Genomic DNA, 53,567 nt, shown 5'->3' on the forward strand with positions numbered 1-53,567 from the left:
ACTGCCTAGCCACAAAGGAGCATTCGCCTAAAGACTCAGTACCACCCAGGACTGGAGCAACTGAGTCAGATTCTCTGCCATGGTTGTGACTACTACTCGTCCCACAGCGGTATTCCAGTGCCACCGAACCTAAGCAATATCCTCGTCCACACCTACTCTACCCTTGCTACCAACCCCCTGCCTTGTAGATTGTAACACTGTAATAAACCTAGATGAAAGACCTGTATCATGCATCTTCTTGCCGCCGTCACCACCACCACCACCTTCCCGTAACCTCCCTAGCCTCAACCTTCATTGGTCCCTGTTGTTTATTCACCCATCCCTTCCCTACCCACTCTAGCACAACACAGCCTGCTGCTCTACCAAGTACCCACAGTCTTGTTCCCCCTCTTCTACTTATCTCCTTGTCTCCCCCCCCCCCACCCCCCCCCCCCCACCAGGATCTAACATCCCAACTGCAGCCATATGCCCTAACAAGTCCCCATCACAACTCTGTATACTTCAACAAGCAGCATATTACTGTTCCCCACCCCAGCTTCATCCTCATCTCACTACCCAGGCGGATATTCCTGTAATACGCAGTTGCTTGCAGTATGGTCTCTTGTGGCCAGAGACAGTGGTCTGGTGTGTGTGTGTGTGTGTTTGTGTGTGTGTGTGTGTGTGTGTGTGTGTGTGTGTGTGTGTTTACCTTAGAAGAAAGCCTTTTGGCTGAAAGCTCACATGTTTACCAGTCTCTCTGTTGTGCCTCCATCATCCCTATAAGGTGGGCAGCAGTTTATCCTTTTCCTAATATTATCACATAATATGATTTAGTGTCATGCCAACATTTTATTAATAAGTATATAATCAATAGAGCTTAAAGTTAAAGACAGAGGGATTACTGAAAAAAGTAAACATATCACACACATTTATTTCAAGATACAATTCAGACAATAACTGACACACAACTTAATGGTTTTTGCTTTCCTTTGCACTCTGTAGTGCCTGAGTGATATACAATTTTGCAAGAGCCTGTGAGCAAAACTGAGATATGTGTTGACTATAAGTATTTATTTGGCCAGATACTATCATAGGATTGAGACGCTGCGGCACAGGAATTGGCCTGAACAGTTTATTGATGTCTTCTTCAGGAAGAGGTGGCTCATTTTTACCTTGTCTGTTGGCATTTTCTTGTGCCTAAAGAGAAATGAAAGTGGAAAACATTACTTCATAGTCAGACCAGTAGCCTGTAGTTAAACTTATGAATAAAAATATTCTATAAAACAGATGTAATAATAATAATAATAATAATAATAATAATAATAATAATAATACATCCAGTGGAGAATGATATTTTATGATATATAACAAACAAACAAAAATAGGAAACACTTTTCAGTTCCTTCTAATGATAAATCTCAACATATTCAAAAAACTTATACACAGGCCAACATAACAAAAGGGCATGCATATGTTCCTTTAGTGTCCTTAACACAGTTTGTAAGCAAGTCCATGAATTATTAACAGCAGCTGCATGGGGCCACAACAAACAGTAACTGACCAACTGTACCCCCCTGTAATTTACAATATGTCACACAAGCAAACAAAAGTGCACATTATAGAAGACTTGGTACTCCATTCTTTGGAGATGGCTTGAATATTTTTGCTAAATTATGCGGAGTTGTCTGGAGTTGTTTTTTCTTGCCTCCTCCAATGTTGTGTCACACGGAGCCAGGTCAGATTAGTAAGGTGTATGGGGCAGAAGAATCATGCCACTTTTAGACAAAATTGTGTAACAGTGATGGCTGTGTGTGGGCAGGTGTGGTGTCGTGGTGAAAGAACCAGTCTCCTGCCTGCCAGAAATCAAGCTCCAAGATAACCCACTAATAACTGCGTGTCAACAGTCTGTGAGCACAAGCTCTAGATTTTTTTCAATATTTTCATTGATTTGGGCAGTTGATGAATGTCCAGAACAAGGTTCGTCACCAATCGAAATGTCGCTGTCTTTAAATCGAGCAAATTACTCATACACTTGAGTTTTTGCCATAGTGTCATCTTGCTGAGCTGTTTTCAACAATAAAACAGTTTCAGCAGCATTTTTACTGAGTAGAAAACACAATTTTGAGGCTATACATTGTTCACTTAAGCTTGCCATCATAAAATCTGAAACAAGAACGACACAACACTAGCAAAAACAATCACTGCAGATGAACAGAACACGCCATGTTGACAACGCCATGTTGACAACACTGGTGAACTGGCTATGAGCTGCACTACACATGCCTAGCAGCAGAAATGCCTACTACGTAAGCTCCACCCACGGTAATGTTATTCCAGTTTTTTTGTTACTCCCTTGTAAAATAACTGCCTCCACTCATCCTCAAATCAGGTGCGTCCCTCTCATCCTGGGGTCATCCTCTTTAATGTTCCACAATCTATACTTACCTCCTCCCCATGGAGAACTATTAATACTGAAGGCTAGGATAATGTCATGTATCAGCAATACTAACATTGTGTTTCCTGAATCAAGCACAGATGTCTTTTAGGTCAGCATACTTCATACGAATAATGTGTAAACTTTACTTACCCTCTTTTGTAGATATCTGTTTTTATCCTGGATCTGCCGATTAACCTGTTGTTGGTAGCGATTGAACTTAATGGCCTCTTGATTCAATTCATCAACTCTGTCCATGAGGCAACGCAACTGGTTTTCCAGAACAGACCTAAATGAACACAAAAGCCACACTTTCAGCAAACACTTACTATGTAATTTATATGATATAATATCAAATGACACAGTATTGTTCTGGTGCATTAGAGTTTTATTGAGCTTAACATATCTTACGTTGGTCTTTAGTTTTGCACTGAACCTAAAGGAAAAACATGTGTCACTGAAATGATGCAGTTTAAGCTCTGCACAACAAATTGGTTAGTGCATGTGGAGCAATGACACAAATGAACACGAGTTTTTGAGTGGTATCGCATCTAAATCTAAAATTATTTGAATTAATTTTAGATTGAGATGCAACATCACTCAGGAATTCTTGTTTGGTTGCTTGAATCCTTCCCATAAAAAAATCATGCAGCATGGTAGTTTTAAGCTGTCAGTGTTACTTCCTGATTGACCTGATGAAATAATTTTTACTTAATCCACACTTGGTCTTCAGACTTGGTCATGAAAAGCTGTTACTAGCAGCTATGACTGAATGATTTGCAATTTGTGTATGCTGAGACAACGCTCCTGATTACCCAAGAGAGCGCCATCATCATCTAACCATACGGTAAAGCTGCATGCCCTCAGGAAAAATTAGGGGTGTAGTTTCGCCTTGCTTTCAGCCGTTCGCAGTACCAGCACAGCAAGGTCATTTTGGTTAGTGTTACAAGGCCAGATCAGTGAATCATCCAGACTGTTGCCCCTGCAACTACTGAAAAGGCTGCTGCCCCTCTTTAGGAACCACAGGTTTGTCTGGCCTCTCAACAGATACCCCTCCATTGCGGTTGCACCTACGGTACAGCCATCTGTATCGCTGAGGCACGCAAACCTCCCCACCAACGGCAAGGTCCAAGGTTCATGGGGGTGGGGGATGCTGAGACAAAGGTAATTAAAATTACTGGTCAGCATTACAATCAGAAAAAGGTTATTATTTCATTATTCATAACATAACTATTGAAAACTATGGGCATTAGTGGACAAAATCCATACGTATAACTATTAATTATATGATTCGGAAGTAATCATGTTGGGGTCCCCTAATAATAAATTTCAAGATTCTTGGATTGCCTTGTGGGGATCAATGATTTAGTAATTATCACCACTGTCAGGTCACAGCTGATTTCCTGAGTGCTGGTAGTGAGCCGCTTCCAACATTTCTGTCCGTACACCTCTCCCTTACCCATTCTGTCCCAGATGACACCACTTTCGGTGAGGTCCTTCATAAGTATGTCAGTCCATCTTCTTGTCCATCCAACATATTGGGCATCAAATGGAAACAACAACTTAGCAGAACACCCACAAGAACTCCATTAATCAATCATGCCAAGACAACCAGAGAGATCAGATCTTTTACCATTTACAGTCTTTTCAAGGAATTTCTTGGCTATTGTGATTTCTTCCATCTGTTTCAGACCTAACCCTGCAGAGATTTTCCAGTACAATTTGTTCCTATCATTCCTTATCTTATCCTTTATTGTTCATGTCTCAGCACAGATTTTGATTATTCTCTCCGTAAGAGCACAAGTCTTAAAATGGGAATAGAGTAGGCCCTGGAAATAGTCCTACCTTACGTAGTATTTGGTTATCCTAAAGGAGGCATCTTAATTGCAAAACTGGACACCTTTGTGTGTATGGCTTGTAACGTCACCATGATTTAAGTTTTTACAAACTATCACACTGTCCAGATATGGGGAATGTTGTACTTCTCCTAGCGTCTTCCATTCATCTGGAACTCGAGGCTGTACTCCTCTGCCTACCTTCGTAGCTACAGTCTTTGGTTCACTGACAGACAAAACTACTCAAAAGTGAATGTACCGTATACTCAGTTTTCTTGGACTTCATTTGTCTCTCTCCAGATAACACCAACATCAGCAAAAACCATTGCTTTCAATTCAGTTCCATACTATTTCTTTATCCATTTCATGATGTTACTCATCACAATGATGAAGAGCTGTGGAGACAAGGCAGTATCCTGTTGTACTCTACATATGGTCTCAAATCACTCCTCCACTATTTCCTACTCTAACACTGCTGATTCATCTTTTGTAGTGCATCTTCAGTTTCTTGGTCTATTTCTGTTATCTAGGAATATCCAGATCTTGGTACACCATCACAGGCTTTTCCATGTTTAGGAAAACTAGTGTGATGCTTTTATTATTTCCCAGATTTTTTAAAAGTGTTCTAGTTGCATCAATCTGGTCAACTGTATCCCCATTTTTCCTAAACCTATGTACTGTTTGTTCTTCAAGGAAACCTTCAATTACACTTGGATGTCTGCTTTCTATGATCTCCAAAATATTTAAACCATGCTATCTTTGTAATTTTGAAGCAGTTTAGTATTACCTTTCTTGAATGATTGTATAATTATACCTCTGCTTCAATAGTCAGTGATCTTGTTTTCCCTCCAGATTGCATTCAACAACATGTACAGCCAATGGGTACCATATGTTCCTGCCACCTTGATCAGGTACACACGTAATTCATCAGCTCCACTAAATTTTCAATTTGCTCATTTTTCTCAGAGCTTCCTCTAGTTCCAAACATACTTGGTGGTTTTCTCCATCCCTTCTGTTCTCTTAATACCCAACCTGAATTTCATTATCATTCAGGATGTTTTCCACACCTCCACTCGAGAGTTGGTTGAAGTAATCCCCCATTACTGCTGAATATGTCATGTTTCTGACTACACTCCCATCTTTATCTTCAATTACTTTCATGATGCCCTTGTCTCACCACCCATAATTCTTTATTACTTTGTAGAGAAATTTCTTATTACCACTGCAGTCTTCTGTGAGTTACTGGTAAATCCGTCCTATCATTTGTTTTTCTTATCAGCTAAAACTCAAACAGTTTTCATTACATGCATTCTTGGGTTACTATTTTGATAAGTTCTTGATTCTTAGAGTATCCTCTGCCCAATGGTTTCTGTAGTCTACTTCATTCTTTACCCTCTTGCTCCACCATGGGGTTTCTTGCTCTCTCACTTCTGTGTAGCCTTCCCACATATCTCTGTTGTTTCTCTAACAAAGGCATTCTAAAACTTTTTCTATTCTTCTTCACTACTTCTTGTTGCAGAAGTAGGTAATTAATCTCTTATTAGTTGTACAGTTACATTTGCAGATGATATGTTTAGTTTGCAGATAATTGAAAATGCAAATAATTGGGAAATCAAGAGAATTTTTAGAAGGGGTTGCTTGTAAATTTTCATGGACATTAATAAACAGTTTATAGCAAAGTCATGGTCATTCAATTTAAAAAGCACATTGTAAGTGTGTTAACCTGTAAGAAAATGGCTACAACTCTAGAAGAGATGACAGTGTTAAATTCCTGGGATTACAACTTTATCAGAAGTTCAGTTGTGAGGTACACACAACAAGACTGCTGAAGGATCTATACAGGTTATTTGCAATACTTAAATTATAAGATGAGGGTTATATTACAATAAAAGAGCTGCACTACTCGGAAACCTCTTCAAGAAGTACTCATGGTTACAAAAGAATGCAACACACATTATTCAAAGTGTTAATCCAATAAGAGACTCTTCTGTAGGTAATTGGTTAGTGTTGCTGTCTTCAGTGCAGAACACCCCATATTTTATTCCCAGTACCTCCTCAGATTTTTTTCTGAGGTAGGGAGGTCTGAAACGAGATCCTCTTAGGTTTTTAAGGCTAAATGAGGAGCTGCTGGAATAAAGAAGCAGCAGCAGCACCACCACCACCACCACCACCACCACCACCACCACCACCACCACCACCACCACGATTCATTTACTGACAAAGGCTGAAGTGACTGCCAACATGCTAATTAGATGTACCACAATCATAGAGTGCTCCCTTACTGCCTCAGAGACAACATTCAGCCAGTTGTAACAGGCCTAAAGCCCAAAATTTGAGTAGTGTTTGTGTTTAATTCAAGAATGTCTGCAGAAATCAGATCAAAGAGCTGAGTGTACCTTTTCTAAATGTATTTAGATCTTACAGAAATTTACACTACTGGACAGTAGGCTTTCTCACTCGCACCCACACAGAGAGACACGAGTTGTGTTTGCGTGAGTGTGCATGTGTGTATGTGGTTTTTTTGACAGGTGGTTTTTTTTGTATGTCTGCAACTCAACATCTTCACTATATGGTGAATAACAATCTAGCCTATTCATAATATTGTCATTATTCCATCCTGGACTTTCATTTCTTTCATTTTATACAAATTTACTGTATGTAATGCACCCAATCACCCTGTCAATGAAATCAGTACTAAGAACATGAATGCTATACGAGAATGTGTCTGGGTAGCTATGCCAGTAAGAGTTGTTGTTGTTGTTGTTGTTGTTGTTGTTGTTGTCGTCTTCAGTCTTTAGACTGGTTTGATGCAGCTCTCCATGCCACCCTATCCTGTGCAAGCTTCTTCATCTCCCAGTACTTAATGCAACCTACATCCTTTTGAATCTGCTTAGTGTATTCATTTCTTGGTCCCCCTCTACGATTTTTACCCTCCACGCTGCCCTCCAAATGCTAAATTTGTGATCCCTTGATGCCTCAGAACATGTCCTACTAACCGATCCCTTCTTTTTGTCAAGTTGTGCCACAAACCCCTCTTTTCCCCAATTCTATTCAATACTTCATCATTAGTTATGTGATCTACCCATCTAATCTTCAGCAATCTTCTGTAGCACCACATTTTGAAAGCTTCTATTCTCTTCTTACTCTGCCAGTAAGAGTAGCATCCTGCAAAAGGCAAGGTTCGAGGTGGAAGTCCTGGACTAATACACAGATTTAATCTACAAGGTAGTTTCAAGAATGATATACATAAATATACAAGGTAACTTCATTCCAAAAAGATGTGTTTTAAGAAAAAAAATATTTTAGTAACTTTCCAGTGACAAAATGCAAAACTGGAAAGCCATAAGGATTTATTTTTGGGTAACTGCTTCTTTTGTACATTTCACTCCAGCTCACAAAGGTGGTATCATTACCAGTTTTGATTCAAGTCAACTTATTACCAGTACTTGTTAACAATTCAAAACTGGTTATGACACCATTTGTGTTGCCCGAGACTGAAATAAGTATATTGAAAATAAAAAGTCTTTGAATTCCAGTTATGAATTTCTAGCTGGACACTTTACACAGGACAGTGGTCAGCAATATGTTAAATTGCCAAAATATGTAAAATGGTGGACCCACTGGCAGAACTGCGTCTGATACATGTCACTAAGACAGTCAAATAACATAAAATATGAACAAAAGCAGTACTGAAATTGCAGACATTTGCAACATAAAATAGCTCACAACAAAAAATAGTGTTGTAGGACATACTACAGAATGGGCATGACAGGTCAAACTACACACGTGCAGGGTGTGCAGGCCGTTGGTGGGCCAAGGCTCAGAGTGTCTCTGCTTTGCATGGTCCTTCTTGCAATTAGCAGAACAGCATAACGTTTCATTTATTACTGCCTTGTGGCCTTTTTTTGTTAGCACAACTCTCTTCAGTTCAGCAGACTTGTAATATCAGTGTTGTTTACTGTTCACTATCTGATCGTGGTATTCAGGACACTAACAGGTTCAGAGGTTGCTTGGAGAGAGGAAAAAAAACGGGGGGGGGGGGGGGGGGGGGGGCGGCATTCTAGCCATCTATCATCACAGGTCCTTAAGAATTAATGAGGATGACAGAAGAGAGGGATAATTTTAAATATATATTACATCGTAGGATAAGCAATGGGTACTGCCAATTTGCTATTACAATACAATACCATACAGAAAAAAATAGATGGCAATGAAAAAGCCAGAAGTTACAACATTCAGCAGATGGGATTCATCGTTATCTACATCAATTAGCACTCTATGCTAAATTTGCAGGTCTGGAGCACGTGAAGAAACTGGTGATACGAATAGTAAAATTTCTGATGTTGCACGCATCAGTTTTCAGTGGAAACGAATTAAGAGTGGGGATACTCCATACATTACTGAAAAATACACTGGTTAAGTCAAGAGACAGGCCTGGAATGATTTTTCAATTTCAAACTTGCTATCGTTGAATTTCTGGAGGAAAAAGGACGAATGAAAATTAGAGCATCCAGAATGGATTGCAGACCTCACATTTTATGGGGATTTGTCAGCACATTGCCCACACTACAACACTGCAAGGAGAGAAACACCTTACTTTTGAGTTTTTGGGGTGCATTTACAGAGAAAATTGCATTGAAGGGACACATCCCAACAAACACAATACAGTTTCCTAAGCCCACTGGCATTAAAGAAAACAAGAGGTCTGAAGAATTCATTGTGGTCTTTAAAGAATTACAGTGACAGTTTCCTACACGTTTTGAGGACACTGGCAGTCTTACAGCTGTTTTTGAGACCGTTTGCCATTTCAGTTAAAAGCGCCCCTGCGCATGTGCAGCTGTAATTGACTGATCTGCAAGATAATTCCTGTTTTATAGACATTAACGTTAACACTGTCCAGGACATCTATATTGCTCTCCTCATGTAGAGTTTCTACACCTCCACAATGAGGTTGCAAAAATGTTATGATATTTCTATTAACATACATGTGTGAAAGATATTTTCTCAACTATCAAACTAAGTCATGATTATGTGGCAACTAGAATGTGAAAGTTTGTGGAATGGTCTGCCTCTGACTATATGCCGACTGTACCAGACAAAAATTATACAACTTCAGTGCATCAAAAATGAATAAATAATACTGAAAAAGTTTTATTATGATCTATATTGTTGAGAAATGTGAAATATAAAACCTAGTCTTATGCAGTGCTTCTGCATTAACATTTAAATGTGGCATGTTTGCAGACACTCCCCCCTCCAATGCTCAGACAGTGTGGCAAGTGGTGGGGGAAACGTGCCAGCAATCATGCCAGGGTTCGGCCCACTGGCTTAATTCATTCTTACCCAACCCTGATATAGAACCAAAGGTACAACGCAAAGTAGTGTGCACCATACAAGAATTCTTACCACTCACAAAATATATCCAATGTTTAGTTGTCGGGCAAACTTTTCATTAGATCATATTTGTTGACTTTGCTTGTTCACATTCAAAACACTACCTTCATCTTCTAGCCTCATCAAAAACTGTAGCTACACACAAATGACTAACATCAGAACCTTCGTACCAAAGAAGTTAAACACCATCTATGATAGAGCTCCTCTCTCTCCATATTTAAACATTTGTTGGTGGCACAAATGCATATTGCAAATAAACAATGTGTGCTAGTTGTTGGAGATACTACCACTGCCTCTAGACCAGGGTTTCCCAAACTGAGTTATGCTGAACACTGCTGTTCCACGAAAGTAAATAAATACTCGGCAAAAAATTATTAATAACTTGACATTTTGACAACATTATTGATTTAACCTTTTATGATTTCTGTGTTGTTAGTTATGATTTAAAACTGAAGAAATCACTAATTAAATATTATTTGATCACTTTTTAAAGTTTTATTAACTTTCAAAATAAAAAGCTATTCCATTTAGGTACCAGAATTCTCAAAGTGCTCTGTGACAAGAATGGTTTGCGAACACTTGCTCTAGACCAATTGTTTCCAACCTTTATACAATCATGAGTAAAATCAGACAAAAACACACACACACACCTGTGGCCATATCAAGAGTAATTACTGATTAACAATTATTGAAAGCAGTTACTGGTTGAAGTGGAGATATATATATATATATATATATATATATATATATATATATATATATATATATATATAGAGAGAGAGAGAGAGAGAGAGAGAGAGAGAGAGAGAGAGAGAGAGAGAGAGAGAGAGAGAGAAGAAAAGGACACAAAGAGGGAACAGTAGGAAAGAGACAGGTCTTTCGAAATGTTGATAACACCTGCTTTCCACTGTAGACGTGGGGTCCACGGGCAACACCGATGTACGGAAGAGACTTTTTGACACGGAATGGATGACAGCTGTCAATGTGCAGGTATCATTGTTTGGTGCACTCAATATGAACAGAACTATTTCTGGAGCCATCTCAGAAGTGAAGTAAGATATCTAAGAACGTGGCTCAACGAGCTCAGAATGACCAGATGAAGTGGACTCTGGAGTAGGTGTTGGGGTTGTGGAGGAAAAAACAAAGGTTGTCCTTGTTCTGAGCCCAGATCTTGAAAATGTTGTAAATGATCTGAACCAGATATTGAGTTTTGTGTGTTGACTGGATAGGAAATATTTCTCCAGGTGGTCCATAAATAAGTTGGCATAGATGATGCCATGCAAATACCTAAGGCAGTACCATGGATTTGTTTATAAATCTGATCTCTGAAAGGGAAATAACTGTGGGTTAGGATTTGGTGGGCTAGGAGGATTAGGAAGGAGGTAGTGGGTTACCATCAGGAGCACATTTGGAAAGGTAGTGAGTGTTCTATGGGTGCAAGGTAAGGGGCATGGAGGATGATGTTGCACAATGATGCCGAATCCAGAGTGACCAACAAGGAGTCTGTGGTAATGTGACAGGAACTGTGGAGAGGCAGTGAATGACACGAGCAGTGTCAAATGTAGGATGGAAGGTCATGGACAATAGTTTGGATGTGTCACTCAACAAAGGCTGATGTTTGTTCCGTGGGAGCCTTGTGCCCAGCAAAAATGAGACAATGAGTAGGGAGTTTAGGGAGTAGCTGAAAGTTAGGTGTGTGGGGAGTTGCTGGGCTGAGTGGAGAGATCGATTCACGTGTCATTTTGGGATGGACGTAGGTCCTTGAGGAGCTGCTTGACGTCAAGTTCATAAGGTTTGCTCATGGAGGTCTCAGAAAGTTGGTGGAGACCCACAGCCACATAGTCACCATGATTCATTACCACTGCAATGGAGCATTGCCTGTGGGACGGACAGTAAGGTCTTCATTGGTTTTCAGGTAAAGGATTGATCATATCATCCTTGCCACAGACAAAGGTTTCAGCACAGTAGACAAGAATCTTAGTGGCTTTATGGCTGAGGGTCTCTGCCAACTTGCCAACACCTCTGCATACAAACCCTACAACCATGATCCCATCCCAGAAGTCCAATAGGACCTCCAGCAGCTGCTCAACACCTTAGATCCATCCCAACACCTGAATCCATGTCCCTCCTCACAACAGCAACTCTGTACACTCCTAATTTTCAGCTACTCCCCAAACTCTAGAAACTCAAAACCCCAAATCTCCCTACTGGTCATCCCTGTGTTGTTGGGTACAATGCTCTCACAGAATGATCATCTGCCTTTGTCGATCGACACCTATAAACCGTTGTCCACAATCTCCCATCCTTCATTCAAGACACTGTTCAGTTCCTACACAGCCTCTTCACAGCTCATATTCCATTACTACCAGACTCCTTGTCGATCACTGTGGATGCGGCATTATTTTAAAACTACATTCTCCATGCCCATTGCTAGGCCTATGTGAAATTAGCAAATTAACTTTCAAAATTTAGTATTTTGAAATTTGAATATAGCATTTATTTAGTATTCAAACAATGGAAAATCCAGTTTTAGAATTTATTTACAATTTATATTTTTTTGGTGGGTGTGTGAATTTAAATGACCCTAAACAATATATACATGCAAAATTCTTATCTTAAAGTTCAATTTTTTTTTCCTTTTCCCTATTCAGTTTTACACTACTGGCCATTTAAATTGCTACACCACGAAGATGATGTGCTACAGAAGCAAAATTTAACCTACAGGAAGAAAATTCTGTGATATGCAAATGATTAGCTTTTCAGAGCATTCACACAGGATTGGTGCTGGTGGCGACACTTACAACTTTCTTATACACAAACAGCAGTTGACCAGCGTTGCCTGGTGAAACATTGTTGTGATGCCTCATGTATGGAGGAGAAATGCGTACCATCATGTTTCCGACTTTGATAAAGGTCGGATTGTAGCCTATCGCGATTGCAGTTTCTCATATCGCGACATTGCTGCTCGCGTTGGTCGAGATCCAATGACTGTTAGCAGAATATGGCATTGATGGGTTCAGGATGGTAATGCGGAACGCCGTGCTGGATCCCAATGGCCTCTTATCACTACAGTCGAGATGACACACACCTTATCCGCATGGCTGTAACGGATCATGCACCCACGTCTCAATCCCTGAGTCAACAGATGGGTATGTATGCAAGACAACAACCATCTGCACAAACAGTTCGATGACATTTGGAGCAGCATGCACTATCACCTGAGACCATGGCTGCGGTTACCTTTGACGCTGCATCACAGACAGGAGCGTCTGCGATGGTGTACTCAATGACGAACCTGGGTGCACAAACAGCAAAACGTCATTTTTTTGGATGAATCCAAGTTCTGTTTACAGCATCATGATGGTCGCAACTGTGTTTGGTGACATCACGGTGAACGCAGATTGGAAGCATGTATTTGTCATCGCCATACTGGCATATCACCCGGCGTGATGATATGGGGTGCCATTGGTTACAAGCCTCGGTCACCTCTTGTTCTCATTGACAGCACTTTAAACAGTGGACTTTACATTTCAGATGTGTTACGACCCATGGCTCTACCCTTCATTCAATCCCTGCGAAACCCTACATTTCAACAGGATAATGCATGACCGCAGGTTGCAGGTTCCATACGGGCCTTTCTGGATACAGAAAATGTTCGAGTGCTGCCCTGGCCAGAACATTCTCCAGATCTCTCACCAACTGAAAAGTCTCGTCAACGGTGGGCGAGCAACTGGCTTGTGACAATACGCCAGTCACTACTCTTGATGAACTGTGGTATCGTGTTGAAGCTGCATGAGCAGCTGTACCTGTAAACACCATCCAAGATCTTTTTGACTCAATGCCCAGGTGTATCAAGGCTGTTATTACGGTCAGAGGTGGTGGTTCTACATACTGATTTCTCAGGATCTGAGCACTCAAATTGCGTGAAAATGTAATCACATGTCAGTTGTAGTATAATATATTTGTCCAATGAATACCCGTTATCATCTGCATTTCTTCTTGGTGTAGCAATTTTAATGGCCAGTAGTGTATTTTTTAAACAAAAACAGGAAATTGATTACTTCTCAGAGACCACCATTGTTTTAGTTCTCATTCAAATTTACACACATTATAGGCACATATACAAATGTTTATCTACTAAATGCAATCACTGAAGTTGTTTCAATAGTGTCTGGCTTCACTGACCTCCTCCTGCCACAACTAAATTGTACACTGAGAAGTATCTCTCCACATCCATGCTGTTCACAGGTGCTTACATTGCAGATAAAGCTGCTCTTCCAAATTCATTGTTTTTAAGGTTCCCACAGAGTAGAAGTAGCACTATATCAGGTTTCTCATCACATCTCAAACAGTTAAAAATGTGTCAATGGAATGACTAATAAGCTTAAAAAACTGTCAGATGGAATGTTTTCAAAATGTGGAACCTTTTTTGTTATATTAAAAGCAGATTCATTCAAATATAGCTTTGCACCACAAACTGCAGCACTAAGAGCTCGCGAATGTTTTTGTAAAAGTATAGTTCGATCTGAAAGCAACTTCTCATAGCAACAGATACTTTCTGTGCCTCATGGTAAAGTGTGTGAAAACAACAGTGCCTGTTGAAATTCAACCTTCACAATTTCCTTTCAATAATTTTTTTGCTCTCAAGTTCCTCGCACAACAAATATGCAGGAGGGTAAGTTGTGTCTTCCAGTGTTGACACTAATCTGGCAACACTAGCAAATTTATCACTCACAAATTTGCAGTGCAAGATAACAATCAGCTTAATTTTTCAAATGACCAAGAATGAGCTCAATGGCAGCATTTCTGTCTACTAAAGATCTGAAAAATTTGATAATTGCTGGTAAGTATGTCCAAGTACTGCACTGCACAGAGCTAAGAATTCAATCTCATGGGAAGAAGTTTTTTTAGTAAATGAAGAAATTTCTCTGTAAGGAACTGAAGGTGCGCACTTCGTTTTTGCAGGAGTGCAGAAATGGCATTTTTACCTTACTGAAAATAAAAATTAGCTCCTTTAGTTCTTTCATCAAGCTGTCACCAACAAAGTTAATTTTGTGTATCCAGCATTTGAAATTTATTACACGGTCTCTGATCAATGTTTCAAGTGCTTCAAAACAAGATCCCATGTATGCAGCAGAGTCTGATACTAAACCAACAACATTTTCCAATTTAATGCTGTAGTTTTTTAGGGCATCCACCTTGGCCTGGCCACGAGTACCTCTGTTGCAACATTTAAAAAGTTGCAGGAAGTCAGATACAGTTCCTGTTCTTTGCAGTCATTGTCCAATATAAAACTGCAGATACACACCTTCCATTTTTGTCACAAGTTTCATCAACAATAATCACATCAGGAACAGCCTTCTAAGCATCTCTGATTTCTTCTTTTATTTCATTATTGCATTGTCTGACATTCTGGACGAAGTCTATCTGAACTGGATATACAACCAACACAGAGGACATATTAATTTAAAAATGACCTAACTTCACAAATATCTAGTTTAGTAAATAGGATGTTTGCCTTTACACATATTTTAACTATATCATGGTGTATGGATTCAGTATCAGTTTTCATTTTTTTGGTATTTTCAAACATCTCGCCAAATAGCAGCCTGCCATTTAGATGAAATTCCACTGCAGCCCCTTTTGTCAGGTGACTGGAACTTTTAATGTATTTTCTAAATTGTTCTCCTCCCAGTCCAGTTTCACATTACAAAAGCAACAAACAAAATTTTTTGTTGTGAACATAAAAACCTTTTTGTTTAGGACAGGCACTGCTGTTCTGCTGCAAACTGAATTGATGCCTACCCATTCTAGCACTACAATCACTTCACAACATTCGTGATTAACAAAACACTACACCGTAAAGTTTAATTAAGATTATGCAATTTCAGTGATACCATACCTAAACTTGAGTATAAAGTCAAGATTGTAATTTCCATTGTTGTTAATGAAAAGATAGATATATAATATTTATTTAATCAATGGAAAATCCATTAAAATCTAGGAACGTCTTCATGAACAATATGGATACAGAACCTTTTGAACAGTAGCTGAAACAAGAAATAGAGCCAAGAGGTATGCAACTGGAGGGGAAACTTGGAGGAACCTCAACAGATTACAAACACATGTTGCACCAATGAAAATAAAGCTTTCAGGTGGTAGTTAAAAGACAGTGACAATGTCTGTAACTGTGTAGAGGTGCAGGATATCACATACACATTAGATTGTCCCATCAGTACTTAGAAGTACATACTCCAAGATCTGTGGCTGGGAAACAATGTAGCTATTGACGTTTCCCAATACTGGGCCTAAAACTTTAGAAGATACAAAAAGGATCAGAGACCATGGCAGAATATTTGCTCTGACATGAAAACTTTAAGTAAAGAAAGGTTCCATTAAGATATTTGTCTGTAGCTTAGAGGCTAGCCACTAATAGCTCCTTCATGTCACTCTTCAACTACACTTCATTATACAAGATTTGTAAGTAGGTCATCCACAACTGAGAGGCACGATAATTTAGAGAAGTCCACTTCAGCTGTGCTAATATTCAAACCATAACTGATTTCAAGATTTTAAAATCTAATCTTCAGGTGTATCAAATTATAGTATTTGGTAACTCCGAACATGCAGTCAGGCCAGTCAGTGCAAGAGTTACACACACACACACACACACACACACACACACACACACACACACACACACACACGGACATTACGTTTTTAGGCCAGTTTCATCTTTGGGGACCATTTATCTTTTTTTCTAGTACTATTAACATGCAATGATTAGCACTCTTGCACTGACCAGCCTGATCACATGTTAGGTATTACCAAATACTATAATTTGATACATCTGAAGACGGGATTTTAAAATCTCAAAACTGGTCGTGATTTCAATAAATATTAGTAGAACTGAAGCAGATTTCTAAATTAATTATTGTGCTTCATTAGTAGCTAAATGCTTTACACTTATGGGCAATGTATAAAAATACATATCCTTGAATAATGGTAGTTCTTACACAAGAAACGATTTTCTAAATTGGAAAGTTGTTTGAAAGAAGTGACAGATCAAAATGGCTCTTTGTAAAACATTTGTAATGGCAATGTAATGCTCTGTGGAAAGAGCGTAAGTTGTAAAACATGTACTCTATATTACGTTGTTTTGTATTTTTTCACAACCACAAGGGGCTCCTCACATTAGATCTACAAAATAAATACTGCATATAATTTGAAGTCTGAGGTGTAAGAAAAGGTAAGTAAAAGACAATACATTCAGAGATTTAGGTTTCCAGAACACTACCAACATATCTACCATTTCCTTAAAAAATGAAGTACAGTTAGTTCCTTTAATCTCCAACACATTTTTGGTTTCTATTTTCTATTTATTTCTGGTTTCTTCTCCACATATAAGAGACAATAAAAAAATTACAAAGGTTTGTAAATAGACCTTTTGTTTTCATGCTTGTGTAAATGGAACTGGAAGAAGCTCTAACAGTGGTTACAACAGAAGGTACCCTCGGCCAGGTGTTTCACAGTGGTTTGCAGAGTATAGATGTACTTAATTTTGACGATACACAAAAAGATGATGTACTATGACCAAAAACTGGTGATCTCCTAAAATGTGACCATCCCTATCAAGATCCTCATTTTATAAATGCATCACTATTTTCTTAATCACTATATCAGGAGTTACGGGGACCCACACACACAATTTTATTTATACTGTGACAAAATTTTCAAGCACACTGCTGTCTTTGTTGATTGAATGATGTAAGGATATCTATTTCTTTTAAAATCACTTATGAATTTGTATACATTATGATTTTAGCAAACACTTGCAAAGTGTGTGTGTTTTATGTTTCACGTAATGACTGAATGAGGTGGTGCGTTGATTAGCACACTGAACTTGTATTCAGGAAAACAATGGTTCAAATCTATGTCCGGCATGTTCCCTTTGACAGTGCATGACTGATTTCCTTTGCCATCCTTCTCTAACATGAGATTGTGTTGCATCCCTAATGACCTTGTTGTTGATGGGATGTTAAACACTAAGTTCCTTGTCCTCCTCAGGCTGCAAGTGGGGACTGTATTACGGCCAGTATACCTCGCTATAAGCAGACAACTGCTGTACAAGTTGGAGCAACAACGTTAGTTGATGGCCAGAGACCAGTAGACAATACTGCTGTTTTGTTTGGAGTCCTGCATCAATTATTATCTTTTTAACTGTGCAAAGAAATGAAATGAAAACCTTTTGAAATGTTCAGCTTTCATGTTGTACCTATTAGAGAAAATTCCCTGTTTGGGAAGATGATGCAACTGTGATTAAGACCAACTCTTAAATGCAATCTTTAATTATTGTGATCACTGGGAAAAGTGGAAATGGATATTTTGTTGGCACAGTGGTACAATTAAACTACACTGTCTGACCAGTTTATTTGATAAACAATTATCATATCTCAAAGAAGCTTTAAGGAATATTTAATGAAAAATATTTCATATAATTATGGAAAGTGAAACAACTATATTATCTAGATAAAACTGAGGATAAAATACCAGTACACTCACAGTTAAAAAGGAGACAGATGACATGAAATAATGGGTGATCAAGCCACTCCGTGACACATTAAAATCTCACTACCAATATTTTGGGAAGAATTCTAGATGTCACACACAATCTTAAAACATGAACCACACTTGCCTCATCATCCCGTAGGAGACCCATATCAGCTCTCCGGTGATCATATAAAACACAATTAATTAAAATGTCATCAACAGCTGTGTCCCACATCTGTACACACCAGTGGCTCCTCGCAATGTAAAAGAAAGTAATATGTCAATGGGTAATGTCCTTGTAAGGGCTACTTCTACAGCTCAACATGGTGGGAAGGAGGTAAGCCACTGTCACACTGAAGGTTTTACAGAACACTCCTCACTTTCAGCCACTGAGCTTCCCATCAATACACGGTCTTCTTGGTCACAAATGATATAAGATCCTGCAGGTGACTAACAGCGCGCAGGAGGTGGGAGGGATCAAGCTTCCTCGGCAGCCCTATCAGAGAGTTTGTTTCCCCAGAATCCCTATGTGCCCTGGAACCCAGCAAAAATTATTTCCTTGTCCTACCTATGCAAGAGAAGGGGAGTTTCCTGCACTTGTTGCACCATTCGATATGCTGGGTACATCTGACAAATAGCGAGAAGGGCACTGTGGGAATATGAGCACATTTGGAATTTTTTGTCATGACATTGTCCCATCTGTTCTAGGGCCCAAACAAGAGCAAACAATTCCCTAAGTTATAAACAGTTGGTACATTATGCTATGGCAAATTGTGAGACTTCAAATGGCGATTTAACAGGAACATCAGCACCAATTACATATGAAACAATTTTACTTCTCAATCGAAAAACAGCCAAAATTCTAACCACCCTTGTCGTGGAATAAAAGAATTGAAATTTACATACTACTGTTACAGGCAGCATTCGCAATCTACTAAACTATTGTTTAAAACCGATATAGTGTTACTTACGCTGTTCCCAAATCAAGAAATTTGGTTCCTTCTTCCTCTGGTATCATTTCTGCCAACTCTGACAACATGATATTTGTCAAGTGTGAGTTTTTAATTACAATTCGTACTTCTGTAAATAAACTTTCATAACCTATTTTCAGGTTCCGTAAAACTTCTGGGGTGAATTCATTTTCTTTATACATTTGAATAGCTTGAGGAGTTAATCTATATGCTTTCAGAGCTAAGAATCCACGTGCTGTTTTCTGAGTATCTATAGAGACAAAACAAAACAAAAAATAAAATTTGTACAAAATGAAAACATTAATATAACAGCAAAACAATCATGGAAGCAGCCACACTAGCACAACTAAATAATGCATAACACACAGAAATACTGAACAGTGTGGTTGGTTACTTTGTGTGGTTGTTTTAGGGTTTATGTTCTTCAATTAGGAAAGATGTGGTAACTTGAAAACTAGTGAAGTCTCTACACTGTTATGTATTTCTAAGCACCATGTACTATACAATAAGGGAGCCCCTTTCCTGTTTTTGTACATTGTTTCCGCCTATGAATATACATTACAGAATCACAATTTAGGTAACATTAAGTGAACATTTCTTTTACTATAATGACATCAAAATCATGGACTTTTTACTTTTTTATACCACAATATGACTGCATCTCTTGCTTATAAATTAGCATTTCACTCCTTAGTTGCATATTCACTTGTGCAGTATGGGTTGCTTACCAGATAGGACTGACAAATGACAAAGAAACCACAGAAGGCATCTTATTTTGTACTATCATAAATAGGGGAGTATGTCATCAAAATGAGCCATGTGTTAGGGTGGCAATCCTTAAAGGCATTTTTCAATGCAGAGAGACCTTTTCAGGAAATTTAAATCACAAACTTTCTCATCTGAGTGTGAAAGTATTTATTGCAGAAAACCGACATAGGGTAAAATGATCGTTGTAATAAAATAAGATAAATCAGAGCTTCTACGAAAAGATTTAAGTGTTAATATTTCCCACCCGCTATTTGCGAATGGAACAGTAGAGAAATAGCCTGAAAGTGGTTTGATGAACTCTCTGCCAAGCACTTTAGTGTGAATTGCAGAGTAGTCATGTAGCTGTAGATATTCTTAACGTTCCTCCTCTTGCTCATATGCTTGGGACATATTAGTTTCTGTAACAACGAGAATACCTCCATATAAAAGGAAATCCGGGTTTAAAACCATTAGCAGCCCAAATTAACACACTATATCTCATTTAGTAAAATGTACCCTGTCCCTCACCAAATTTCTTCACTCCTGATCCAGCAGTTTTATTACCTGTATGACCTATATAAAATTCTTTAAACTGACTAGTTATATATATATATCCCTCCCCCCTTTCCCTTCTTTGTTGCTATAACAACTTACATGTGAAAACAACACACCTCTGGATTATATAAAAGCTTACTTATTGATCATCACAGTGACAATGAGAAAAATAATAATAGTCAATTACTTGATCATATCACTCCTGATTGGTGAAAATTTACGTACTGTTAAACCTAAGCTCCAGCTGCTGCAAAGAGAGGAGAGAATAATAATAATAATAATAATAATAATAATAATAATACTGACCATAAATGACAACAACTGACTCTTCAATAGATGTCTGGTAATGGTACTGGGATTCCAGAAGGGGAAGACTTAAAAAGTTCCCCACATCAGCACTCTGGTACCAACCAACATGGAAATGATCAACATTTACTCTCCGCAGTTGTCGCATCATGGCCAGCTGGTATTCCTCTGTAAAATAAAGGGTTACAAAACTGAAATGCATTGGTCAATGCTACTTGTGCTGAGAGACAGTATTCTGGTCACTACGAAGTACTTAACATCCGATTTTAAGAAAATTATTTGGTGAAAAAAATTTGACTTTTGCACATCTTACAGTCTGATATTTTTGCTTGATAAAGGACTGAATTTCTTTTTTATTCATCTTCGTTACTGTGCTGCATCAAATTAAGTAAAACATTGCACAAAATTTTAAACACTTTGCAGAGGTAAAAGCGCACTGCATAAACTTTGTGAATGGTTGACTTTGCTCACGCACATTCGATATCAACATTTTATTCACAACTGAGAGCAGGACAACCTCTCGTTTCATTGGTTTTTATATCTGGCAGATAGTCACTTTGGCACACCCCTTTCCATCCCTAGGCATCAGGAATCATGTGGTAATAACAAACATCATTTTTCATAAATGGTTTACGATATCAAATTTCATTTTTTTCTGCAAATGGCAGTGCACAAAGAGGGAAGTATGCGACATAATAAACACATAAAACTCTTATCTTTAGAGATATGGAAGAAACTCGTCCACAGCTGTGAGAGGGTCAGCAGAACAGGATGCATAAACACATCAACAGTGCTTACGGAAAACCCTGAGCCCACATTTAAACACATCCTCAGCAACAGGGATGCAGTGGACCATGACGAATTAACTCATCCACAGCAGTCAAAGGGTTAACATTAGCACGCCATTGTGTGCGCAACTCCATTCAGTACGTCAGCAAAAATACTACTTAATTATGATCATCTCACTGACATGCAAACTCTCTTGTATGCCCATATGCTATTCATAAACTCACCAGATCTGATTATTATCCAATATGTAAATAATTCAGGAGCAAAGGACACCACTCACCAAATAGTAGAAGCACCAAGTTGTCTACTTTAGTTCTAATTATTTACATTCTACCAAGTCTTTCCTTGCCATATTATCCAGTATTGTTCAATGTTCCACATGGCTACTAACATTTCCAGTCATAATCGCCGACATGCACAAAGTTCGATAGTAAGGAAACCACCCAATTATTAACAAGCCAACAGTAGACATCTCTGTCAGTGACTGCAAGGAGGTGACAGCAGCCAAGTGCCAGTGCAGTACTACTGCACAGGCACATCCAGCACCTGGCTCTGCATGAACTCACTTTGTCACTGAACGTGTTATGGCTTTCTTGCCGCATGGCACCCTGAACATTGTACTTGCATTATTTTTTCTTGTACCTGTAATTCAAAAATATTTGTCCTAGCAGTGACTGTGCATTTTATGTTGAGAGGTGCAACATAATTAGTGATGGTCATGGGCATTATTTGGTGTTTGTTTCACAACCACTGACCTTGTTACACCGTACTACCTCACCAGGTGTGTCGATGAAAGTTGCACTCTGGCAGTTTCTCCAACATCACTTACAGGGACAGAAACATCAGAAGACCTGTTGTCTGCACTACTTTCCTACCCATCAACTACAAATCTCCAGCCATTTCCATTGTACGAGTTGACAGAGGAGTGGATGACTTACGAGAAATGCCACCAACAGATTTCCACCACTTTCCAAGTAACAGATCAAGGCATAATCAAAGCCCTTTTCTGTCATGAATCTCACCCAGTACATATCAGCTTTAGTGCAAACTGGCTCTGCTCAAAGAACTGACTCACCAGTCCTTTGATGAAGTCAGTGTTTTGCTCTGTACCTACTTTCACAGTCAGTCACTGCCATGTCACTGCGTCTCATGGAGTTTTATCAACATCAAAGACAGACAAATCCATCCTATCATAGGTGGGTAGGTGAACCACAGGGACTCAGTAGGAAATGCCATTGTTACTTCTGTACATAAGAAATCTTATGCCTAAGTGATTATTTGGGACACCATTATTTGGGGGGGGGGGGGGGGCGCACTAAAATAAGGAAGCGCAGCACGAAGCTTTACAGTCTGCTGCGCCTTTCTAAAACAGCTCAACCCTTTGAAGTCTTCCAGACTGCAGTACAGTGATTAGAGATTGGAGGTGAGGGAGCAGCTATCATTTAAGACCCAGAAAATAAATCTGGCCAAGCCGAAGTAGCAAATGTGGAATCACAGAGAGCAAACACCACCACCTGTTGATCTGGTCTTGGAAACAAGGAAAGCAATCTTGCCCGCCACCCCTCCCCCCCAACAGGCACATGTTTCCTGCCATGCCTGGAATGTTTTTGAGAACATGCAAGAGATGACTGCCCCGATACGCTGGCATGGCATAAGGAAGGACATTTAATGTCCATATGTCAAGCTCAGGATAAATGACACCGCAGCAGGACTGGCTGGACATTAATGTGATTTCTTTGAAATCCTCCAACCTGGGAGTGCCCCCTTAGAAACTGTTCAAAAGTTCAGCAACAGGTCAATACAAGCACCTCAGCATCACTGTTTAACTTCAAACATACTTCTGTTTCAAGAATTGGATGACCTCAGAAGGAAATTTTCTCTGGAGGGCTTGGCAAAACGAGGGATTTTGTGGCTCACATCATTTTAAAGTTTCAGCATGCCTACTCGTCTTCTGTGTGTGGCATGTACCCGTTGCTTTGCTGGATGCCATCAAAAACGAACTAGACAGTTTAATGACCATGAATATCATTGAGCCCATGTCTGAGTGTGTGGGTGGCACTGCTAGTTATTGTAAAAAACTGATCAGGAAAACTGCACTTGAGTAGAGATATTAAAGCTAGCATTAATTTTCTGTCAGATTGACATATATGCCATACCAAAACCTAATGTACTTTTATCGGCACTTGTTGGTAGAGAGCATTTTTCAAAAACCGATCTGGCTAAAGCTTATTTGCAACTGCCTCTGGACGAAGAATCACGAAGTACTTGCAGTCAAGACGGCGCATGGGTTCTATAGGTCCAAACTTTTAGTTTTCTAGATGACCAGTGTCCCAGCCATTTTTCAAAGATTCCATGAACAACTGCTGCAGGGTGTCCACAGATGCATTAAATTACCTCAATAACATCATGCTAAAAGGGTCCTCAAAGGTGGAACACTCAGGACGGCTGCAGCAGTTGTTAAACACCTTCCAGTCTTCAGGCTTCAAAGTTAACTCAGAGATGTCAGTTTGCTTTCAACCGTCTGAGGAATACCTATAGTATGTTATCTCCTGTGACAGTGTTCTACCCACACAGAAGCTGGTTGAAGCTGTTCTCAAGCTTCCTTGCCCTGGAAATACAAACAAGCTCCAGTCTTTCTTGGAGAACATCACTTATTATGACAAATTCGTACTTGGTTTGGTGCCAATTGGGCACCTACTAAATGATCTATGGAAAAAGGGCATCCCTTTTGTCTAGTCAGAAGTGTGTCAGCAGGCTTCCAGGGTTCTGAAGAAGCCCTACTATCCACCCTGACTTTCTACATTTAAACCAGTTAAAACAGTGTGCAGTGGAGAGAGTGCCTCTGAATGGGGCGTGGGGACTGCTGGTTCAGAGACGCAGATGGATGGCAACATCCAATCACTTTTGCATCAAAGATGCTAAATGCCACACAAAAGAGATTATCATAAACTTTCGACTGTTTGTGCTGAAGTAGTTTTTGAATTTCCTCTACAGATCATAAGCCATTACTCTCCCTCTTCAGTCCATCAGCAAAGCTCGTTGAGAGGTCTGCCTATTGCCTTCAGTGCTGGGCACTTTTTCTCAGCAGGTATTATTACGAAATTCACTTCCACAATACCACAGAACACACCAACACAGATGCTCTTTCATGTCTCACAATGGGATCTGACCAGGAGTTTGACCAAGACAAAATTTTGTGCCTCCACTAGGACAATGATGCTCAGCAGGTAGGATATGCACTTCCAATCATGGCAACCCGTGAGACAGCAGTTATGGCTAAAGACAACACTTTACAACAAGTGTGGTGGTACATCCAACAGTGCTGGTCCGTCCGTATTTTTGGTAGGGATTCCCACCTGTTGTGCCACCATTTTTACTTTTGCCACTGACCATCCTGGTGGTAAGAATTATACTCCTCACTAATGACCAGTAGTCTCTCTGGGTGATCACACCCGAACTTGTGCCTAACAATCCCACAGCTTCTACACGAGGAAGATTGGGGCGACTCATACCAAACTGCTTGCCCAGTGCCATGTTTACTGGCCAATCTCGTTCGCAGTAGTTTTCAGTGTGAGCAACAACAGGCAGCATCCGGACAGATGTTCTCTGTCTGGCTGACGCCCTCCTGCCCATGGGAGGCCTTTCTCGGATACAACCTGACAGATTGTAATTGATGTGTACTCCAACCTTCCCTACATAGTCAACTGTTGGTCCACATGCGCAGAAGCTACCGTCACTGCTCTTGACAGGATTTTTGCTGTAGAATGTCTTCCTCTCACACACCATTAGCCAGTTTTCAGCGAATTCTGCAGCCACAATGGCATTCACCACTGGCATTTATCATCTGCTGTAACCACCTTTCCATCCCAGTCCATTGGCAAGAGACAGATGTGAAAGTACATATCTGATGTGTCTCCTGATGATACATTTTTTTAGTTCATGCAGGTCAACTAGGGGAGAAGAGCCCAGCAGAACTCCATGGCCATCAGTCCCACATGCTTTGCCACTTCATGCTGCCAACACCTGGCCACATCTCCCGGTTTCAACCTGGGCACCCGAACGTGAGTGTGGGGGTTCAGACACCAGGACAGGTGGATTCCAGCAATTGTCTGCCAGCAGCGAGGCCACTGTATGTTCACTTTGGGCAAGGGGGACCACATGATGATGTGCCATCAAAATCAGCTTTACCTATGGGAGGGGACATCACCTCTCCCTCCAGCAGTTGCCTGCCATGACACTGCAAATGCCTTTATCCATCTTCCGTCACATCCTCTGCTTCCTTCCCTCCTGCTCCAGCCTTCGCCTTCTCCACCCAGTGTACCACCCGCAATCCCACTCTCATCTTCCTCTGTTTGTAGGCCTGAGATGGACTGGATGTTTGCACACAATCTGACTGCCTCTGCTGCTACTGCTCCTTCTGTGCCAAGAACTGTCATGGACACGATGTGGCCTCCACTTCTTACAGTTTGAGCACAGTGACACTGACCATGCTAGACATTTCTATCTGGCATGATTGTGAGCTGGTCAAGCTGGAGAGGCCGTCTAATGTCCTCAATGACATCACCCTGGTTCAGGATACTAGTGGGATGAGCAGCCAAGCACAAGTCACTACACTGAGATGCAAACTGTCACTCCCAGATGGTAAAAGGATGTGGTAACCACCAGATCACCTAGGCTTTGGACGCCAGCTTATTTATCCATCATCGGTCACAAATGTAGGTGACATGATGGCCGAGTGACAGCACACAGCTGCAGCACAGGTGCTTTCAGCAGCACCTGCCTGGCACACATATGTAGGTGAACATAAATCAGTGCATGCTCTAATTCAGCTCTAGCTCCATGTGCAAGTCACTTTGTCTCTGAACTGTTATGGTTTTCTTGCCACATGGCATCTTGAAGATTGTACTCTATTCTCTCTTGTACTTGTGATCCAAAAATATATTTGTCACAGCACTGATCGTGTGTTTTTATCTTGTGAGTTACAACATATAGCGAGTAGTAGCTCAGTGCTCACACAAGGTGAATATTTCAATTTCATGCACCCTTCCATAATATTTCATTTTGATACCTCACTCTTAATCATATAAATTACATTTAAGGGTGTGCATATTTTGTGCCATAAAGAATTGTTTTCCATATAGTTAGGTTATTTTTAATTCAACTGGATACTGTGTCACTGATACATGGTACAGGACACATCACACCACTGACAGAAATGATTCCAACAGAATAAAATGTGGTAAAATACTGCACCTGTTGATACCACCCATTTGCTGTGGCCATGGTATAATAATGGACACAAAACATTCACCAAAATCCAGCATGCATAAAACACATACAACCAAACAAATCAGTTTGTCTCCAGATATTGTGTACACTTGCTTCACCAACTCACAATAAAACTTACCATACTACTAAACCTAGGCACCAGGTAACACTACAACTAGGTATTTCATCACAACCAATACTTTGTACTTATATTTGTTGGCTTGACCAACCCACAACCAAACTATCACCTTTGAACATAGATATCATGCTATGCCACAGGTAAGTCAGCCAATTTTAATTTATTTAGCTATATTATAGTCTACACAGTCAAAAGCTACTGTCTTATCACAGATAAGAGAGAATATATGTTTTAAACAATCAGTTCTATGAACATGTTGTCACAATCAACAATTTTGACGAAGTCTGATCCAAGGATTCTGCTTATAAGAACTGGCATCTTAATCATTAGGCTACCTGATCATCCCACCAAGTATGGCATTTTTGCCACTTATGATTTCATGGCACTGCATGTGCATTAATTTCACCCTCATCAATCCATTCATTAACTCCCATTTCAAATAAGTTCTTTTCTTCTGCAAGTTACAAGATGCCCCCATTAAATCAGCTGACATAAAAAAGAGGATTTAAAATATTCAACCAATGTTCCATTTCTTCAGGTGTTCTTATACAGGGCATATACACGGACAAGGAAACAAATTCCCAGATTTTCTAGTTAGGAATACACGTTTTCCACATTAAGACAGCATACTTTCCCTCGGAATTGTGAAACTTGTCAATCCTTCGAATGATGAAGGTTTTATACATCAGCTTAGAACTTGCCGGTACATAAAAAAAGTGTCTTGGAACGATCTCTGATGTGTAGCAAGATGCACACTGCACATTTTCGTATTTCGAATGTATAAATTCGAATTTCACTGTTCCACCAAATACAGCTTGTTAGTATCTGAAGTATTTAAATCGAGATTTCAATGCACTTTTGAAAGCCCATCGTAGCTCATATCACTTGATCTCAACAACCGATGACAGCAGATATCCAGAGCATAGGGCACATGATGCAATCAGCCAGTAATACCATCACTGTTACATAGTGTGAACACACTAATAGGAAATGTTAATGGTTTAAATTAATATACATTGTGAAGCTACAAGAAGAGTTAAGCTTTCACATATGATATTAGTCTTTTTTTGCATGTGCTACACTTTTAAGATACATCACACAAATATACCAGTAAAATTTCAAATAATAACGCAAGTGTCTAGTTTTCTGGGCTTGAAATTCATCTAATTGGCTGGTCCTCAAAGTGATAAGTTTTAAATGAGCATCAAACACACTATGATTTAAGGAATTAATTGCACATTCTCATACATTATTTAATTCATCCTGCATAAAAGGAAATTTACTTTGTAAGTAATGCCTTTCAAACCACCATTCACAATATTTTCCCACAGCTGTTGCAAATAGGTTCACTTCAGCAGTTGCCCGAGAGCTCCAGGAAACACAATATTGTGCGTGCACAGCTACAATGACATAAGGAGCCAGTATGTTGGTATGTGTACACAGCATTAAGAGATCTTCCATTAAGTCGTAAAAGAAACAGGACATCAGAGGATACTCCAAGAGCATCAAAATTTCATAACCCATTCTAAAATGCATAATTTGGCTTAAAAGTGCATATTCATAAGTCCAGATTCACACTGAAGTAGGCCTCAATCTGATATTAAGCTTTTCACTGTGGTTTTCAGGGTGCAAATTTTCTTGGGGTACTAGGACTGTACTATTTCATGTTGGTTCTTTATTACAGCGTAATACCATACGTACCAGAAGATGAAAACATGCACTTGAAATTCAGTGAACAGCTGAAAATAGCTGATAATGTGGAATGAAACACTTCATTTCAAATAAATTGACTGCCTCTGCACAAAAGATTAATAAAAGCCAAATTTATTTAGCAAACCAATAAGAATAACGTCATTGTTCTGGAAGGCAATCAATGCTCGACTGCCAAAATCATAGGAATAAAATATATTTAAAAAACCGAAACTATCATCATATTTTAATCTTCCTTAACTATGTGAATGTATTTTAATTCACTTGACAGCTTCTGACCACAAAAATCCATTTTGTTTTCTTTTAATGTGAGTTCTGTAAATGAATAGGAAATAATAAAATTATTAAAAGTAAGCAAGTGACACATGACATGACATGACACCCCCCCCCCCCCCCCCCCCCTCCAACAACAACTCCGACTGCTCTGCACTCATGCGCATCTGGCAATTTGGGCATGCCAGAAAAAAGTTTGCCAGGTAGCATCTAGTTGCTTGTTGCTACTGCCAAACACCTACAATTCAAGTGACCAGAAGTGGGAGAAGGTACCCTCATAAGCGACTCTACTGCACATGTGCATGAGCCTGCTACAACTGCTCAAACAAATCTAATGTGAACAGTTGTGATGTCACACTCATCAGAAGCAGTTTGTTGTTATGAAGTATTGCATAGTCTTAGTCCCAAAGCCTTTGACACATTTTGCTGTTGGCAGATGCCTGTGTGTGCACAGTGTTTTGTTGTAAATGCTGCATTTCCTTTGAAACTTAAGTTTTATTTTGATGTTTTTCACTCTTATTTTTACTGCCGTATTATTATTCTGCTGTAGCAGCATACAGTAGAATTCTTTGTTAGGGGATCAGTTCTTATCAAACAAAATTACAAAAGTTTAACTGGAAACTAAAACAATGAAAAATTACTGGAATCCTAAAGTCCCATGTTTTTCCCAGATTTCAAGGTTGTTCTGTTATACTTCACGTGACTATTTCAGTAGTCTAAATAACTTAAGAGCTATAGTTGCTGCATTGAGTCACTGATAGGCACACAAATATGCCTTAAAATGTTGCTAACTTTCTGATACAACACACCTGGTCAGCTGCATTATGCCAGCTGATTATACAGTGCCAGCACATCAGCTTGACTGAGGTGAGAAGTTGTGTTGTGTTGTAGGATGAATAAGGGTTTTCTACGAGACACGGAGCAGGAGGAAGAGTTGGAGAAAGAAGGTTGATGGCTAGGAGATACATGAAGCATCGGATAGGAATGTGGCACCTTTCTATCAAACCCCATAGTCTGTTCAAGGTTCACTAATGATACTTTTATGATCTGGAGCCAGGGCCAGGACACCCTATCCTTGTTTCTCCACAGCATCATCATCATCTCTCCCACGGACTCCTCAGCCTATCAGGGCACCTTCCAAGACACTGAGGGCTTCACCTATATCTGTCCACATCAGACCCATTAACCATCAACAATATCTGCTTTACAACAGCTATCATGCCTTCCTTTTAACCAAACAATGGAAAATCCAAGATGGAATGTAACAATTTTTTATGATAAGGAAAATTGCTACTCACCATATAACAGAAATGCTCAGTCTCTCTCTCTCTCTCTCTCTCTCTCTCTCTCTCTCTCTCTCACACACACACACACACACACAAGCCACATGTAGACAGTTATCTGCAGTGCCAAGATATTCCTCACCTAGCGTGCTAAAGATCTCACTATAGTATTGCCCCACTACCTAGTCCACAGATAGATTTCCTGTAACATATCCTCACAACCCACTAGTCATCCTACTACCTATTAAGTAGCAGCTGCAAAGAAGGCAGAATACATTGCTGAGCACACAACATGCTCAATTTAAATGGCTACTTTGTATGCTATGCCTTCTGGGTCCTTCCCAAAACTAGCTTCTCTAAAATATGGAGATAGAAGTTGTTGTCCTAACACATCATTTCATCCTGTAATCCTTCTGGCCTCCATATGCTCACCCACATCCATTGCTATCTCTGTCCCATGATCTTAGTTTCACTTATCCTGCACCTAACCACTTCAACTTCCTTTATGCCCCTCCAAGTTCACTACTGCTTGTCATCCTGCACTTAGTTTGCCAGTGCAGGTAGCTTTGCTGCATTTCTATCATGTGAACCTGCTGCCTCTTCTACCTACATTATTGTCTAACGTACATGCTGTCTCCCTCCACCAGCCCTCAGCTACACTTCCCAAACCCTCCCTCCCACCCCCTGCATTTGTAAGAAAGCTAGGAAAGCTACTGTTTAGGTAGGCTTTGCCAAATCAACAACTTACTATTTGGTAAACTGTCATCTATTTATTTATTTACACCTGGACTTTCCATTATCAATTTTAGTCATTTCTATATAAAAGAGATGACCACTGACATCACCAGCTGTCTGGCAACACTAAACAGAAATCATACTCAGTTTTTTATTGTTTCATTACTCAATCTTTCTTTCATAAAACTTTTGTGCAGCCATTTCATTCCTATCTCCACTTACTCTCAAAAAACTTAGTTTAAGATTCATCTTGCCAACTCAGCTGTTATACACAAATAGTTTTAACTGCTGCATCATCACACTGCCCAAATTAAAAGATAAAGGGAACAAAAGATGTGAGGTGTTTCACATACTTTTTCATCAACACAATAATTACTCCGGCATGTGAAACTTCCGAAACACAAATTTCTTACCTTCATCTATGCTTTCATCATTATGTTTTGGAAATGGAAAGCAGTTTGTGATTTCCAAACGATTGTCCACAACAAGACCAAGCAATGCACCCTGTGCCACTTCCAAGTTCCTGGTGGCCTCCTCATGGCTATGTTTAATCATCTTCATAACAGCCTGAAAAATTGTGTGTACAATTAGTGCCCAAATCGTAACACACAAAGAAAATCACTGTAAAACAACAATGTAGGAAATTTTGATTAAAATAATTGTACATTCAAAACTTTAATCTGCACAACAAAGCCTTAATTTTATATTCTTTTACACAACAAGAATTATGCAGAACACATTTTTCAGACAAAAATGAGACTGGCACCATGAAAACAGTTCTATAAACTTCAAGAAGGGTCCAATATCAGAAAATGCTAAACGGAAAAATAAAACCCAAACATGAAACTTAGAATTGTCCTTCATATCTGGATGCACATTACAATAGAAAAATAATAAAAATAAATAAAATTCAACTGTCCTGTTACTGTTTTGTACGACAGAAGCGAACTAAGGTGACATCCACTAAAATACAAAACATGGTAAATTAGTTGATAACTTTAATTTCCAAATTCAACGTCAAAACACCAGTAAACATATTCATTGCATTAACTCCACATGCCACAAACTATAAAATTAGAATTTGTTACAGTTCAAAATATTTAATTTAGCACTTTTGCTCAATGGAAATTTGGAAGGTCCGCTGAGTTACGCAGGACCCACTGTAAGAGACGAGGCAAAGGTCATTAGAATATAAGACACTGTCAAGGTACTGATTGATTCTGAAAATGAATAATGTTCAGTATGATATAAGGTGAGGGACCAGCACAAGGGGTTGTCCAACATCACAATAGCCCACATTAATAATCATGAAATTGACAACTGTATCTCTAATCACTCAATGACCACAGTGCATTATATTTTCAATTAACGACATGTTTTGAAATACATGGACTGGTACAGTCATATCAGCCATTATTACTGACAGGGTATTAAGGAGTAATACACCACCAGTTCACTCCAAATTAGAATGTATCAAGAACCAATGTCACTACAAAATCTCATGGAGACTACAGATCAATTTGTCATAATGATGGTTTCGAGGTGGAGCATAAACATAACAATGGGTCAATCGGAATATTCAGCAGGTGTTACCTTTGTCCTGCAACACTGTTGTGTGGTATAGCTTGATGTGTTGTTAATCTTTGAATATATATATGTATGTGTGTGTGTGTGTGTGTGTGTGTGTGTGTGTGTGTGTGTGTGTGTGTGTAGAAATTTTCAAATAACACCTTTATTCTACTGAAAACCATTTTCTTGTTATTATTTTGCTACTGTTTTATGTGTCTTTGTTTATTGAAGAAATAAAAACTGTTATAGCGCAACATGCTGAAGACCTAACTTTCCTTTCTGATTCCACCTGTCGGCTTTGACCCGTGACGTGAGGCTGTTGTGGTGTGTGATGTCACGATGGCACGGAATTTAGTTTGTGAGAGTGGCGTGTTTGTAGGTGTCGTTTTGATGTGATCGACAGTGCTCTCTGGTGGTGTGTTTATGTGTTGTGTGGTAGGTGCTGTTTTTGTTCAGTTTGAGTGTGTGGCGTGGTTATAGGTGACGTATTGTTGCGGTCAGTGGTTCTCTCTAGTGGTGTGTTTATGGGTAGCGTGTTATGTGGCGTATGGGATTCATTTGCACGGTAGCATTGCACGAGTGTGGTGTCGTTAGTGACTGTGCTTTCAGTGGAATATTTTTCAGTGAGTTAACGATTTTGGTTATGTTATGTGGACGTTATTGTAGTTTCTTTCTGTTCACTGAGTGTGAATTTTGGTACATTGCTTTGTTTACGTCTTTGGTAGATATGGATATGACTGACAATGTCAACAGTTTTCGGTTGTTGGCAATGATGGGGGACAGTGCATTGTCTCTAACAAAATTTCTTTAACTATTCGGAATTTTGGATGAAGTCGTGAAGTGTTCAGTGTGTCGTGAAGAAATGAGGCTTACTAAAGTTCCAGCAACTCAGAACACAGATGGCTATATGTGGAGATGTCTTAAGGATAACAGGTCAATGGAAATGTTAGATTCCAATTTTGATTTTCTAGGTGTCTTTTTATGGTAGTATTAAGCATGGTGGTGGTGAAAGTTGAGATTTATAGGGTGGTATCGGTAGTTGCTGTTGACCTACATAGGTCAAGGGAAGTGTTCAATTCCATTTTTGTTGGTTTGTGTTTTTGATGTAGTAATGACTGTGGACGTGGTTGTAGTTTTGAGTTTTATGATTTGGTATTGGTAGTTTCTGTTGACCTATATAACTCAGGGGAAGTGTTCGATTCCAGTGGATATTGTTTTTAGTTGATTTTGGGAAGAGTGTGGTTCTTTTATTTTATTGTTTTTGTCGCTTGGTTTTGTTGTGTGTGTGTATTTTTAGTTTGTCCCCACCCAAAAACCCCCAATTTCACCCGCTTGTCCCATTAGTTTCATTATATTTTTGGAGGAATATGTGTGTGATGGTTTTTCGATCTATTTTTGTGTTTGTTGTCATGTTTGCGTAATGACGTCATAGTTGCGATATGGGAGTAGTTGTGAATGGTCATTTCCGCCATAATGGTGATGTCATTGGTGAAAACAGACGGATGGAATCGGACGTTTCCGATAACCTAAGTATTGTGTACTGATGAACTCTGTTAAATGTCAAAAAGTCATGTACATGTGGAAATGGCTGCTTGCTGCAGCAAGGAGAGATTTGTGTGGCACTACCAATGGAAGAATCTGTGACAACTGATTAAACAGGACATGGGTGTCAGTAAGTACTCATTTATTAAATGGTGAGTTAAATTTTGGTGGGTGAGTGGTTACATGTGTGCAGGAAAATAAGTGGGTCAGGTATTTTATTTGGGGATATTGATTTTGTCTTTGATTTTTAGATTGGTACAGTTTTTTGTGTGAATGGTGTTTTTTTAATAAGTATGCTCATAAATTTCATTTTAGCTATACAGGTAAACTTAACTTAGTAATACCAGATCATATTACCATATTATTTGATCTCTTTGTACATGTTTCATTCATGGTTGGCAGGTACTGTGAAGTTCATTTTATCTTCACAGGTAAATTGCTACAAATGATACCAGTTGTAAGCCATAAATGGGCTTATGTTTCAGATATCATTGTTTCGTGGGTATTGATAAATTAACTTTGGTGACATGGGTTGAGCGCACTTACCAAAATTTGCATTTTTGTGTCCCCATGCAACCCCCTGCTCTTTTCTACAGACACTGCTGTTGATTGGTATCATGGAGTGGAGTTTAACAGTGCCTTTATTTAAAGGATTTGTTAGTATGGACTTTATGTGAATGGAGTTTTGTTTAATTTCTGTATTTGTTTCATGTTTGAGGGAAGGGAAAGTGAAGGCAAGAAACATTGTCCAGTTAGGCCCCAACAAATCTCATTTTCCTACAACTACCTGATAGTTGCATACTGGTTAATGTGAAATAGCCTATATATTTTATGACTAAATTGCTGTGATTATATGTTTATTATGGTTGCATGACTGAAGTAATGCTTGTGATACTAATAGCTGCTCAGGAGTGCAATTTTTTTGTCATCACAAGTCAAAGCCCCCTCCCAGTATCGAACATTTCTTCATTTCCTTTGAAATGGGTCATACAGCACATTACGTTAATTTTCGCTCAGTCCTAATGCAACAGGCTGAAGTAATAACACTTGAACATTAGCAAATCCCTAGATTCTTGCCGAATAGGCTTACATACAAATCACACACCCAATACTATGTTCGAATAATTAAATATTTACAGAATAACACCACATCTACGTTAAATGACTAATCTCAAAGTTAGAGGGATAGTACTCCTTTTCGTGGTCCAACTTCTTTTAAAAGCCTTAGGTTTTCGTCAGGGCGCTCGGCCTGGTTAACGAAATATTCCAACCGACAAAATGATTCGGAGGAAACAATACACATCAGCAGCATGCAGCGATAATCACGTGGACGACGTTATACAATGTCTTCTTCTGTAAGAGACTTATCTAACTCAGGTGTTCTGAATTTACTGTTTTCCGTGAGGTGCGTAAAGTACGGCAAAATGCGTTACATATGGCGCTAACAAAGGCGAAAGCTAGATCAAGGAACAGTATGAGGCAGAAAGTTTAACACCGTATCCAAACTCCTTGGCTTAAAATTGATCATCACCTATGCGTCGGGCTTTGATACAGAATCAGTGTCACGCCGCAAGGTTTCTGGGGGAGAGGGGGGGGGGTCTCCTATCACCCTCTGCCCCATTACCTGCCCCTGGACCTCATAAAATATAAAGATGAAGATTTTTCTGTAGTTTTTTACATTAATACACCATTCTCAAGTAACAGCTGTACTTCATATTATGTAATTAAATGAAATATTTTTTACCAAGCCATCCATTTGCACGTATGCAATCGTCGAATCGGGTTCCTGTATTCTTCTCGCCATTTTTCCTTAAGCTTAAACCAAATTACTTAATACTACACAAACACACACTTGCACATAACCTTTCCAAACCACACAAACTAGCTCTTCCTCCAAACCAAAGAATTCCACATCTCCAAAGATGTTTTGTAGAAATGTAGAAGCTGTAATACTTTTGCTCTAGCCCTGTCATGTATATCTCTGGAATCTATACTGGGGCTCATTCGTTTCGATGTATTGGTCATCAATTTTGAACGGTGTTGGTGTATGCAAGTTCATAAAGAGAACGGAAATAAAGAAATATAGACCTTCCGTCAGAATACTGACCAAGCGACCAACAGAAAATCAGAGGTGGAAGACCAATAAAAGAGCACTGTACTTCAATCTCGGGGAGGATTCTTAATTAAGATATGTTTGCACAGACAATATAAATGTCATATTGCCGACAATATATCCCGACAATGTTGCCCAGTAACACTGTGCCCACAGAAATTACAGCTAAATGTACGGCATGTGCTATGTCAAAACGCCTGGGTTACGTTCGCCCTTACTAGTGCTGAGTATCCTACCCGATAACTTAATAATAATACCTGGTGGTTGCTGTAAATATACGTGTATGATGTGTTAAGAAAAAAATATGTTGTATATGATCCAAGAGAGTCGACGAAGAAAAAGGTGGCGAGCGCGCGCGACTTCAGCGATGCAACAACTCGCCATCGCTGGGTCCAGAGATGCTGCCTGAGCGACGCGCAGCAGCCGGCCGCTGTCGTAGAGAACCGAGAGCAGCAACGAGTAATCAATTAATTGTCAAAAGTTGGTATGGCGCTGAGTGTTTGTTTCTTTTAAATGGTTCCTATGGTATGACATAAATAGTTAATTAGTTCCCATGTAGACCTCTCACCGAGTAAGTAGATATATCGGTGTGTGTCTAGGTGTGATAGTAGAGTGACCCACTGCGTTATGTAGTGAGGCACCACAGCTGGCGGATAAGGCTTGGGAAAGGGAAAGAAGTTTTGATTGGTAGCAGCAGTATTTTAATTTGGGTACAGTTTGTGGAGGCAGCAGGGCTATTTAGTCTGTTAGGCCTCTGCTCATATATGTAGCTGTGACGGTTGTTTCCTCCCAACACTAATTGAATATACAGAGATTTTGTGGGATTTTCTGAATAATCGCTGGTGATACACTGGTTTTAGCGAATTTTGGTGAACGAGCTAACAATTGATCGCCGTCTTGTGGACAGCTTCTGTCGAAAAGTTTGCTGTGGTAAATCCAGCATGGGCCTGGCTAGAGAGAGAAGTAGATTGGTAGGTGCTGAGTTTTTGGGAATCAGTGGAACTCATATCCTGTCTATGTTGTACGATTAGTGGTCTCGGCTCGCCCACAGGTAATTGGGTTGTTAGCCGTTTTGTTGAAGTGGTTTGGTAGTGGTTGGTATGTGCATTGAAAGCCTCAAACACATGTTCGTAGTTGTTGTTTAAATACCACTATCTTACAGCAGACGGAGAATTGGCTCGAATAAATACGAGCTGTTTCACTATACTGTGATAAAGTGCACCAGTAATTGAGTGGATAAGCGACGAGAAAATAAAGGAACCATTTTTCAAGCAGCACGTACCCAAACAAAAACTTGATTAGCAAAAGTGACGAGAGGCCGAATTCAAGTAGGGAACTTGGCGAGTCGTGTATTGTCAACCCCTGAAGAGGTGCACCATTGTTTTAAATTGTCACTTAAGGTGGCGATGGCACTTAGGGTTTTTGTTTAATTTTTTTATTACTGAATTTCCGTGTTGTTGGGATGTAATATTTGATGGCCCTCGCACACTTACATGTAAAAAGTCTATTGAAATACCTAGAGACACTAATTCAAGTTTTCTTGGGTTAACAAAAACCTTACGTGTACTCAGTTAGTATCTGAAGTATGTATTACATTTTATGACAAAAGCATAGTGTGAAATTCAGAGATCTTAAAACCACTTTGCATGACAAAAGTACACACTGGTATTTGTAAGGTTACCTGATCAAAAGTTCATTGATTGAGTGGATCCACACTATTGATGTGTCAGAAAATGGATAAATACCAGCTAGTGGAAGTCAGTGCAGCTTATTTTATTTTTATGTTACAGAAGGAATCAAGTTAGGAAGAACATTCGAAATTGGGATTTGTGATTGTGTTGTTCTTCAATTAGGTGCAATTACTCACAAAATGTAACTAGTGAACTAATGCTGGACAGTTAAATACGTGTTCCAGAATTATATGAGACTGTCAGAACACTATTTCGAGCTCATGGTTTAAATAAAGAAAAATTGTACCAGTTACTTTTCTTGCTAATCACAGTACTTTTCGGGAATTTATTCCCATTTACAAGTGAATTTGTTCACATACATATTTTGTGATGTTTGTGTGCAATATTTTCTGCTTCTCTTGCATTGTGGCTGCCTTTTTGAGGTTACAAAGTTTAACATCAAATAGACAGATACAAAACTATAAAAAGGCAGAAAGTCATACATACAAACATCACAAACAATATTTATGAAAACAAATGCACTAGAAAACGAGAAATTTTCGAAAACGTCACACTAGGCATGAAAAAATAAGTTAATGTTGCAGCTGTGCATCATGTAAGTCATGAATGACACAGTTGCAAGCTTTCCAAAAACATTGATTACTATTAACGAAATTATTGAGTGTGTACCAGTTACAATCAGAACGATGATCGCCCTTTGGAGTTTACCTACTGATGATTTGCACAGAAGATAAATTTAACTCTTTAAAGTTCGCCCTTCGTCAATAACCTCAAGGTATCAGAAAAATGCAGTGCTTTGGTAGAAGGACCGCAATATTTCATTAACAGAGATTTGAAATAGAAGTATAATTTTTATTTTTATTCATCAGCACACACCGCTCTGCACACTACCAATTCCTACTTCAGACATGTCTAGAGATCGTATGAAACTGCTGGTACAAAATGCAAACCAAGTGGATGAGCCACCTGCGACTCAACCCTTCCTACCCAACCTTCTCGCCTCGCATGTAGCATATATTCTAAGACTTCGGAATTTTGTTATATGTTTAATCAAGTATGATTTCCAGCTCATTGCCAAGAGCTCGCTGAATGATTTTACAGGAGTCGCATTTGTAAAATTTATAATTCTCTCTTTTGTCCGGTTCTCCATTGCTGTACACAACAAACAACTTCAAAACATGTGGTTACTTACGTTAAAATCTATTATCCAATATGTAAAAACGTATACTGTTTTCTCTCAAACACTTGATTGTAGTTTTGTCAGTGAGAGAAGTAAGATGACAGTGAGGGGGAACCTTTTACAGCAAGAACAGATTCCTGAAATACGAAATATTCTCTACCCTTTGTGGACAACACTGGCAAACCGTCGGCAATACGTCGGGAACTATTTGCAAAATCAGCAATATTGTCAAGCCATACAATAAAATTGCCATCTTTGCAGTCACATTGCAGTAGTGTTGTCCAGAATGCTATTGTGGCCATGTATTGCCAAATAATATAGTTCACCTAAGGTAAAGTACAGTTAAAATGTCTGCATCTTAAATTAGCAGCAATAACGTTTTTATTCCTCACTTATCACAAATACTGACTGTTTAATCAGAAGATGTCGCGATCTCAGAAAGTGTGGCCTACACTCGCACTGACCAAGAAATAAGATATGTGTAGGCGTTTAGATTATCTACAGACAAACTTTTCTTGTCAGTATGTCAGGTGGTTAGATCCACCCGAAAGCCAAGCATGGGATTAAATGCTATTCTAATATATATGACAGGGCACTAGGTGGAAGAAATTTTAAGGTCTGAGTTTTTGCAGAATTTAAATATTGCTAATGTTTTTGGGACACATCGTGCGAGGAGCATAGCCACAGTAAAGATGCATGTAGTGAAGAACTTTCTTCATTTTTTAATGAATCAATAGTGGTTTCGTGTGGAACATAGAATAAAAGTTCGTCGATCTTCTGTAATTCTGTTTTTAGGTTTTGTTTCCGATACTTACCGTAAATGAAATCTAAAGATCGAATTACTGACATTCAATGGTCATAAACACTTAAAATATATTTCCTTCATTGTTTTCAGTTTTAAGAAATCCAGTCTATATCCAAAACCTCTCCCATGAGGAGAGAAGCGTGAGATATTTTAACTGTTGCTAAAAGCATCATTTCTTCTGTGCCTGTTGTATTAGGTGATTTGCACGATCACTGTGTGCAATCTTTCTTCTTCAAACCTGAAATGAGTTTCTTAAACTTATACAACATCTTTTATGCTTCTTACACGTAAATAGATTAATAACGTTTACATGAACATCGTTTCTTTTATTTATTTTACTTTGCCGTGATGTATTTCCTCAGTCAACTATAAATAACATTACAGGTTTCAGGAATCGTTTTAGTTAATAATTGTGGGATACAAGAGCTCTGAATATGAGGTCTTCTTAACTTCTGCCACTGGATAGAAATCCACCCTCCCCTTGCAGGTTGCAGCCTCTCTTGACTGTTTTCTTTTTCTTTAAGAATGGCTTGATGATGTTCAGCAGCTCCGAAATGCACAATTCATCCATTCTCAGATAGTTAAGAAAATCATTGGCTCCCAAATGCTTAAGTAACGGAACTTACATTAGCCAATTCTTTCTCCAAGATTTCTCCTGGCTTTTTTACGTTGTTACCTCTAAAACAGCCAAGGCAACAGCCCCATTTTTATTTTGATGTAAAGCCAAATGTGATCTCATAGAACGCAGACTCAATGAACTTCAGATAAACAAATTACAACAACAGAACAATCGGTCGTGATCTGTATAGGCTGCCACGAAATATGTCGGTCGGCCGGTCAATGGATATATTGGTGCATGTGTAACAGCCTTAGGAGTACAGCTTAAAAAATCAATTTGCTGGGGGCTTCCAATAGGCAAATCAAAGCGAGAATACGAAGCACGAAATTTAAACTTGCACACGGGTGAAACAGTGTTTTTCGATTGGCCTCCAGTACTGACTTTTCATTGGTCATTTGGTTAGAGATCAGACGCACAGAGCACCAAAACATCAGGAGGCATTTATCACTAAAGCGCTCTCAAGGCAATGGCGCATTGAAGATTTATCACAAACTTCATTCTTTGTAGATTTGTTACATACAGAGTGTTACAAAAAGGTATGGGCAAACTTTCAGGAAAAATTCCTCACACACAAAGAAATAAAATATGTTATGTGGACATGTGTCCAGAAACGCTTACTTTCCATGTTAGAGCTCATTTTGTTACTTCTCTTCAAATCACATTAATCATGGAATGGAAACACACAGCAACAGAATATACCAGCGTGACTTCAAACACTTTGTTACAGGAAATGTTCAAAATGTCCTCCGTTAGCGAGGATACATGCATCCACCCTCCATCGCATGGAATCCCCGATGCGCTGATGCAGCCCTGGAATGGCGTATTGTATCACAGCCGTCCACAATACGAGCATGAAGAGTCTCTACATTTGGTACCGGGGTTGCGTACACAAGAGCTTTCAAATGCCCCCATAAATGAAAGTGAAGTGGGTTGAGGTCAGGAGAGCGTGGAGGCCATGGAATTGGTCCGCCTCCACCAATCCATCGGTCACCGAATCTGTTGTTGAGAAGCATATGAACACTTAGACTGACATGTGCAGGAGCTCCATTGTGCGTGAACCACATGTTGTGTCGCACTTGTAAAGGCACATGTTCTATCAGCACAGGTAGAGTATCCTGTATGAAATCATGATAACGTGCTCCATTGAGCGTAGGTGGAAGAAACTAAAATAAGCTCTAGCATGGAAATTAAGCGTTTCTGGACACATGTCCACATAACATATTTTCTTTCTTTGTGTGTGAGGAATGTTTCCTGAAAGTTTGGCCGTACCTTTTTGTAACACCCTGTATAAATGTCAGGTAATGACACATCAACAGTAAAGAGCATTCAGCAGATTCTAAGATAAACAATACTAAGGCCACCATTTGCATGTGAACGCTGCAGCCTCACGGTCAGACACAAGTGTTATGGTGTCAGAGAAAGTGCCATTTTTGTGAGGCCCAGTCTAGCGGTACTCCCAATTTCTCTAACAGAGGAGAACGATATTGAAATCTTAACAATAGAGCTAAGCAGTTGTAGAGTAACAACTGTCCACAAGCCTCCTTATGAAACGTTTAACCTCAGTCCTCCAGCGATTTTTTTTAAATCACCGCACTCGCTTCGTTGTGGGCGACTTTAACAGCCACATTAGCCTTTGGGGACACAAGGATGGTGATGTAAATGAAGGGGTGGTGCTGGACTGATTCCAGAAGATTAACTCTGTTACAAGAGTGCAAGTTACCAACTTCATTTAACACTAACCGCTGGAAAAGGGGATATAACACTGACCTGCTTTTGGCCAGGACACAGTGTCTCATCAGTGTGTGAAGACTGTATCATCACCTGCGCTTGGCAGCCAACATAGGCTTATCTAGTTTCAAGTATTTGCAGCCATCAAACCACAGGTGATCACATTCCATAGGCGGTTCAGCTTGAAGAAAGCCAACTGGAGAGACTTTGTGGGAACTCTGGATGAGGCAATACTAAGCATCAAACTCATACAAGACCTCATAATGGTTTTGTAGACAGTGTGAAGAGGGCCTCGTGCGCTTTGAGCCCCAGAAGCTGCTGTAAGATGTCCATTCCGATTATGGACAAAGAATTGACGTCAAAATTGGTAGAATACCTTAGACTATTTTATGAAGATCGATAAAATATGGATGCAGCAAAATCAGGACAGACACTATTCCAGGAATTTGTGAAAGCCAAACAAAATTGATGGATTGAAATGGTAGAGATTACTAACATGACTAAGAGTAGGAGAGAAGCTTGTCAACTGCTCAAACAGCTCAGTAATTACACTGTTGTACCAAAAGTAAGATCAAACATTACCCCAAATGAAGTCGCCCACCAGGTGCTGCTGAATGGCAAAACTAAAGGAAGAAAGGAAAAAGTAGGGTTGACCCAGCAACATCCAGGAACAAATGGGCTGTCCACTAAATTTGCTTTGGAAAACATGAAAGCTGGTATTAAAAAGTGTAAATTTGGCAAGGCGCCAGGATTTTATGATTTATTCATAGAGCAATAAAGCATTTTGGGCCTGTGACTATGGTTTGACTTCTGCAACTCTAGAATGACTAACACAGTAGCATATTCCCATTATCTGGAGAAGGACAAGGAACGTCGTCATACTGAAATCCAACAAACCAACTTTGGATGCCAGAACTTTCGCCCTATATTTATTTTGTGCCATCCTTATAGAATCCCTGAAATAATGTTGCTTAATTGTCTGAGCGCTATTACCAAGCCACTGATCCTACAACAAGCTGGATTTAGAGCAAATAAAAGTTGAACAGCAAAAATCCTCAATCTGGCACAGAATAATGAGGATGGATTTGAGAGGGGTTTGATTATGTGAGCAGTATTCATGGGTCTCTCTGCAGATTATGATACTGTGCAGCATAATATCATGTTTCACAAACTATATCAATTAATGAGAGAGAGGTTATGATTTACCAGCTACATGGGAACTCTCCTTCAGCACTGTAGATTCTATGTCAACTGGACAGCAAGAAAAGCAGATTTAGAATGCAAAACAGCTGTCTGCCCCAAGGTAGCGTCCTAACACCAACCTTGTTTAACATCTGTCATAATGATTTGCCACAACCTCTTAACACAAAAGCTTCATCTATGCTAACCATCAGGCCTTAATATCTCAAGCCAAATATTTTGGAACAGCCGAGAAGCATCTAAAAATGTTTTTCCACCCTTGCTGCATACTACAAAATAATTACCTGAAACTGAATCTGTCTAAATGTCAAATATGCACTTTTCCTAACACCAACCTTGTTTAACATCTGTCATAATGATTTGCCACAACCTCTTAACACAAAAGCTTCATCTATGCTAACCATCAGGCCTTAATATCTCAAGCCAAATATTTTGGAACAGCTGAGAGGCATCTAAAAATGTTTTTCCACCCTTGCTGCATACTACAAAATAATTACCTGAAGCTGAATCTGTCTAAATGTGAAATATGCACTTTTCATCTATGAAACAAAGATGCTAACAGCAAATTAAAAGTCATATGGGGTGGCATGAAGATGGATCTCTGTCATAATTTAAAATACCTAGGGACACACTGGACCATGTGCTGACATTTAGGAAGCACTGTCTAAAAAACAGAAATTATCTGTCAGCAATAACTTCATCAGAAAGTTCACTAGTACGAGATGGGGTGCCCAAGTGACAGTATCCAGAATAAGGACACTTGCGTTATATTACTCTACCGCTGATTATGCCTGTCCTGTCTGCTACAGTTCTGTTCATGCCAGGCATGTGGATATTGCCCTCAACGAGACTTGTAGAATAAAATCGGGGTCCTTGACAACACCACCTACATACAAACTCTGGTGGAGAAAGCTCCAACAGATATAAGACAGGAACTTGCTGCGAACATAGAGAGATGTAAAATGGAATTAAACGCTGCTCACCCATTGCATGGACATCAACGTTCCCTAACTAGGCCGAAATCTATGAAGAGCTTTCTAAAAACTTTTGTCAATGATAGTGCATCACCATCAATGGCATGACAAAATCTGTGGACAACCAGAAATGCAGATATCGCATTATTGCCCCCACCTAAGAAGTCAGGTGTGTAGAACAAAGGATAAAATTGCCAAATTGAACTATCTACAGGATTCATCAACTTTTTTGGAAATGTGGAACCAGGAAACCACAGAGCACCTGTGCAACTGTCGTCAGTGTCCAGCTTCTTGTATGTTGGAGGATCTATTGCAGGCCATGGAGAACGTCATCAAGATTCTTAATTTTGAATCTGACTATATTTAGTGTTTTTAATACGTTTATATATACAGGGTGTTACAAAAAGGTACGGCCAAACTTTCAGGAAACATTCCTCACACACAAAGAAAGAAAATATGTTATGTGGACATGTGTCCGGAAAGGCTTAATTTCCATTTTAGAGCTCATTTTGGTTTCATCAGTATGTACTGTACTTCTTCGATTCACCGCCATGATTTCATACGGGATACTCTACCTGTGCTGCTAGAACATGTGCCTTTACAAGTACGACACAACATGTGGTTCATGCACGATTGAGCTCCTTCACATTTCAGTCAAAGTGTTCATACGCTTCTCAACAACAGATTCGGTGACCGATGGATTGGTAGAGGCGGACCAATTCCATGGCCTCCACGCTCTCCTGACCTCAACCCTCTTCATTTTCATTTATGGGGGCATTTGAAAGCTCTTGTCAACGCAACCCCGGTACCAAATGTAGAGACTCTTCGTGCTCGTATTGTGGACGGCTGTGATACAATACGCCATTCTCCAGGGTTGCATCAGAGCATCAGGGATTCCATGCGATGGAGGGTGGATGCATGTATCCTCGCTAACGGAGGACATTTTGAACATTTCCTGTAACAAAGTGTTTGAAGTCACGCTGGTATATTCTGTTGCTGTGTGTTTCCATTCCATGATTAATGTGATTTGAAGAGAAGTAATAAAATGAGCTCTAACATGGAAAGTAAGCGTTTCCAGACACATGTCCACATAACATATTTTCTTTCTTTCTGTGTGAGGAATGTTTCCTGAAAGTTTGGCCATACCTTTTTGTAACACCCTGTATTAATTTATGTCTCTAACTCACATTTGTAGTGTTAATGTTGTGTAGTTGGTCTGTTTCTCTTTTCTTGTCTGTTATGTACGTAATGCTTTTAACACGAAAAAATAAAAGGTGTCGAAGAAAATGAGTTCATTTCCTGCTACATGCAAGTATTCTCCTTCCCATTTTCGCTTTTGTAATAGATTCTTATTCATGTAACTGTAGTATGCTCTGCACTATTCAATGTTATTTATGTGCAGGATGTTCATTTAAACTGCAGTCTTTGAACATTTCGAAAACTGCACATTGAGTCAAAAAAGCTATGATTTCAATTTGTTTGTTGTGAAGGGGGACGTTCAGTGATGCTACACTCGACCTCCCTTCCCACCCGGTGTATGGGTGGTGGACGGGCAACTTTGAAATCTTCAATGGGAATCCACCATTTTTTTATTGCAGATTACGATTCAATGACAAAATCAACATACGTTTTGTCTAAAGCATTTTCTCCGCTTTGTCACAGGAGGTGCTGTAATTAGAGAAATAGAAATGGGTACACAATCGTAATTTACGACTTGCCACTCAATGGATCTTGAATATATAATGCCACCTGGAAGCCCACCTCCATGCTGTGAGGTTTGGACAGGCCAGTATTCCATAACTTCTAATCGGAAACCCCATTCACATTATTGAGTCCCTCCCATAAATCGAACAGGGGAGTATTTGGCTCACCACTGTGGCTGTGGCCTGAGGCAAGTGCTACTCTACTTTTCCAATTAGAATGTGTTCAAACTAAGTACTGCCAACTTCAATTTACTTAATGACCTACTTTTCAAATAACGATAGACAGGACATACTAGTGGGAATGTGAGCACAGGTATTTCTCGTGTGGTTGGCCATGGCTTTGTAGCCTGTTGGCACTAGCTGGAACACCTTATCATTTAAATATCCCCAAAGAAAGAAATCCAGTGATATCAAATCAGGCGACCTAGTTGGCCAGTTAATAGGACGACCTCTACCATTCCAAAGTCTTCAAGGGTCTCATACCTCCTGTGCTTAAGCTGCAAAATGCACTAGGCAAATGTTATGTTGAAACCACATACGTTGTCAACATTCTACAGTAGTACAAGTAGCTCTTGTTCCAAAAATGTTCGATATTTTCAACCATTCAACGAGCTGTAGATAAAATATGGACCACTGAGTTTGTTCCCCATGATGCCACACCATACATTATCTGACTATAAGGATGTTGATGGTCAGCTTCCCACAATCAGTTGTAATTGTCTACCCTCTAGTAATGCATGCTATGCCTGTTAACGCTACTATGGTTTGTGAATGTAGACTCATCAGAAAATAGTACCTTTCCACATGTGGGTTGTTTGCATTTGTTGATGTCTCCATTTGCAAAACGCTGTCTGGTTATAGAAATGAAGTTCTTGCTGCAGTGACATATGGTATGGATGATACTTACAACGATGCAGTATTTTGACAATACTACCTATGGACAAGTCAGAATCATGGTGTAATTTCCGGGCACTTATCTGTGGGTTGCGGTGCACTGCTTCTAGTACGACTATTTCACAAGCTTCACCTGTGACACGTTGGTTGCATTTCCTTTTGCCAGTCTGTATACTGCCGTCAGACCTAGTAAAAGAACGAACGAGAGCGAGCTTTCTCTGGAAAACATTCGGTGTACAAGTCAACAGCAGCCTCAACATTTCTCCTAAAATGTTCATAAATGAGGTTCATTTCAATTGATTCTTCTGTGGTTGCAATATTCATCATTCACTTGCACGTCTGCTCCCCTAATGATAGCTGGGCGTCCAGGCAATAAGCATTGCGCAAGTATTGCTATCTTTGGACCCTCTGTCTCTTCTATGCCTGCACGATATGTGAGCTCCAGTTGCAGTGTACTGACTGTTATGGTACGTTGTAGGTCCCTACACCACATGGTGGTGCATCGAGTAGCCTCTTTTCGATATATCAGAGGAATTCAGCGTTGTGTATGGGGTTTCCAATTAGAAATTGTTTAATACTGACCTGTCCTACTATCAGAGAATGGAGGTGGAGCCCCACATGTCATTGGATATTGAAGGGCAATCGTAAATTACGATTGTGTAACCGTTTCTATTCCTCCGATTACAGCACCATCTGTGAAGAAAAGAAGAAAATACTTCATAGAAAATGAATGTAGATTTTGCCATAGAATCGTAATCTACAATAAAAAATGGAGGGTTCCGATTGAAAATATCTAAGTGACCCCCCTGGCGCCAATGCACAGGGTGGGGTGGCACGTCTAGTGTGGTCCAATTGGATGCCCGTCCAAGACGAACAAATTGGAATTATAACTTTTTTTTGATCCAATGTGTAGTTTTCGAGATATTTCAATATCATCAGCTAAACTGAACACACTGGGTAAGAGCATGCTCTTTAAGCAAAGTATTTATTCGATTTTAAGATTTCTGTCTGATTAAAAGAAGAAATATGAAACTCCTGCAAGTGAAACGAAAATCAATTATATTTGTATTCTATCTTGTTATGAATACCTTGATGTATATTCCTAATATGTCACAATTTCCAAGAGTGAAAACAGGCAGGAATCTAAAAGGACTTCTTAACCTGCTGTGAGTGAAACAATCAGCAATGATATTTACACTATGTGATCAATAGTATTCGAACACTTGGCTGAAAATGACTTACATGCTTGTGGCGCCCTTCATCGGTAATGCTGGAGTTCAATATGGTGTTGGCTCACCCTTAGCCTTGATGACAGCTTCCACTCTCGCAGGCATATTTTCAGTCAGGTGCTGGAAGGTTTGTTGGGGAATTGCGGCCAATTCTTCATTGAGTGCTGCACTGAGGAGAGGTATTGAGGTCGTTCAGTGAGGCCTGGCACGAAGTCGGCGTTCCAAAACATCTCAAAGGTGTTCTATGGGATTCATGTCAGGACTCTGTGCAGGCCTGTCCATTACAGGGATGTTATTGTCGTGTAATCAATCCACCACAGGCCGTGAATTTTGAACAGGTGCTCGATCGTGTTGTAAGATGCAATCGCCATCCCCGAACTGCTCTTCAACGGTGGGAAGCAAGAAGGTACTTAAAACATCAATGTAGGGCTGAACTGTGGTAGTGCCACGCAAAATAACAAGAGATGCAAGCCCCCTCCTTCGGAAACATGACAACACAGTAACAACATCGCCTTCGAATTTTACTGTTGGCACTACACACGCTGGCAGATGACGTTCACTGGGCATTCGCCATACCCACACCCTGCCATCGGATCGTGACATTGTGTAGCGTATTTTGACACTCCACACAACGTTTTTCTACTGTTCAATCGTCCAGTGTTTGCCCTTCTTACACCAAGCGAGGCGTCGTTTGGCATTTACCGGCTTGATGTCTGGCTTATGAGCAGCTGCTTGACCATGAAATCCAAGTTTTCTCACCTCCTGACTAACTGTCACAGTACTTGTAGTGGATCATGATGCAATTTGGAATTCCTGTGTGATGGTCTGGATAAATGTCTGCCTATTACATATTACGACCCTCTTCAACTGTCAGCGGTCTCTGTCAGTTAACATAAAATGTCGACCTGTACGCTTTTGTGCTGTACATGTCCCTTCACGTTTCCACTTCACTATCACATCGGAAACAGTGGACCTGGGGATGTTTAGAAGAGTGGAAATCTCGCGTACAGACCTATGACACAAGTGACACTCAATCACCTGACCACGTTCGAAGTCTGTGAGTTCTGCAGAGTGCTCCATTCTGCTCTCTCACAATGTCTAATGACTACTGAGGTCGCTGATATGGAGTACCTGGCGGTAGGTAGCAACACAATGCACCTAATATGAAAAACGTATACTTGTCACAAATATTTAGTTATGATTGAATCGTTGACAGCACTTCTGAAAATTCAGTGCTCAAGAAACACTTTGCATCACACAGTGAGAGATAATGAACTTTGTGCAAAATGTAGAATGGACACTGTTGTTATGATATCTGACTGTATTTTACCATACTTTCCATAGTTAATATTTTGTATCTCACTAAATGATATTCAAACACGAAATATACACGTAATTATATCAAACAACATTGTTCACCAATTCGATTATTCAATACAAATTCTGTTAGAAATTATAGATGAGTTTTGATTGGTTGTTTGATTTTGGGGGAGGGAACCAAACAGCATTGTTATCAGTCCCATTGGATTAGGGAAAAATGGGAAGGGAAGTCGGCTATGCCCTTTCAAAGAAACCATCCCGGCACTTGGCTGCAGCGATTTAGGGAAATCACAGAAAACGTAAACCAGGATGCGGATGCGGATTTGAATTGTTGTCCTCCCAAATGCAAGTTCAGGAAAGTTTTCAATGAATCTTTATAATACATTAGTGTTTCAGGAGCAGAGTCTGGCATCATGAGCACTCTCGTATTGAAAACATGGATCAAGTTTTATTTTCCTCCCCTTTCTCACAACTATCGTGACAAAATACACTGTTGTTGTGAGTGGTTTCATGCAGGTCTCCATGCTACTCTATCCTGTGCAAGCTGCTTCATCTCCCAGTACCTACTGCAACCTACATCCTTCTGAGTCTGCTTACTGTATTCATCTCTTGGTCTCCCTCTACGATTTTTACCCTCCAAGCTGCCCTCCAATACTAAATTGGTGATCCATTGATGTCTCAGAACATGTCCTACCAACCGATCCCTTCTTCTGGTCAAGTTGTGCCACATACTTCTCTTCTCCCCGATCCTATTCACTACTTCCTCATTAGTCATGTGATCTACCCATCTAATCTTCAGCAGTCTTCTGTAGCACCACATTTCGAAAACTACTATTCTCTTCTTGTCCAAACTATTTATCGTCCATGTTTCGATTCCATACATGGCTACACTCCATAGAAATACTTTCAGAAAAGACTTCCTGACACTTAAATCTATACTCGATGTTAACAAATTTCCCTTCTTCAGAAACTCTTTCCTTGGCATTGCCAGTCTACATTTTATATCCTCTCTACTTCGACCATTATCAGTTATTTTGCTCCCCAAATAGGAAAACTCCTTTACTACTTTAAGTGTCTCATTTCCTAATCTAATTCTCTCAGCATCACCCGACTTAATTATCCATTATCCTCGTTTTGCTTTTGTTGATGTTCATCTTATATCCTCCTTTCAAGACACTGCCCATTCCCTTCAACTGCTCTTCCGTCCTTTGCTGTCTCTGACAGAATTACAATGTCATCGGCGAACCTCGAAGTTTCTATTCCTTCTCAGTGGATTTTAATACCTACTCCGAATTTTTCTTTTGTTTCCTTTACTGCTTGCTCAATATAAAGATTGAATAACTTCAGGGACAGACTACAACCGTGTCTCACTCCCTTCCCAACCACTGCTTCCCTTTCATGTCTCTCAACTCTTATAACTGCCATCTAGTTTCTGTACAAATTATAAATAGCCTTTCTCTCTCTGTATTTTACCCCTGCCACCTTCAGAATTTGAAAGAGAGTATTCCAGTCAACATTGTCAAAAGCTTTCTCTAAGTCTACAAATGCGTAGGTTTGCCTTCCTTAATATAGCTTCTAAGATAAGTCGTAGGGTCAGTATTGCCTCACGTGTTCCAACATTTCTACGGAATCCACACTGATCTTCCCCGAGGTCGGCTTCTACTAGTTTTTCCATTCGTCTGTAAAGAATTCGCGTTAGTATTTTGCAGCTATGACATATTAAACTGATTGTTCGGTAATTTTCACATCTATCAACACCTGCTTTCTTTGGGATTGGAATTATTATATTCTTCTTGAAGTCTGAGGGTATTTCGCCAGTTTCATACATCTTGCTCACCAGATGGTAGAGTTTTGTCAGGACTGGCTCTCCCAAGGCCGTCAGTAGTTCCATTGGAATGTTGTCTACTCCGGGGGCCTTAATCGACTCAAGTCTTTCAGTGCTCTGTCAAACTCTTCACACAGTATTGTATCTCCTATTTCATCTTCATCTACATCCTCTTCCATTTCCATAATATTGTCCTCAAGTACATCGCCCTTTATAGACCCTCTATATACTCCTTCCACCTTTCTGCTTTCCCTTCTTAGAACTGGGTTTCCATCTGAGCTCTTGATATTCATACAAGTGGTTCTCTTTTCTCCAAAGGTCTCTTTAATTTTCCTGTAGGCAGTATCTATCTTACCCCTAGTGATATGTGCCTCTACATCCTTACATTTGTCCTCTAGCCATCCCTACTCAGCCATTTTGCACTTCCTGTCGATCTCATTTTTGAGACGTTTGTATTCTTTTTTGCCTGCTTCATTTACTGCATTTTATTTTTTTTCTCTTTTCATCAATTAAATTCAATATTTTTTGTTACCCAAGGATTTCTATTAGCCCTCGTCTTTTTACCTACTTGATCCTCTGCTGCCTTCACTGCTTCATCCCTCAAAGCTACCCATTCTTCTTCTACTGTATTTCTTGCCCCCATTCCTGTCAATTGTTCCCTTATGCTCTCCCTGAAGCTCTGTACAACCTCTGGTTCTTTCAGTTTATCCAGGTCCTATCTCCTTAAATTCCCTCCGTTTTGCAGTTTTTGCAGTTTTAATCTACAGGTCATAATCAATAGATTGTGGTCAGAGTCCACATCTGCTCCTGGAAATGTCTTACAATTTAAAACCTGGTTCCTAAATCTCTGTCTTACCATTATATAATCTATTTGAAACCTGTCAGTATCTCCAGGCTTCTTCCATGTATACAACCTTCTTTTATGATTCTTGAACCAAGTGTTAGCTATGATTAAGTTATGCTCTGTGCAAAATTCTACTAGACATCTTCCTCTTTCATTTCTTAGCCCCAATCCATATTCACCTACTACGTTTCCTTCTCTCCCTTTTCCTACTAACGAATTCCAGTCACCCATGACTATTAAATTTTCGTCACCCTTCACTATCTGAATAATTTCTTTTATTTGATCATACATTTCTTCAATTTCTTCGTCATCTGCTGAGCTAGTTGGCATATAAACTTGTACTACTGTAGTAGGTGTGGGCTTTGTATCTATCTTGGCCACAATAATGCGTTCACTATGCTGTTTGTAGTAGCTTACCCGCATTCCTATTTTCCTATTCATTATTAAACCTACTCCTACATTACCCCTATTTGATTTTGTGTTTATAGCCCTGTAGTCACCTGACGAGAAGTCTTGTTCCTCCTGCCACCGAACTTCACTAATTCCCACTATATCTAACTTTAACCTATCCATTCCCCTTTTTAAATTTTCTGACCTACCTGCCCGATTCTGACATTCCACGCTTCAATCCGTAGAACGCCAGTTTTCTTTCTGCTGAGAACGACATCCTCTTGAGTAATCCCCGCCCGGAGATCCGAATGGGGAACTATTTTACCTCCGCAATATTTTACCCAAGAGGACGCTATCATCATTTAATCATACAGTTAAGCTGCATGCCCTTGGGAAAAATTACGGTCGTAGTTTCCCCTTGCTTTCATCCGTACAAAATTGACAAATTATTCCCGCACTGTTTCACATGTAAACATTCAGTTTCGTTATGTCTGCCATGGTGCTCACAGAACCAATTATTCTTGACTAAGATACAACGCACTTACATACGGTCTTTAGTTGTGGTATTGTCTTTGGAACTGTCAAATGGGCTTTTTTTACTTTTTGTTCCGTAAAACTGTCCTTTAACATAATAAATCACATTTTATGGTTTGTCAATACCATGTATGGCAACAATTAGAATTATTTAGAATACACATTATTACAAAATTACAATTTTTTGGTATTTCTAGTGAACAGTTGCACTGGAGACTAATTGTTGGTTATACAACAGCGATGTTTTCTTTGGGGGTTACATCTACATCTACATGACATCTACATCTACATGACTACTCTGCAATTCACATTTAAGTGCTTGGCAGAGGTTTCATCGAACCACAATCATACTATCTCTCTACTATTCCACTCCCCGAAAAGCGCGCAGGAAAAACGAACGCCTAAACCTTTCTGTTCGAGCTCTGATTTCTCTTATTTT

At 39.6% G+C, this 53,567-nt stretch overlaps 1 protein-coding gene across 1 annotated transcript; it reads right to left on the minus strand.

Annotated features, from left to right (window-relative positions):
• Window positions 1-894: 894 nt before the first annotated feature.
• LOC126272838 (eukaryotic translation initiation factor 3 subunit H) lies at window positions 895-36,022 on the minus strand. The gene is made up of 6 exons (XM_049976041.1): window positions 35,824-36,022; window positions 31,382-31,535; window positions 20,772-20,939; window positions 19,164-19,413; window positions 2,567-2,702; window positions 895-1,176 (listed from the first exon to the last, which is right to left on the minus strand). The coding sequence occupies exons 1-6, from the start codon at window positions 35,881-35,883 to the stop codon at window positions 949-951; spliced, it is 996 nt and encodes a 331-aa protein (XP_049831998.1). The 5' UTR covers window positions 35,884-36,022; the 3' UTR covers window positions 895-948.
• Between the last annotated feature and the right edge of the window lie 17,545 nt (window positions 36,023-53,567).

Source organism: Schistocerca gregaria, chromosome 5 (genome assembly GCF_023897955.1).
Source record: "Schistocerca gregaria isolate iqSchGreg1 chromosome 5, iqSchGreg1.2, whole genome shotgun sequence".
NCBI classification, from domain to species: domain Eukaryota; kingdom Metazoa; phylum Arthropoda; class Insecta; order Orthoptera; family Acrididae; genus Schistocerca; species Schistocerca gregaria.

Excerpts from the sequence above, each read along its gene's own strand:
- LOC126272838 (XM_049976041.1), bottom strand. The coding sequence starts at position 35,883 with ATGGCGAGAAGAATACAGGAACCCGATTCGACGATTGCATACGTGCAA. Across the intron at positions 20,940-31,381 it reads TGATGAAAGCATAGATGAAG|AGGAATACCAGCTGGCCATG; the intron begins GTAAGAAATTTG and ends TTTATTTTACAG. Across the intron at positions 1,177-2,566 it reads ACAGATATCTACAAAAGAGG|GCACAAGAAAATGCCAACAG; the intron begins GTAAGTAAAGTT and ends ATTTCTCTTTAG.